At 33.7% G+C, this 62,500-nt stretch overlaps 3 protein-coding genes across 6 annotated transcripts; all 3 read right to left on the minus strand.

Moving 5' to 3' along the window:
* Nucleotides 1–35,496: 35,496 nt before the first annotated feature.
* LOC122629790 (synaptonemal complex protein 1-like) lies at nucleotides 35,497–38,718 on the minus strand. Of its 3 annotated transcripts, XR_006327349.1 has the most exons (6): nucleotides 38,066–38,718; nucleotides 37,518–37,659; nucleotides 37,026–37,429; nucleotides 36,759–36,961; nucleotides 36,311–36,675; nucleotides 35,497–35,678 (listed from the first exon to the last, which is right to left on the minus strand). XR_006327349.1 is itself a non-coding variant. In XM_043813568.1 (5 exons), the coding sequence occupies exons 1-5, from the start codon at nucleotides 38,180–38,182 to the stop codon at nucleotides 36,363–36,365; spliced, it is 1,179 nt and encodes a 392-aa protein (XP_043669503.1). In that variant the 5' UTR covers nucleotides 38,183–38,718; the 3' UTR covers nucleotides 35,702–36,362. The 3 variants fall into 3 exon arrangements, 2 of the variants coding, with proteins under 2 accessions (XP_043669503.1, XP_043669504.1); XM_043813568.1 differs by lacking the exon at nucleotides 35,497–35,678 and having other exon boundaries at nucleotides 35,702–36,675; XM_043813569.1 differs by lacking the exon at nucleotides 35,497–35,678 and having other exon boundaries at nucleotides 35,702–36,675; nucleotides 37,518–37,812; nucleotides 38,066–38,154.
* A 135-nt stretch (nucleotides 38,719–38,853) lies between these two features.
* Nucleotides 38,854–43,879, minus strand: LOC122629792 (nucleoplasmin-like protein). 2 transcript variants are annotated; one of them, XM_043813570.1, is made up of 5 exons: nucleotides 43,703–43,879; nucleotides 43,268–43,386; nucleotides 41,674–41,887; nucleotides 41,329–41,405; nucleotides 38,854–40,338 (listed from the first exon to the last, which is right to left on the minus strand). In XM_043813570.1, exons 1-5 carry the CDS (start codon nucleotides 43,722–43,724, stop codon nucleotides 40,231–40,233), a joined length of 540 nt encoding a protein of 179 aa, XP_043669505.1. In that variant the 5' UTR covers nucleotides 43,725–43,879; the 3' UTR covers nucleotides 38,854–40,230. The 2 variants fall into 2 exon arrangements, with proteins under 2 accessions (XP_043669505.1, XP_043669506.1); XM_043813571.1 differs by lacking the exon at nucleotides 38,854–40,338 and adding an exon at nucleotides 40,674–41,007.
* A 3,443-nt stretch (nucleotides 43,880–47,322) lies between these two features.
* Nucleotides 47,323–56,705, minus strand: LOC122630152 (adenylate cyclase type 10-like). Its single transcript, XM_043814335.1, is given in 30 exon segments — nucleotides 47,323–47,548; nucleotides 47,638–47,806; nucleotides 47,959–48,046; nucleotides 48,107–48,850; nucleotides 48,945–49,083; nucleotides 49,211–49,322; nucleotides 49,438–49,574; nucleotides 49,707–49,905; nucleotides 50,007–50,296; nucleotides 50,391–50,608; nucleotides 50,854–51,180; nucleotides 51,282–51,397; nucleotides 51,535–51,696; nucleotides 51,759–51,979; nucleotides 52,087–52,618; nucleotides 52,678–52,807; nucleotides 52,890–52,968; nucleotides 53,054–53,220; nucleotides 53,273–53,368; nucleotides 53,501–53,923; nucleotides 54,009–54,114; nucleotides 54,198–54,544; nucleotides 54,631–54,934; nucleotides 55,024–55,243; nucleotides 55,335–55,454; nucleotides 55,548–55,711; nucleotides 55,790–55,913; nucleotides 56,011–56,286; nucleotides 56,367–56,531; nucleotides 56,660–56,705. Coding segments are annotated over 27 exon segments (5,358 nt in total). The 3' UTR covers nucleotides 47,323–47,548; nucleotides 47,638–47,806; nucleotides 47,959–48,046; nucleotides 48,107–48,712.
* Between the last annotated feature and the right edge of the window lie 5,795 nt (nucleotides 56,706–62,500).

The following is a 62,500-nucleotide window of genomic DNA, read 5'->3' on the forward strand; positions in this document are numbered from 1 at the left end:
TAACTCGTCCTTTAAGAATCGTAAGTAATTTTGACAATTTCATTGGACCTTATAAAGAGAATGAGAACGGGTGCCCGATGAAACCAGTTTTGCCGAAGAGTATCAAGTTGTATTTCGTCTTTATTATTATTGCCTTATCTTTCTCTCTCTCTCCCTCTTTATCTCTATCTTTCTTTCTCCTTTTCCTCTGTTGCAGTCTCACACTTGGTATGAATGCGACCGACGAAATTATATCCCGCGATTTTACATTATCGTCGATCGCTGTCGATTAATCTTAACCGCTTATTGCTCATTCGTAAGCGCATTTAACGAGTCCGCATCCGAATTACGGTCTGGAGGGTCCTCCGACTGCGAAAATTAAGAACTTATCGTGTAATAGTAGCTACTTTCATATTTTCAACTTGTTTTGGAAAAGTATGTGTTTACTTCATCGATGAAAAAGAAGAACAAAATTCTTCGTCTTTCTCTTCCTCCTCTTCTTCTTTCTTTTTCTTTCTCTCCTTTTCATTTTTTTTCTTTTTTTTTTCTCTATTACGTCCATTCGATCGTACGAAAGAGAAAATTATTTCTGTTTCGATTATAATATATACACGTACGTATATTCGTCGAAATAAAAAATTCCAGGGAAGTACTTACTTTTGTGAAATATTTTTTCTAAGATATCTAAGCAATAATTGTTGTTAATAATACAACGTCTTTGTCTGCGAGGATGATCGTCGAAGCAAAAAAAATAAAGAAATAAGTAAAAGATATAACAATAAGTAATAATAACAATAATTGATATATCGAGAGAAACGAATAATTGTATATTGGAATAGGAAATAATAAAAAAAGTCCAATCACATTTTCGTAGAAATCAAGGAAACGAGAGAGAAGTATTTTGATACGGATTATACGCGATATGGACTATTTGCACTTTCGGTCCAACCCTTGTTAAATTTTTCTTAGAAATTCGCCGCTTTTAAAGAGGAGGAGGGATGAATCGGTAGTAAACTGGCTCGTAATCCCTAAAATTCGTACGATATGACGTATTAAGAGATCCCGATTCTCGATAAAAACGGAAAGGCTGAACACATATCGAATAAGAAAGAAGGAAGGAAAAGAGAAAAAAGAAAAAAACGAACGAACAAAAAAAAAGGAGAAAAATAAGAAGAAGAAAAAATCGAGCTCGAATCGCAAAGCGTTCCCTCCTTCCTCCTTCGTTCGAAATCGAAAATTAAGAACTTTGGGTTAAGAGGCAAATGTGGTACGAGTTTAGCGCCGGCTTTCTGACTTAGCAGTGGCAAAAATTCCAGTCTTATCTCGGCCGATGAAGTCGAAATTAGTAGCCGGCTACCGTACACGTCCCCTGCGAGGTTGGTAATGGTGTCGTGGGTTGTTTGTATATGTGAGTACGCCTATATACACTCTCTCTTTCTCTCTCTTTCTCTCTGTCTCTATCTTTTTTCTTTCTCTCGTCCAAACAACTTTCAGCGAAAAAAAAGACGAAAAAAAAAATTAAAGAATGAGGAAGAAAAAAGAAAGTAAGAAGGAAGCAAGAAAGAAAGAGAAAAAGAAAAAGAAAAAAAAAAAAAGAAACGAAAGAAAAAAACTTCTTATTCCTTCGATTTTCAAGCATCTTAACAAAATGGAGCGCGGTGTGTTCTTTAAAAATGATCTCTTAACGATATATCCGAGAGAGAAGGAAATCGAAAAGTAAAAAAAATTATTATTAAAAGACCTTGCCCAGTTTTATCGTACTTATATTTATAGCTATGACATTTATATGTATGTGTCTATAGGAATTAATGAAATAATTCAATCAATATACACACGCAAACGGAAACAGACAGACATACACAAACAATAACTATATGTGGATCAATATCCTTATTACTAGCCAGTAGAGAAAACTCTTGGTTGTTAGTATCGATATCAGTAGTAGTGGTCCGTAATAAGAGCGTTAATCGTGTTGGACGTAAAACTCACACAAGTAAGTGCCAGTAGTTGTCCCCTAATGGGAGTGTTAATCGTGAGTCCTCGCGAAACTCACAGACAAGCTCGCCTCGAAAGCTCTCTCTCTCTCTCTCTCTTTCTCTCTCTCTCTCTCTCTCTCTTTGTCTTTCTGTCTCTCTCTTTCTTTCTACGTTCTTAGGAGTGAACCAAGCGTACCAAGTGGATGCAGTAAGGATGCTGCTGGACACACACTCGAGGCCGGCGCTGAGCTCGAGTCTCGAACATCCGTAAGTGTTGGATTCTCGGCCGTTGTTAAGTAAATTGGGTCCCAACCGGTTTCTTATTTCGTGGCCACTGTCTTACTCTCCACGACCAGGGTACTCGGGAAGAGCACGCTCCCCGTGTGGGCAAGAACCGCACTCTCTCTCTCTCTCTCTCTTTCTCTCTCTTTCTCTTTCTCTCTCTCTCTCTCTCTCTCTCTCTTTCTTTCTTTCTTTCTTTCACGACTGGTACACTCTACTCTACTCTACTACGTTCGTCCTTTTCGTCGTTCGCTCTCGAAACGATCGTTTCCCTTCGTATAGGGCCTTGGAGCTCTTTCTCTTACCTCAACTTCTTCTCAGGGCCGTACCCGACGACGATCGGATTCATTTCCGACACTAATGATGTCTATTTCGTCTTAGCATAACGAGTACGTACTTAGCTATCTCAACGATGACTCTAATGAATAGTGGGAGGTGGATGGTAGATGGGGGAATGGGAAAAAGTGGAGGGGATGATCGCGTCTTTAACGTTGACTCTTTCTACTTAACGACTAATATAATACTTTCGTAAGGACCAAGATATTTCATCGGGCTTTTAAGTCAGATTTAAGATTAATCTAAATCGATTTGATAAAATCGTTGAAGAGCAAATTGTCAGGAAACTTTTCCTCATACGTTTCCTTTCTTCCTTTTTCGTGCGTCTCTATTTCTTTTTCCTCTTCTTAGCTCGTTTCTTTTTTCCTTCAAAAGAACTGCAACAAGCCTGATCACAATGGCCGAAACCCAGGACGTTTCTTCGATAGGTACTTACTACTTCGTCCGATAGTATCCGAAGAAATTCTTTCTCTCCTTCTTTTTTTTTCCTCTTCCAAGAGATCTTAAAATCATCGAGGTTGTTTACTTGGATAAAGAACTTAACGATCATTCCTTCGTACGAGTCATAGCAACGGAACGAAAAGCATAGTCCCTTTCGGTGAATAATAAACGACTATGCGTTCGAGCGCAGCCATTTCGTTGAATTTTGCGGGTGCACAAGCCCTCTAGGATACGTATGTATGTATGCTTATGTTTCGTGTATGTCGGTATGTACGTATGTATCTGTGTGTATGTGTTTATGTATCGAACACGCTAACGTAGGAACACGTATTTATGTGCGGCCCAGAAGTATGTGCTTGGCGATGAGGGTCGCCTTTTGTTTTAGCATGGCGAAAGGAAGGAAAGGAGGGAGAAATCCTCGAGTGGGCTACCACAAGATCTCGCCAGCTGATATCCCCGCTTTTTTGTCAATTTATAAGGATTTATACCAACGGTCCCAGTGCTGATGCTGTTCCTGGTACTGTTGCTGTTGCTGTTGCTGTTCCTGATGCTGCTGCTGTTGCTGCTGCCGTTGCCGTTGTTGTTGTTGTTGCTGTTGGTCTACTCGTTGCTACTACTCTTCGTTCTCTCGCCCTCTTCCACTTTCTTACACTCCCACCTATCGACCTTCTCTCTCGTCTCAACCACCCAGAAACTCCTCCTCCACAACCCTTGATTCTATTCCGGAGGCTATCGTCGAAGGGTGGTCTTACGTTTCACGAGCTTGAAAACGAAACTAAAGGAAAAAAATAAAGAAAAAAAAAAGAAGATTAATTCTCAGCTTTGTGCAATGCGGTACGATGCGGTGCGGTATGATGTGTGGTTTTACACCACGAATTTCAAGATTATACACAAATCATTTTAAAGTGCCAATGCTATAACCATTTTATTCTTCACACGCGTTTTATCAATTATTAAATAACACCGACGCGCGACGTGTTTACGTCGATGATTACGTGTAAAATCGATGATCAAAGGAACAAAAGTAAACCTATTGAAGAAGAAAATCAAATAAGATATCTTGTCTTCGAGGTGTTAATTACGAAAATCGAACGGGTTTTATCCAGGTCTACGGACCGATCCAATGGTCCGAAAAGCTGCGTGCGCCGTCAGCATATCTGACCAATAGGGGGATGACAATCGAGCAATTATCCTTGCCTTCCACGTCTTTCCCTTTCCTGAGAAAATCCTTCTCTTATCCCTCACCTTATCTCTCTCTCTCTCTCTCTCTCTCTCTCTCTCTCTCTCTCTTTCTCTCTCTAGCTGCCTTTTAGTACGATAAAGAAGAAAGCTCTAAATGGGGGATGAAAGAATGGAAGAAAATGAGAGTCGCGTCCGTGTCCTCCTGAAAAGGAGAAGAGTCGGAGAATGAAGAAACGAGAAGGAAAATAAGAAAGGTTAGAAGGAGAGAAAGAGAGTAGAAGAGGGTCTCGTCTTAATGATATTGTAGTCGGCGAGCCCGCGCGCAAGGCTGCCTCTAATTGCGCCACTGAAGCGGCCATGTTCGCTGCCTGGGGGTGGGAACGAGAAGGAGCGAGTCTCTCAACTGTCTCTCTGTCTTTCTCTCTCTCTCTCTCTCTCTCTCTCTCTCTGTCTCTCTCTCTGTCTGTCCGTCTATCCGTCTATCTCTCTCTTTGGTTCTGCGCGCGCGCGCCGATCTCGCGAGGCACCGTGCGAGCGCATGTCGCATGAATGTGTGTGTAAGCGAGAGTAGCTCGTAGGTTTCGCTGTTAGAAGAGAAGGGAGAAAGAGAGCATGAGCTTGTCTCGAAGCTATATGTGTATACATATGTACGCGTGTGTGTGTTTATGTGTATAATACTACGTGTGTTCTTCGTGTATTTGTATGTATACGTGTCTCTTTGTGTGAGAAAGAGATAGAGAAAAAGAGAAAGAGAAAGAGAGAGAGAGAGAGAGAGAGAGAGATGGGCTTACGTGTCGTGCGACCAACCGGAGAAAGAGAGACAGAGTGGGCGATACCAGTACGGTGGGGAATAACGCTGAGGTAAAAAGCTGGAAATGCAGCATGGCGGTCGGGAGGAATCGGTAGCAATTATTACGAAAGGACGATCGCTCGCGAATACGAATGCGAATACGAATACGAATACAAATACGAATACGAATACGAATACGAACGTCGCCACGCCAATGTGGCGATGGATACGAACGACGATATTCGATTCCATCCACCTCGAGATCAAGATCGAGATCGCGAATTTAAATGCACGGTATTGAACAATTACGATTAGATTGATAATTAATTGATCTAACGATCGATCAGATCGATCAGATTCTTTTTCTTTTCCTTCTGCTTTTTTTTTCTTTTTCTTTTTCTTTTTCTTTGTTCCTTATCTCCTTCTTTTCTTCCATTTGTTTTATTCTTGAAAAGAAATTTCTTGAAAATTAATCAATTCTCTAGTACGTCGTATTAGATGATTATAAATGTGAGTTTTAATTGGCGCTGATTACCATTCCGAACGATCGGAAGTTCGTTTATTGAAGTATTAATTAATTATATAATTAAAAGGTAATGCTCTTCAAATGCATATCGATCGTCTGTGTGTATGTGTGTGTGTGTGTGTATAAATGTGTATAATTAATGCATATATTTCTTTTAATCTACGATTTAACGCAAACAAAAGCTGTATTAGTAAAATCATTAATAACTAGAGATAATAATAAACGTGATTTGATATTAGTCAATCCGTACGTCTTAACGGTATGAACGTGTATGAGTGAGCTCGATTGCACTTCTGACATTTCCGAGCTCGGCATTGGATTTACCAACGACGTCTCCGAGATATAGTCCGTGGATAGAAGTATTGTACAGACAGTAAGTGAATTGTATTTGCTTTGGTTTATCTAACGCACCATTTATCTGCTTGTGATCACGCGACAAAAGACACAGAGGAAAAGAGAAAGAGAGAGAGAGAGACAGAAAGAGAAAGAGAAATAGAATTCCTTCGTTCGTACATATAAATCACTAAAAGTGATTTTTACAAATCTTGCTGTTTACTAATAACCATTGCATTTAAACGCTAATTGCATACTACTACTTTAAGAGCGAATATTTCGTTAAAATGGAAAGTTAAAACGACATTTATTTTTTTGCTTGTTTATAAATAAAAAAATAAATATATTATTAAAATTAGTAAATATGTATATATATATATATATGTAAAATATAATAAAATATAAAAAAAATATAAAATAATTAAAAAATTGAGAATATAATAATAATAATAATATTATTATTACATCATTTGTAATGTATCACAACTGTGTGATGCCTGCTTATATCAAAAACAAAAAAAAAACAAAAAAAAAAAACTAAAATAAATAAAACAAAAATGAAACAAAACTTGTACTAAAATAAAATAAAATAAATAGAAACGATTCTGGTAAGAGGCTGACTGGCGTGAACTTGGTGATAGCGGTATTGGTCGACAAGGTGATCGAGCTTTCACAGAGGGTGAGTTTAAGACGGGAGGGCTTGTTCGGGCAAGCCGCCACTTTGGCGCACGCGTAACCACCGCCAGTCAATATTAGCCGACGAGCGAGCGAGACCATACAGATTTCGATGTCACTCGCACGTACTGTACGTAAGTAGGTACTATATATACGTACATACGTACCTATATACACATACTTACGTACGTAAGTACGTAGGTATGTACATATGTACGAGCACTCCGAGCATAAGAGAGAGATAGATAGATAGAGAGAGAGAGAGAGAGAGAGAGAGAAGGAGAGAGAGAAGGAGAGAATACGTTAGAGAAGCCAATCTCTGAATGCATAACTTTCCACTTCCATAGACGGCATGACTACTTTGAATAATATATAGGTTCATTGTGTGATTCGACCGATACCGATAGTAGAGTGCACTTGGAAAGTTCGGACCGTTCGTAAGATCTACAAAGATATAAGTAGAGTTCCTCAAATTATACGAAGTCACATATCGATACTCCAACAATGTATTCCTATCGCTTGGTGCTATGATATGAATAAAATGAAATGGACATGTACACCTACATACATGTGTGTGTGTGTGTGTGTGTGTGTGTGTGTGTGTGTGTATTAGATTATACATAGATGATACGACGAACAATAGAAAGATCGTTCTTATTTTAATCTAACGACAAAAGAAATTATCGTTGATACGAATTTTTCCAAAATTAATATCAATCGATGTTGGATGAATTTTGATTGAAAAAAAAAAAAAAGAAAGAAAGAAAAAAGATCAAATATACTTATGAAAGTTCGCAAATATTTATCACTCGCAGACTTTATCATTGATATTAAAACAAACGTCCGTGAGAAGGTCTCGATCTTCATAAGTGAGACAAGTGAAATTTTCTTTATATTTGCGACTTGATTGAAATAAAAATTGATTGAAATAAATAAAGAAGAAAAAGATTCCAATTAAAAAAAAATTATAGGAGTTCGTTCGAGAACGGACGAGTCGGTGATTCTTACTCGTAGAATTAGAACCCTGTTGGCTCTGCCAAGCAGCCCGAGACAACTTCTCCATTGTCAGCGATTCAGTCTGACGTCGCGACGACGCGCTCATTGTTTAATTAAACTACGCGCCGTCGGCCGCGGCATTGCCGTATTCACAGAAGTCCGTTTGCGACATACATACATAAATACATATATAGGTGTGTATATATATGCATATCTAGGTATGTAGGTACGTAAACTGACGACGACAGTAACATCGTCGTATGACCGAATAGCGATATAATCGCTGTGTGTGTATATGTCTATATGTGTTTATCTGTTTGTATATGTTTCTGTATATGTATATATGTACGGATGTTTCTATATATATATATATATATAGAACAACCGCACATATATAGATATTTAAGTACGTCATCGTTTTCCACTTTACCTTAATGCTCGCATACAAAAAATTATATGTGTGTGTGTGTAAATTGAACCATACATTGTTCATGTACAATTACATACATAATTTTATATATATATATATATATATGCATATATACATTTAAATAAACTCAATTCACATCGACATGCGCGGGTTCGCGCGCGCACGCGTTTCATCGTGCTGTCGGCAATAACGCGGCAGTTTAATTACCAGCGCGAATTAATGCGGCCCGTGTCTGTCGAAGGGACCGATGATGGAACGAGAAAGAGTGAGAAGAACAGAAAGAAAGAAAGAGAGACAGAAAAAGAAAAGTACGAAAAGGACGATGCTATTTTCTCGACGGTCGAAGATAAGTGAACGACGACGAATGACGGACGACGTCCAGATTACGCTTCTCGATTAATTATCCGTTTGTTCCGTCGTTAGAAACGTCGACTCGATCGAACACCTCCTCCTCCTCCTCCTCATCCTCCTCCACCTTCTTCTCCTTCTTCTTCTCTTCCTCTTCTTCTTTCTTCTTCTCCTTCTTCTCTTTTAGCGGCCACTTTATAAACGACGTCGGAAGATTCTTCAAAATGCCTATGATTTTTCATTCCATTGTTCTACCTTCCTGCAAATTAATTTTTTACTCTGTATATATATATATATATATATATATATATATATATATATTCAGGAATGTTATTGATATATTCGAAACGGTGCTGAACAATATCGAACATTGTCTGTGATAATAATATCATTGATAAAACGAATTAATTAACAAATGTAATAGTGGTTCGATAATACTATAATATATTTCCTCTTTTTCTTCTTCTTTCACTTCTATTTCTGCTTTTATTACTTTTTCTTCTTTCGATAAAATACAGACACCTACGTAGTAATGTAGAATTACTATGGGGATTCTAATTTTCGTGCGATCGAGCGTTAAGCTGATCGTAAAATTCAGGAAATTACTAGGTGGATTTCTCAATCTCTTTTTCTCTCTCTCTCTCTCTCTCTCTCTCTCTCTCTCTCTCTCTTTCTTTCTCTCTTTTTATATTTCTCAGCGACACAAACCTTTGTGTAAGTAACCTTAGGTCGAACGTGATTTTGGTTAAAACGATAAGAACCAACCAACATCACCTCTTTTACTATTACTACTACTACTACTACTACTACTATTATTATTATTATTATTATTATTATTATTATTATTATACGAATAAAAAAGTGAAAGACTATAGACATTAAAATAACATTACTTTTTTCATTTCTTATGAAGTATAATTTCACCTACCCTAAAAGCCATTTATATCTGAATAATAACAGATACATCGCCTACCTTTAAAATATGACACTTTATCCGAATATGCGAATATTAAATCTAAATAATATTTATAAAAATGCATCGAGCGTTAACATTAAAAATTGAAATAGAAAGATGAGAAAAGAACCTAGAGAAAGAGAGAGAGAAAAAAAGAGAAAGAGAGAGAGAGAGAGGAAAAGGAAGTCTCTGTAGTAAGGTATGTACGTGTCGGTTCGTTCGCTCTCTTTTCGAGCTTCCCTTCGAGCAGCTCTTCACCCACACCCAAACTCACACCCTCGTCCTCACCCTCACCTACACCCCCGAAGCCTCGTCAGCGGACGATAGGACGAGTGTAGTAGGTAGGTAGGTAGGTAGGTAGGTAGGTAGGTAGGTGGGTAGGTAGGTAGAATGTGGTGGTACTAGTACTAGTAATAGTAGCAGTAACAGTAGTAGTAGTAGTAGTACCAGAAGCAGTAGTAGTAGTAATAGTAATAGTAGTAGTAGTAGTAGTAGTAGTAGTAGTAGTAGTAGTAGTAGTAGTAGTAGTAGTAGTAGTAGTAGTAGTAGTAGTAATAGTAGTAATAATAGTAGTAGTGTGGCTGCCGCTCTCGAGAGCCCCCGACAATACCCAGGAAATTACATAACTGTTGGAAATATCAACCAATACCAGTGCTCTCTGGCAGCCGCGAGCCGGCGCGCCGTCGGGAGCGCGATGGTGGAGGAGAGACGATGGTGTAGTTGGAGGCGGTAGTTCGGTGCTGCCGCAGGGGTGACGAGAGGGTTGGAGGGTGGAGAGATGGGGGTGCGGCATGAGGGGTGGCAGGGTGGTTCTACCACTTCGCAGGGTTGGTTGCTTGCTGCTTCCAAACCCTCTCTCTCCTCTTCTCTTCTCTTCTCTTCTCTTCTCTCCTCTTCTCTCTTCTCTCTTCTCCCCTCTCCTCCTCTCACCCTTCTCCCCCTCCCTCCGTGCCATTATTATAACTGGGTAGGTGGCGTATTATACGCGACCGTCGAGGGAACTCAGGCGGGCGAACGAGATAGCACCGTGCCTGGAGAATGAAACGAGAAATTGAGTTGTGCTGAAACGGGCTAGAGGGGTTGGGACGCGAATACGACTAACCGAACGATGGTTACGAACTGTATCCTTGCATGAACAATTCTCGCAATAAATCGTAATAAAATTTCTTATTCTACCGATTCTTCTCTTTTATTTAGATATTTTCTTCGTAACCTTTTTGTTTCGTTTCTTTTTCTTTTTTTTTTTTGTTGCTTTTTTTCTTTCCTTCGTTCCTCCCTCCTTCTGCTTTCCCTCGTCTATTTTTGTAACCGAGTAAAAATTCCGGTTCGTTTTTATCGTTGATTTTCTTCCGAGACAATGAGCTGATCTTGCTCGGTCGAATGAGAATCAGTATTTTGAATAAAATCAAATGGGAAAAAAGTAAAAAAGGAAAATAAATTCAATGTATGAATAGCAGGGTATTATTTGATTCATTCAACGATCAATTTCATTCCCTTTCGTTTCGTAACATTGTTGAATTGCACGAACTATGTGATCTTAAAGCCATCGCTAGGAAAAGAGCCGAACAATGAGAACGAGGAAAGATAGTGCTCCAGTTGCACGTATACCGATGGCAGCACGTCGCCAGCCGAGTAATTCGCAAAAATTAATTACAAACTTGTTCCATGGTGAGAAAGGACGTTTCTCACTCTCTCGCTCTTTCTCTCTCTCTCTCTCTCTCTCTCTCTCTCTCTCTCTCTTTCTCTCTCTTTCCTCTCTTTCTCTCTCTCTTTCTCTTCTGGCGACTGTGAAGCGAAGACAAAGGAAAAAGGAGCTGTTCCAGAAATCGTCGCACAATGGAATCAAAACGCGAGAATCCTGTTCGAAGGTACGCCGCGACAAAAGGCTACCGATCCATCCATCTCGGACAATATTGATCTACCATGAACCTTTCGGATTATATATTCTATGTACATTATCGTTGGGTTGCATATTGGTTTCTGAAAAAGTTATTTCTTCGTCTAAGAAATTGAAAAAAGAAAAAGAAAAGAAAATGAATCGCGTATCAATAAAATGTAATTCGTATCATACAATCGTCACGGATTGATGATTGGATGATAGGATGGATAGATCAATGAAAGGTTACGTTTAACAAATCAAGATTATTTTAATATCAATTGTAATACAGAGTTTTTCATATTCGATAGATCAAGAAGATAAATCATCTTGATCGTGAAACAATCTTCTTGAATGATTCCTCGAACGATGCCAATGAAAATTCGTAAGGAAAAAATAAAATGTATTTCGATTCGATTTTGAAAGATTCTAAGAAGGAGGGAGACATAATCAAAGTAGAAAAGCTGCTAAATGATATAAATAAATATAAATATATATATATATATTTATAAATATGTGTTTAATGTTGCGTACAATTAAATTGAATCTCGGACCAGTGAAACGATGATCTACAAACAAGATCCTTTGGGAGACGGGGGAAGGGGATTTAGAATTAACGAGGGAAAGATATAGTCGACTCTAAACGTTCTAACAGCTTCACGGGGATGAAACGATCGAGGACAATATTTTTACCCGTCGATTTATGCACCCTTATGCGTTAGCCATCGAAACTCCAAACGCCCCATACGTATTCTGTTTGATTGTCTATCAGAAAATAGTTTACCGTTTACTCGACCAGAGATAATCCTGACGTGGATTGAATCATCGCTCGTAGACGAAGAAATGAGTAATGTGTTTCGATATGAAATAGAGAGAGAGAGAGAGAGAGAGAGAGAGAGAGAGAGAGAGAAAGAGAGAGAGAGAGAGAGAGAGAGAGAAAGAGAGAGACAAAGATAGAGAGAAGAAGTTAAAGAAAACGAAAAAGAAAAAAAATCGCACCCTATCTTCACCATCTTGTTTTTCCCTCTTGAAGGGTTTCCAAACGATGGGAGTGAGTAGAATGGGGAGAGAGTAAGGAAAGAGATCGTAACGTGAAGATTTCGTGATGTTCAAAGGAAAAAGGACACATCTCGGGGAAATAGAGAAAGAGAAAAACACAGAAAAAGACAGAGAGAGAGAGAGAGAGAGAGAGAGAGAGAGAGAGTAAGAGAGCAGGAGAGTAAGAGAGTAAGAGAGGTACGGTAGTAGTGTGGGAGAACGGTGAAAGGAAAAAGTTTTTAAGCGTTCCGGAAATCGGATTTCGCATCGCAGCATAAAGCGAGGCTGCTTTTATTGGCCTCGAAACGGCGGGAACGAAACGGAGCTCTCGCAGCAAAGGTGGGTGGGTGGTTGTGGGTGTGAGTGTGGGTGTGGGTGCGGGTGGTGCAAGGGGTACGGGAGGTGGAGGTGGGTGCTTCGATGATAAAGTGACCAAAGGAAAAGACGCCGACATAATGTTCCATAGAATCGGAATATTGTGTCGCTCTGCAAAGGGGTAATTCCGTAGTAGGAAGCCTTATTGGAAAAGGGTAGATAAGAGAGAGAGACGAGGGAGAACGAGAGGAGGGTGAACACAAGAGTGAAAGAGTGAAAGAGAGAAAAGGGGAGAGAGAGAGAGAGAGAGAGATGTAGGTAGGTAGGTGTAAGTACGTGTAAGCGAGCTCGCGTGTATCTGCTACCGTTGAGCGGAAATTAAATATGCCTCAGTCGATAAGTCAGAGTACTACCATAGCGGGGCTCCGTATCAACACCGGGAGATGAGCTATTGTGCTATTTTCGAGCGAAATCTCGACGAAGCCGTCTCTCTTTCTCTCTCTCTCTCTCTCTCTCAGCCACCCTCTTTCACCCTTCCTCTCCCTCCTGCCCCTTCCACTATTCCACGCACGAATTCCGTCCGTCGCCTCTCGCGGCAAAACGCTTTTCCTAACGCGTTTGTTGTACGTGTACCTATATATATAGGTACGTAATAGACATAATATATGTATTTACCTATACGTGTGCCAACGTGTACAACGTCATTTTTGCAAAATTTGCAGGAAGCCTTAACGAATTCAATGTCAATTTTTGATTATGAAATAGAACAAAAAATGAACGAATAAATATATTAAGGTTCAGTGTTTATATTTCACTGATTAAGCGTAATAGAGGAAAGAGAGAGAAAAAAAAAAGAAAAAAGAGAGCGAGAATCATTGTATTTAAATGAATGGTAATATCAAAGGAATAACTTGGCTAATGAATTGTTAGTTAACGTATTAATTCTTAAGAATATTTCGAAATAAGCCGACTATAACTACTTTGTTTTAGTATTATATCAATGACACCATTCACCTTTCGAAAAGAAGAATCCGCATTAATTATACAGAGCTAGGTCGTCAACGATGCGAACGAAATAATTACCTATGCCAGATTTATTATCAAAGTCGGTACAACGCCTGGGGCTACCTTAGATAATAGGCTCTTTATGACTCGGCTGCACGAACTACGCGGTTCGAAAGTTACGATCCTGTAAAACCCCCTTTACGAGGCCATTACCAGAGCTCTTACTCATATTTTTTTTTTCTTTTTTTTTTTCTTTTCTTTTTTTTCTTTCGTTCTTTTTTCCTTTCTTTCCTTCAAACCGTTCGAGAGACACTCGGACAATTCAAAAGGCTCCGAATATATGTACGTAAGTAACCAAAGGCCCTTTCCCCTTGAGCTGAGTTAACCTGTGCTCCGATTTAACGCTGATTTAAAGTCTTTCGCGATCGCCTCGAACTCCCTCGAAGTTGGATTTCGAAATACGATATATCTTGGAAAAATACGATATATATCTTGAAAAAATTCGAATTAGATCGCGATTTTCAATAATCTCTACGATCGTCGTTTCGATGATCCCATTCTCGTTTTTTCTTTATAAATTCTAAAGCACACGACAACGACAACGACAACGGTAACAATCGTAACGGGCTTGTTCCCCTTTTATAAATCACACTCGAAATACAGAATCGATCCACTCGATGCAACATAATCGTCGACTTAGAATGACCATTCAACGAACGACTCGAACCAACTCTCAATAGATCCCTTTTCAAATGACAACTCGCGAGATGCCAGCAAGTATTTCCTTGGCACAATGATGCTTTATAGGATAGAAAAGCCTCTTCATTTTACGATGATTTTCAAAATTCATTCTTCACTTCAATGCCATCGAGAGTTCCTTCTTATTCCACGAAGCAAAAGGACACTTTATATTGTGGCGATCGGTAATGAACTCGCGTTCTCAGTGAAGCCGATGACAAATGCGTCCAACTCGAAGAGAAATGACACGGGACTTATCCCATCCCACACCTTCTACCCTTTTCTACCATCCACCAAGGATCAAAAAAAAAAAAGAATGTAATTTCCGTGTTCGTGAATTTCCAAACATCCTCGACCAAAATGGATCTTTCCAAAAAATTTTCACAAGAAAACTCGACGTTGTGCATCGACGATGTTATTCTCCGTTAAGTACCGTCAAAGATATTCTTCAGCAAAAACATTCATTCGTCGTCGCGTCGTAACGTTTTAAACTCGAGTTACAAATCCTTTCCCTCTTGACCCATTCCTTTTAGAGTTTCTTTGAAGAAGAAAAAAGAATAAAAGAATTTACACACTCATCTGTTAAATCTTGAAAAAAATTTTATTACGAAGCAAGATCTTTCTCTCTCTCTCTCTCTCTCTCTCTTTTTCTTGGATGGCTCCCAAAATTGGAAAATATTCGTTTCATCGAATATGGTAGGATCATATAATGTAAACACAAAGTATCCTAGTAGGTCCCCTAAAAAAAGGGACGAACCACGTGCATTGTGTTTCGATTCGTGTGAATACCCACCACCGTGAGATTCCAAATACCCATAAATAATGTGACACGGACGGATCATTTCGCGCGGGCGCACTTATACGATTGTGCGTGCGTGTGTGTGTGTGTGTGTGTATGTATGAATCGATTCTCGGTATTCGATCAAAAGAAAATTCCCTTTGGGATATAGGATCTAGTCTATGTTGGTAAAACGCCACGAAGGGTCAATAACGTTGGATTTTCTCGATGCAATGAATGATTATTAGCCTTTACGATCCGCAACAAAGGGTAAAACCTCTATAAAACGTGATAAGCTATCGGCAGAATATAGAATAATTTTACGATGGCCGCCGTATATAAAACCTCGAGTGGAGTTATATATACTTCGTTTGATCCTTCTGTACTACGATTTTACGTAAAAACAGAGGAAGTTGTTGTAAGTTGTTAATTCGAATAAGTTGAAAACGAAAAAAGAAAAAAAAGAAAATAATAATAATGACGACGATGATGATGATGATGATGATGATAATGATGATGATAAAAGAAGAGAACCGAACGAAAGTTCTCGCGAGAACAACGAATTAAGAAATGGATAATGTAAAAATTGCGGGAGCAAAAAAGAAAGAAAGAAAATGAAATTCATATCTTGCAAATAGAAAGTAGAAGTAAAAGGGTAGGAAGAGAAGAAAAAAGTAAAGTATTGATCGAAGAAATGTGTAGATTAAGATTTTAGACGTAAACGTCTTGATCGGCAAGTAAGATATATTTCATTGACAAAATATCATAGTGACTTAAGATGAAAAAAAAAAGGGACGACGAGCATCGATTTAATAGAAATATATACACCCTTCTCGTTGTAGCGAAGTCTATAAAAAATGAATCCTCACATAACCGAATCGAAGTCGATAGGCCGTTTCTTCGGGGAAAACGCGTATCTTAGAACGTGGAAAAGTGATATATATATATATATATATATATATATATATATATATATATATAACTTACGGGCGACGATCTCGCGTGTGTGCGTATATGTATATAGCAACGAGAAGTCGGGCGAAATAGCCTTAGGGGTCGAACCGTTTGTAAATCTGACATAATGCGCCCATGCCGAGATTATTTCACGATTTATCACCGTGCTCGGCAGCCTTGAATGCGCGTGCTGGTGTGTCTATTAGGAAGAAAGACGAAGAGAGCAAGAGAGAGAGAGAGAGAGAGAGAGAGAGAGAGAGAGAGAAAGAGAAAGAAGTACGAAAGAAGGAAGAAAGAAAGAAAGAAGGAAAGAAAGAAGGAAAGAAAGAAAGAAATACGAAGTTAGAAAAAGAGAAGAGTAGACAAAGATGGTAGAAACGGGGGTGGTAAGATGGCGCGGTCTATGGTGCCGAACAATCGTGGCTCGGACCGATGACAAATGACTTCGAGCTGCCGTCGACGGCCTGACTTACGGCCTTTTCTTTGTGCCGAAGAGACGACGAAGACGACGAAGACGACGAAGACGACGAAGACGATGAAGACGACGAAGATGAGGACGACGAGAACGACCGATATACCTACATATATGTAGGCATATATCCGCGGAAAACACCAGACTCGTGTCGGATGTTTTCTTCCAGAGGGTTGAATTTTTCAACTACGAGAAAAAATAAAAAATAAATAAAAACAAAAAAGAAGAACGGAAGAAAAAAAAACCGACAGGCACGCGAAATCTTAATTTATAGAAAATATTTCGATAATAATTATATTAGACTATAATAGATTGGATTATTATTACTATGTTAATTATTATATAGTAATATTGCGTTAAAAATATAACAATAAAAATATAAAAAGTAATGTAAAAAGATAATGAAAAAGAATTCATTGAGATGTCGATAAGAGTTTTCTCCCCTTCGAAAAAAATAAGAAACGAAGAATGAACAATTTTTTTTTTTCTTTTCTTTTTCTCTTTCTTCCTTTTTTTTGTGTCTTTTTTTTTCTTTCATTTTTCTTCCTTAATTTAACGTCACATAATTAATCGCGGTATTAGTGTAGTCGATCGCGGTCATTGATTTCATTTACGATAAACATTTTCAATGGTGACCTTTGACGAATCGACTCATTAGAATTTCCAATGATTCTTAAATAATACCATGTCTACACCATACAGGAAATTACCAATTCAAGTTTTATGCATAAATCGTTCGATTATAAAATGAGGACAAACGAGTTGGAAGTCCGTCGATGTTCAATACAAAATTCGATCGATCGATCGATCTATCGATCGCACAAAAATATTTCCTCGCTTTCTTCATTTCCTTAAAATATTTTAACGAAATTTCTATAACGTATTCATTCCCATAACATTCACAATACTAAAAAAATTACTTGATAATAATTATCAAATGATTAGTTTTATTAATGAATTAGTGCAAATTGGAAATTTCGATAAATGTTAAATCGCAAATCGATTTATAAATTTATCATTGAAATAATAGTGTTTCCAATGATTCTCGATCGATTAATGAATCGTCTCGATCGTTCTGTATAATTAACGCGATTGAAATAGAAAACGCGGAGGTCTAAGTTCAATGTTACGAACCCAATCGGGGCAAGTATCGATATTTATGCATCAGCTTTCTACACATATACCTACATAACAATCATGAGAAAATGAACAAAGGACGTAGCACATATACTGCACTTGAAACAAAAAAAAAGGTCTGTCGTTATCGACGTGACCGATCGAGACCGATATAGCCGTTTTTGGAAAATCAAAACATCTTCGATTATTTGGTTTTTCTTTTTCTTTTCTTTTCTCTACTTTCCTTTTTATATCTGTCATTCTTATTTATTTATTTATTTATTTATTTATTTATTTATTTATTTATTTTTTCGATTTTTTAATTCTTTTTTCATTCGTTTGCTCTTTCGTTAATTTACCGAGGATTTATTAATAATAACAATAAAGTTAATTAATAACTAGGTAAATATAAAAATAGTCTCACAATGACTAACAAAAGTGATGTTAATTAACAAAGACAAATGCACAAATCCAATGAAATATCAAACTAACTCTTCATAAAGAAAGTCGATTCGCGATTATAATCGGCGAGAATGATGGTAGGTACGAGTAATATATACGCCATTGAAAATAATATATTATTCATATGTGAAAACGATGAAAGGTCGCGCGAAAATGATTCCGTTCTCATAACACAATCATGAATTATAAAAGCTGACATGAGTAATCGATACGAAAAGTCGCATAATCGATGCAATAACTTGCTGACCTGCAACGATTGTGTATTCTATTATGAAAGTATTGTATGCGTGAATCCGTATATGTACGTATGTGTGCGTATGCATGCCCATGTGTTTGTACACACGTGTATTTATATAATAGAATTTTACATTAATATTAATATACAGAATTTCCGGCGGCATTGATAATAGATTGAATTTCAATAACTTCACAAGGTTTTCATTCTAATCGTTTGAACATTCGTTTATAGACGAACTAGTTACATTTCATTCGATGTTTCTTTTACAATGGAAAAATAATAAATAATATCTAATTGAAAATTTAACAATAAACTAATTTTTTCTCTCTTATATCCTCGTTCTAAAAAAAATATATATATATATATATATATATATATATATAAATTATGTACAGCACTAATGAGAGAAACTCTACGACCTGCGGATTGCATAAGGCCCCGCATAACGAAGCATGAACGGTGAATTTCGTCGACTAAAATAAAAATTAAACAATTAAAAAAAAAATTGCACATCGGAATCGAATATATCTAGTATCTAATAATTTCCATATTGAAAAGCTTATTAAAATGAGAAGCGAAGTCAAATATTTTATTGATTAAAAAATAAATGGTTGTTGAATTTGTTTTGATTAAGAAAAAAATTAAGTGCTTATACCCGATCACCTAGCTGCATATTAACGTTAAAGATATCGTTAACGAAAAGTAAATCAAATTAAAAAGAGAAAAAGAATAACAAAAGTAAATCAAATTATCGCTAACTATATCCATTTGCTGATTGGAAATTTCACGGTATATATAATATTAAACTTTTTATTTTACTCCACTACATAAGAAAGATCGTTCATGACTGATCTAAAGGAAGAATAAATAACAAAACTCATAAAACAAATCTATAGTATCTTGATCTATCGAAATAGAATACTATAGTACTTCGCAGGACACTTTCTTCGGTGAAGCGTAACGCTCGCGTGGACTTCATTTTAAACATTTTATATCTATTCTACGAATAGAAAGAGATAGAAAGAGAAATAATCAGTTTCTCAAGAAACTTTCAAGTAGAACGAAGAAGGAGAGGACAGGTGCAAAGTGATTCTCTCGAAACAACGTACGTAAATATTCTTCTTTGAAGACGATGCTTGGTGTTGAAGAAGAGAGAAAAAGAAAAATAGAAGTACAGAGAAAAAGAGACGGAGACACAAAGACAGAGAGAGAAAGAAGAAGAAGAAGAAGAAGAAGAAGAAGAGGCCGAACAGAGTTCTCGCTTGTATGTCGGGTACAAGTTTCTTGGAACACAATCGCATATAATACATATGCAATAGTCGATGGCAGTCGGCCGAGTCCTGGCCGAACGAGAGCGTCCTGGACGCTTGGTATGGACATTGGAGGTGGCCACGTCGGATTGTCCAACATGGCCGCCCCTAGGCGACGCTCGATAATTGAAGGAAGGGCCCTTTCTCTCTGTTTTTCTCCCTCTCACTATTTCTTATTGATTCCATTTGTTTATTCTTTTCTTTTCTATTTCATGGTTGACGTCTTTGATTAGCCGCTTGGATTTTGTAAAAAAAAATACAAGAACAAATTATAGAGAAAACAAAGTGGAAAGGGAGAGAAAGAGAGAAGTGTTTGATTAAGAAAATCAGAGTCTAGGTCTTTCGATTTAACAAACGATGCTTAGTCACCGATCGAATCGCGATAACTTCCGATCTCTTCTCGCGCACGCGGCCTCTAAAGAGAAGAGAGAACGTCGGGGGACATCACGACGACGGCCGACTCTCGGTTATCTCTCGACTTATCGTTGGATATAATAATGGCCCGGGAAAACGTCCCTGGGCACAATAATGGCCTGTTAAAAGAGCCACTTTCTCTCTCTCTCTCTCTCTCTTTCTGTATATATATATTTCTCTTGTACCTACGCGTGAAAGAAGTAGTAAGAGAGAGAGAGAGAGAGGGTGAAGAGCTGCATATCCTGCAGGGGGTTGATTCGTGTTACTCGTGTTTGCCAAAGGGATTTCGGGGTTTTGCCTCCCGTGGCATAGGCTGCAGGAACGGGGAAAATAATTAAAAGCGTTTATCTTGCGTAATCCACGCCGAGGGTGAAGTTGAGAGAGAGGGAGAGAAAGAGAGAGAATGAGACTGAGAGAAAGCGAGAGAGAAAGAGAGAGAGAGAGAGAGAGAGAGATAATACAGCGTTCGCTGTTACGCGTATACCTGTGACGCGTCAATCTCCTGGAAAATGACTCTAATCGCGGCTCCAGGATCTATTATACCTAGTCATCTCGAAAAATTCGCGAAAATTGATCTTCATCGTAATACGATTTGCTTTTTTTGTCTATCGTAGAAAATATCCTTCTCTGTGAGTCATTAATATTGTGATCTTTTCTATCATTAACAAACGAATCTTCAAAACTTTTTTCTCTAATTTGTCGAGAAATTTATAAATAATATTTATAAATAATATTTTTATGTTCAATTATAAGTCACGTTCTCAATTCCAAAAGAGATTGACTAGATTTTGGGAATTTTTGTTCCTTTTTTTAATTTTGTACCTACGAAATCTTTGACATTTTTATATCCAAAAAAAAAAAAAAAAAAAAAAAAAAGAGAGATTTCTTTAACGATTGCTCTTAAGATCACTAAACGACAAGAATTTTTATGATCGTTTAATAACGAAAATAATGTAGAATGTATACGACTTTATCAATTTTCTCTGTACTTTTGTTTCGGCTCATACATTATTTACATATTTTTATATATACTATTATAAATATTTGTTATTTTATATACCATCATACTTATAACATATACTATTATAAATACTATTTATAAATATTATTTATATATCTATTTTACTTCGAAAAGAGAAACTATATACTATTAACAAAAAAAAAAAAAAAATTATAAAGACAAAAATATTTAAATAAGTCCTAATTAAAGATGTTAAAGACATAATGAAATAATTTAAGATCGTGGGAGTAGCATGATTTTATCGAGAAAACCCATCGGTGTATATATATTTATACACACACACGCATATATTCTAGGAAGAATATATAGAAGCGAATAACAGGATCATACTTCGTGATCCGCGTCGCCTTGTAAATTCCTGTCTTTATATTTATTCAAGGCGAGTTCGCGAATGTGAGCTCTGCTCGGCGCCAAGGTATCACGCGAGTTAGGCGAGGAGGATGTTAGAGAATGGTACGGGTCCGGTGTCAAGATGACGTTCGCTACCATTTATATGAATATTCATTAGAAGAGGGGGTAAGGTATATACTTGACAATCGTTAAAGAAGCTCCTGTATTTGAACGAAACTCGTTAGGCCCGTACCGTGTATCAGGATTTATAGCATTAACGTACTAATTCTATTTCTTGTTTCCGGACCAACAAGGACAACCTCTCCGTGTAGAAACATTTTCCTCTATGATACCATTAGAAATATCTGATCTATCTAATCGTTCCTGTTACAACTACGTTCTATTCTCTATTTCTTTTTTTCTTCGTTCTTTAATACCATCTAAATTTTTCTTAATACACGAGATTAAATTAGTAATTTTATTATTGAATTGAATTTATATCTCTATTTAATAATTATAAATACATCGGAAATTTTTTTTCTTTTTCTTTTCGAACCAACGGATCGAGTTAAGATATCGGATCTCCTCGAAAAATACGAAGTAGATGGATATATTCGTAAATATAAGTAAAGAGAGAATTGAAGATTTTCGTTAACTCGGAGGACCAAGTCGAGAAGGAGTGTACTCTCATTCTCTACAAATACAAATTTAACCGGCCGTCTGCTGGATTTTATAGCTCTCTCGCGGAACCGCAAACCACATCTGTTACGTTTAAGTCTCCCTAAGCCATTCTTTCTTAAGTAGTATATTTCTTACATTCTCGTAACAAAAAAAGCGAGACACTTATAGCGTTGAAAAAAATTACATACATATGTATGCATATATATATGTGTGTGTGTGTGTGTATATATTTGCTTAAAGATATCTGTTAGTCAAATTGAAATATAACGAAACGATTTGATTCGTGCTAAATATAAATTCTTCCGTTTTTCTTCTCCCTTGATTTTCCATTTAATAATCGTAAAATTACTCGTTTATAGGTATAATATGTCAGTGATAATCGTTTAGCTAACACCTAAACCTGAAAATGATTTCAACGTTGATATCGAACGTGTTATTCTATGAGAAATAGAAAGAGGGTGCATGTGTGTATCTGTCTGTGCTGCATTTACGTGTGTGTATGTGTTTATGTCTATGAGAGAAAGAGAGAGAGAGAGAGAGAGAGAGAAAGAGGAAATCAGCGTCAACGTAACTGTGAACTAATAACGTAAATACAAGGCGGATATATTCGAGGTAGGTAAGGTAAAGCCGCTTCGGTGTGGCTGGCATAGTTAATGGGACCACCCGTAGTTCTACTCTAATACCGGCACGATTAAACGCAGACAGGATATTAAACTACGCTCTATACAACGTCGGCCATAACATATTTTGACAATGCATCCTACGGACAATAAAGTTAAAATGGAGCCGTTTCGGTGTTACTATCGATCACTAATTTTTTTGTTGTTTCTTTTTTTTTTTCCTTCCCTTTTCCTTCGTCAAAACTAAACTTTCTCATTCTATCGTCAAGTTAAATATTTTCGATCGGAGCATATCTGTTAATACATTAAATCAAAAATTACAATCTATCGAATTAACGAAATTCATAAGTGTTCGATTTACCGAGTTACTTTTCCAAATAAATCGATAGGAAATGGGCACGAAATCTATTTCTTTTTCACACGTGTTTTCTTCGTAAATATACTTATAAATATATGAATAATGATTTAATATATTTTCTATATTAAACTATTCTTCGGTTTTTCTTTTTCTTTGTTTTTTACGAACGAACAAATACAAAAATTGAGACTATTGAATATTTCAAAAGAAACTTGACATTTCTCTTCTTACCATAGAAATATATAAATATACAAATGTAATATATAATAATAATATATATATATATATACACATATATTTTTCTTTTCTTTTTTTTTTTTTTTTCGAAGAAGGAAAAGAGGGACGAATATTCACGGGAAGAACGTCGCGTGCTAGCTCGCGAATGTACAGAACTACTGTGCACCAAAAGGGACGGCCTCGTACACGATAGGAGACAAGCACGAGCTGGATGTCACACAAATATTCCGATGCCGGATAAGAAGTTCTTAGCACGATCCATAAACGACACATCCGGGAGGCGTTACAGTCATCTTGATCTTCAAGTTCCGCGAACGTCACACGCATGACCCTCTCGCTTCGAGAGAACTTACCGATATCGTAAAAGCCATTGTATATTATGTACTACAAAGAAATATTTCGTTGATATCACTAAACGAATACTCCATGAAATTTTCTTTAGATGTAGTATATTAAATTTTTTCGAGAAATTAGAAGTTCGTACCTTTTTTACAAGAAATTCGCTATCTAACTTGCATTATAACTATGAAACACGAAAATGTACTTTTGAAAGATTAACAAAGAAATTTTATTAATACGTATTGTTATTGTTGTTATTATTATTATTATTATTATTATTATTATTATTATTATTATTATTATTATTATTATTATTATTATTCATTAATCTTTAAAATGTACAATCAAATGTTAATTCAATAACTTTCTTGATTATATACTTTTATAGGAAAATATGTAAGAAGATCTGTCTGTTCTATTTTATGATAAAATCATGAATGATATTTTATAATAAAAAATTAAATAAAAATTCTCGATAAAGAATTTGTTTAATAAAGTGATCGATGTAAAATGATTCGTTGACAAATTTTGCCGGTAACATTCTTAAATATTATAGTTAAAGCTACAATTATCTAAATTAATCATTACGTTATTCCAATAAATTTACAAAATAAATAAATAAAAAAGAGTAAATGTTCTATGTAAAATGATTCGTTGGCAAAATCTAGAGACGCTTGACGAGTAGCAAAGGACGTTTCATACGTATAGCCATATTCTCGTTTCGTTCGCAAGCGGCTCAACTGAAATTCGAGACGGCACGTCTAATGGTGCCAGAAGCGAGTCATCACGTACGGCCTCGGCGAAAGGGTGATTTTGTTCGAGATGAAGGAGGAGGAGGAGGGAGAGAGACGAAGAAGACGAAGAAGATGAAGAAGACGAAGAAGAAGAAGAAGAAGAAGTAGTGGTAGTAGTAGTAGTAGAAGAAAGAGGAGAGGGAGAAGTACAGAAAAGATGAGAAGTTGGCGATGGTGGGAGTGGGGGAGGAAGGGAGGTAATACGGGGCGATAAAACGGTGGAACGAAGGCATACGAAAATCACAAGGATCATTTTCGGTATCGTCTTTCCGAATATTAGCTAATGCGCGTGTCATCGTGCCATTTTCTCGCGCCATTGCCGCTAAACGATTCTCGAAATTAATCGATCAAACTAATTGATTATTTCAAGCGAAGAAAAAAAAATATTACAGTAAGCGAGCCATTAACAGGGAAAATCCAATCTAAAATAATAATCGACGATATTAACGTTGGTACGTTGAAAGTAATTGGTATAATTGAAAGAAATAATCGAATAAAAATAGGAATAAAAAAAAAGGAAAAAGAAAGAAAGGAAAACAAGAGGAGAGAAACGAAGTGCAATATATTTTTTTTTTTCTTACCCTTCCAGAAAATGATCGAGGTAAATTCATTCTTTCATACCAAACTCTCGTTATGATCTCGGTAAATGAAAACAAAAAAATATATATATATACACACACACACACACACACACACACACACATAGCTATAACGGTAACGGGAAGAAAGACGGTTTTAAAAGATGGAAACGGAGGGGAAAGTAAGAAGAAAGTTTAACGATCTAACGTCGACGATTTCGGTGGTTCACCGTGGCTCACAATGACAATTATTTACCGTGCTATCTGGCACTCGCAGATTTCTACGGCGAAGCACATTTTTCATTCGCACAATAACGGAAAAGGGTGGAAAGGGTGACGCGGGGCGAAGGGTACGGGAGGTGCGGGGGTGCAGAGGGGGAGGGATCGAGCATAATAACGACGCACGTGATGGCGCGCCTTCGAGTTTACGTTTATACCTTTCCCCCACCATAACCACCACCATCATCCCTTCTCTCTCTCTCTCTCTCTCTCTCTCTCTCTCTCTCTCTCTCTCTCTTTCTCTTTCATTTTTCTCAATTTACATTTTCATTTCTACGGTATAAAAAGCAAGGTACATTATTATTGCTCGAAAAGCGAACGCGTACGGCGCCATTGAAAGAAACATTAAAGGAAAAATCAATTTTATGAATACTTTCAGCGTATTTATAATTTTAATTAATTTTGATCCCCTTTTTCTCTTTTTTCAAACAATTTATAAGATATTTATAAATTCTTCTAAAGTTCCGAGCGAGATCTAAATTATTGGATTGATTAATAAATATGTAAAGTAAATATTTATGAATCAACGGAAACGAGGGATTCTGATTAGAAAAAAACAATCGTATTTAACGCACAAGAAGATGTACAAATTTGTTGTACAGATGAAATAAAAAGAGAAGGACAAGAGAAAAAAAGGAAAAATAAATTCAAAGATCAATCGCAAAAGAGAATGAACGACATTTCAGATAAAACACATGAGAGTATTCGAAAGGAAAGAAACATCGGTTACACGGTCCTTTGAGCGTACAAATCGTCTTGATAAAGCGTCAGAGAAAAAACTAGAGAAAGAGAAAGAGAAGGAGAAAAACAGAGAGAGAGAGAGAGAGAGAGAGAGAGAGACGAGAAGAGAGAGAAAGAGAGAGAATTCGGTAGGCTACAATCGAGGGTGCTTTAACACTACACAAAAGTGCCTTTTAATCTTGTTTCTTCGAGCGTCAGGCATTTTTCTGAGAACGCTTAAGCAGTAGGCAGCCCGTCTATTTTAGCCACGAGACGATGCTAAACGTTAAACGGCGCACGGTGACAGACGCCACGAAAGAGAAAAAGAGAGAGAAAGTGAGAGAAAGAGAAAGAGAAAGAGAAAGAGAGACGCTAAAGATGCTCGCTCGTGCCACAAACTTCAACGGACGGCTTGTACCATTAAACCACAGAGACCGCAGATTGGGATAGATCCGAAGCCTAATGGAGTTGTAAGTTGAAAAGAGAGGAGTATGTAAGCGAGAAGGAAGATAAAATAAAAAAAGAGAAAGAAAGAAAGAAAAAAAGAACAAAAAAAAAAATTAAAAAAGAACACGACATCACGATGTGTATCTTCGTGTCAAACAAATATCCTCGTTTTCACGGACAACTTGACTACTCCGACGTTCGCCACGATCCATCGAACAATAATTCTAGGACAAGTTTGTTATATGTAATCAGAGAAATAAAGGAAGCGTGTAACAAGGATAAGTATATATATATATATATATATATATATATATATATATATATAATGTAGCGTATAAGAAGGTATCTATAATTTGACTACTATTATAAAGCGTATAGTATAGTGCTTATAAATATAATAAGTATAAATATATATTTTTATTGAAAAAGAAAATGGAAGACAGTGTCCGATTATAAAACATTAAATAAAATAATAATTGTAAAACTTTCGAAGATATAATCGGTCGAGTCTTTAAACTGGAATATATCGAAAAAGTAAAATTTTCCGATCGAATAATTTAATTGCGTCGGTCAATCTTACTTCTTTTTATGGACGATAAAAAAGAGAAAAGACGAAACAAAATAAAAAGTAAAAGAGGAAAAAACGTTCGTATTTATGGGCATAGAAAATTAATGAAAATTAATTATCCGTCACAGTTCTTCTAATCGCTCGAGGAGAACAAAAGTGATATTGTCTGAAGATAAAATTCGAGATATCATAAAGTCGTGACTGGCGAAACGATATGGCATCGTGTCTCGACGTTTAAAAGGCAAACTATACAAAGAGAAGTAATATTTTATTTCCTCGAGTAGTTTCGCACGTTAGACACCTAGAACGCGTTTCCGACGACTAAATCGTGACCAAAGCTCTCGCACGTTTCTTTAGCGAGTCGCGACTCGCGCAATTATTCAAATCGCGCGGTTGACTCTCGATATGCATCGAATGCTCGCCTTCGAGAGATCGTTCGATATACACAGATACTTACTTACTTATTTACTTATTTACTTATTTATTTACTTGGTAAATACCTACGGAAAGCATGCCTGGTAGCTATGAGTAACGTCTAACCAAACGTGGACACGATGTCTCACAAAATTTCATTTATTTCACGACGTTTCGATGAACGTTTCATTCATTCGAGATAACACCGCAGTGGAAAATTCAACTTAAACATTTCTTTAGAGTTTATACAATACTTCTCCTTACTTTTTCTCTCCCTTTTTTTATTTGTGTCCTTTTCAATCGTAATTTTTCATACGGTATATACACATGGCGACAATTTTCAAGCTTGTATCAATTTTTATATAAATATATACGTTAATACGTGAAAGAAAATATTTATTAATTTACAACTGATCGAACAACAATTCGTTCTGAATGAAATATAGGTAAATCAATAGGAAAGATTAAAAGTCGGAATTGTAGGATGTTAAAAAAAAAAGAAGAAGACGAGAAAACAACTGATCGCATTCGTTTCTTTTTTTTTTTTTTTTTTTTTTTTTTTATTTGTAATATATTATTAGAACTCACGAACGTACGAATTAAAATTAAAATTAAATATAACGAACGAATTCATGGTGATTAGATCGATACTATTCGTGGAATAACATCTAACCTATCTAATCGAGTTAGAATTTTCCAAAGTATGATAGAAGTAAGAAGACGACGAATAAAAGGTCTGTCTAGTTACGGCCCTGGCGCTCTCTTCTCTTCGGTGTTTTAGCCGATGCGCTGGCTCTTCGTCGGGATATCATCTGGAAGGTGAGACGCACCAGAGAAGCGCACCCGGTACGGTGGACTAATTGGCCGATAAATCAAGCTCCGGCTTACCTTCTCCACCATAGAGAGAGACAGAGAGAGAGAGAGAGAGAGAGTTTGTGAGTCGTTCTCGGTCCTACCGGACCTTCTAGAGACTCTCATAGTTGGGGGCCTCTCCTCTCGTATCTCTAATACGATTTCTTCGAATAAATTCGCGTATCCGAAAATTCTCTCTAACAATATTTTTTATTCTTCTTCCCGTTAAAATAATCATCGTAAAATTCTAACTATCTAATCCGATCCTTCTCCCAACATATCGTAACGTATCGTCGATCTTTCGAGTAATTAGGATCGGTAATATTCACGTTTCTCTCTGTTACGATGTTAAAAGATATATACACAAGTAATACTATTAAATTTGATTAACAATCAACAATGAGATTTAGATCATCAGTTAAATCAACAATCTTCAGAAGAGATACTTATCGATCCTCTTACTTCTTTCAAATATTTTTGTACATATTACTCGGCAATATGTATTTGTAAAATAACATTTTTTTTTTTTTTTTCTTACGATAACTCGTAACTTACAAAAAAGAAATGGTAGGAAATATACATACATATATATCGAATTGAATTCATGAACCAGATGCATAGTAACCGATGATCCCATTTTCAACGATATACCTATCTATTTACCTGTTCAATCCCATCTATATTCCCTCAGGATATATCCGTGCAAATGCGACATTAAATTATTAACGTTAGCACATAATCAAAATATTTCTCTAATCGTATACACGAAACTATTACAGAATAATTAGCGAATAATTCTGACGATTATTCTAATTGTTTCTCTATGAAACATTGCTAACACCAAGTTCCACCAAGTAACTCCTGTCGTTTATCTTACATATATTTGAGTTTCTATGTAAAAAAAACCTCTTTAAATATGTGGTCTGTCAACGTTTTTGTTAGCTTCCTTCCATTTCTCTTTCTCACACACACACACACACACACACACACACACACACACACACACACACACTTACCATCGCTCTTTTCGTCTATCTCTCTTACCTTAGATATAAGTCTAAAAAATGGTGCGAAAGGTAAGTGTATAGAGAAAAGAGAGAGAAAGATTGAGAAACAGAAAAAGACAGGAAAGAGAGAGAGAAAGAGAGAGAGAGAGAGAGAGAGAGAATACGAGAAAACGTTACGGGGCCGTTCTCGCGGCTTGGAGAAACAGGTTCTTCGTTTTCCGGGGGCAGGATCGGCCGTCGGCACACACTCGGTTTGTTACTACATAAACCGTGCGCGCGCTCACCACCACGTCCGTGCACTAATCGCACCGAGCGAACTTGTTGGAATTAATTGGTTCGGCCAATTAACGCGCTCGGCCTGAAACGCGTCGAGGGCAATGGAAGCGCACGATTGGAGAACTCCCTCTCTCCCTCTCTCTCACTCTCTCTCTCTATGTATCTATCTCTCTTTCTCTTTCGCGCGCGCGCGAGCTCACTATATCTCTCTATCATCGTCTACCCTTCTCTTTCTCTCTTCCTCTGTCATCGTATACCTACTCTCTTTCTCTCTCTCTCTCTCTCTCTCTCTCTCTCTCACTCTCTCTCTCTCTCTCTCTTTTACAGAGAACATCCTTCTATCCTGTTTCGCGTAGGAAGATCAGAGCGTGTAGGATGGCAAAAAGAAAAGAAATGAGAAAAGAAAGAAAAAAGTGGGAGAGAGAGAAAGAAAAATCCTAATTAATTTAAATTCGTTAGTTATATCCATAAGGGGAGAAAAAGAGCGAGAATACAAGTAGGGACGGACGATGTTTCATCGTTCCTTCTCTCAGGCTCATATTAAACCATCCCTAAAGTGATTTTATGTTATTAAAAAGATCATCCGGCCGATTTTATCGTTATATCTATCGGAACGTTTAAATATTTCAAAATACAATCGTTGTATCTTTGTCGGTGCAATTAGTTCGATTAATAAGTAAATATATTTATATATATATATATATATATATATATATATATCGTGATTCACGAATCAGGGGAGTAGAAAGAAATTTAGTTTAGTTCAGTTTGCTTTAGTTTAGTTTGTTTTAGTTTAATTTACTTCAGTTTAGTTTAGTTTAGTTTAATTTCGTTTACGAGGTAAGTAGATATATCCATGCAAACGACAAAAACGTCCGCCATTAGGAGGCAAAGTTTTTCGTCGGAGCGCGAAGAATGTCGGGCGTGCGCGATCCTCGCACGCGATGCAAGAAACTCGACGACTTTTATCGTGTTCAAGAGTACACTAACGTGTAGTTAAACTATTCGCGAAATCGCTCTATTCGACGAGTCACGGTAGGCAGGTTAGCGCGTAATCGCATTTTATAAAACAAATTCCACGTCGGAACGGCGTTAGGTTTTTTCAATTACGACGATGACGGAAAATGCATTCGACATTCGCGAATCGACTTTTTATTTATCAGAAAAAGAAATCTTACATATTGTAGAACAGAACTCGTATAATGTCTAACTAACGTAAGTACACACACACACACACACACACACATATATATATATTTACTTTTTGTTATGCCGGTGTAATATTTAAATAGAATACAATTCGTTTTTAACTTCATAAAAAAGTAATTATTTTAGTCCTTCTCATTAATTATTTCATGTACCTACATATTTATCTATATAGACAAGAAACCAAAGGAATTTATAAAAAAAAAAATTTTATATTTATAAAGACAAATACGACATACATAGATAGATATGTTAAATGTGTACATAATATTTTTTAAATTATATTTATTTTATATAGAATATTATAGATATGTCAGATGTATATATCTATAGTATATTTTCCATTTTTACATAGATACGTATATAAATAATTTTTTTTTCTAGATTAAAACGAATCTTTTTATTTACATATTCAAATTAAATTTATATACGATTTAATATACACACACACACACACACACACACATATAGTATCTCCGAAACCGGAGATAAGGAGAAAGGTTCAGAAATGTATGAAGAATATCAAAAAAGAGAAATACACAGATAAACCGACGTCAACGATAAACAACGAAGAACGAACTATCTACGTACATACGTATGTACGTACGTACCTACGTACATATCTACCACTACTATTATATAGAACATTCGTATAAGAGAAAATTTATTTACCGTGGAAGCTCACGATGTATCGACCGTTTCGATCTAAAGCGGCCTCGTCTACTAGAGAGTACTACTACTACTACTACTACTACTACTACTACTACTACTACTATTACTATTACTACTAACACTACTACTACCTCTACTATTACTATTACCACTGGCCGCAGCTATGGCCGAGGTCGAAATAAAGCGTCAGATATTATTCCTTTATGGAAGGGAAACGTTAGCATCTGGCGATAACTCACTGCGGAGAGCAGTACCGGACATATTGATTCATGTACATTCACTGGCTATGCGAGCGAAACGAAAAAGAAAAAGAAAAAGACAAAAAAAAATATTCAAGAGAGAAAAAAAGAAAAGAAAAGAAAAGAAAGAAGAGGTTTCAAGAGAAAATAAAAAAAAAAAAAACAATCAGGAAAAAATCTATGTACGTATGGACGTACGTATGTACGTATGGACGTACGTATGTACGTATGTACGTATGCAGTTTATACGATAAGTCATCGAACACTTACTACTTTTTGTAACTCAAAAATATCTTTCGTTAGATTTTCTTCTTCTTCTTTTTCGTCATTTACTTTAATTATCTATATAAAACGTCACGTAACTTTAAAAATCGCACGCTTATGTACCTATCTGGATAAAATTAATTGCCACTTTATATCCAGCTTTTTTTTTTTATGTATGTTATAATCGGCATAGTATGATCACGATAGTATAGGTAATATTATAATTTTCATGTTATATAATTTTTTTCATAGACTATATTTCTCTCCAGAACAAAAAAAAAATAGCAATGAAAAATTGAATTATGTAGGATTGCATTGAGTAATAATTAATTCCTTCGATCGAATAAGACGGATCGATTTTTGGCAAAATTGAATTACTTATATTCTTCTATTAAACTACTAATTTACTTTATACTTCTTTATTACGATATAATACTTAATGAAAGAAAATTAACGATATAATAAATAATTTAATTAATCGTTAATAACATATACTTTAATAGCTAAAGTATCGAAAAATTGTAAGTATATATCGCTTTATATATATAAAAAAAAAAAAAAAAAGCAGATTAACGATACAAGAAAGATTAATTTAATTAATAATTAATAACAAATATATCAATCCTGTTAAAATATTTTAATATTATTACGAACTTAATAAAAAAAAAAAAAAACCTATAAACGATGCAATAAAGAAATACCTATACCATATCTATAAAAAAAAAAAAGAAAAAAAATGATTCTATAAGAATATCGCATAATAAAATAAATAAATGTATTTAACATTTATTACAGTTACTTCTATGTCCCTAATGACTTACGATTAGTATCTACATTATATATATATATATATACTCAACATATACATGTCTCAACATATATAAAGGTATATATATATATCTATCCACAAGTAGATATTCTTAGCTATATCTACGAAAGGTGAATTCGAGGAGCGAGAGAGCAAAACAATGGAGAGAAATTACGATGTAATCTTCGACAATGGACGACATAAGCGTTTCGATACGCGTTCGGTGTCCACTTGTTAGCACTGAAATCGTACCTACTTACGTACATATCTACTTACATATACGATACACATACATGTATAGATAGACATACAATATAGATTCATATATATACATATAATGCTAAGGTGTGCACGCGGAACGGACGCAAGCTTGTCTCTTTCTTTCTCTTTCTTTCTCTTTCTTTCTTTCTGTCGGACCCATTCGAGTCGAGGAGAACGCTATATTTATGTTGGTTTCACGCTGCGCATGACGTCCGATGGTCGATAACCAATAGGCGCGCTAATACTCAAGGATCCGCTCCGAAAGGCCCATTACGGTTCGGACCCCGATAGCGGTACGATAATATGCCACGTGACGTGCGAACGGACATTAAACGGCCTTAAACGGATGTCAAAGGACAAAAAGAACAAAATCTTATTAAAACAAGAACGACAACGTTATCTTATCGTTAGATTTAAAATAAGGAAATTGTAGTTTTGACCGAAGTTTCTCCTTTCTTATTACTTCTCCATCTTTCTTCCTTCTCGTTTCTTAAATGTCTTCTCGCAAGAAAATATTCGCAATAATTTTTAATAGAAATTTTATTATAGATATCGAAATTAAAGTTTTACGATCCCCTCGAACGTATTTTTTTAGGTATAATAAAAGTCGTTATTAATAAGTACTAATAAATGTAAGTTTTGATTTAATTGCCCAAAAAGTCTAGGAAGATTCTACGTAATGCTAAAAAAAGAAAGAAAAAAATTCTATGATAAAAATGAAAAAGACGAAATTTCTATGATAAAAAACGACAAGTGCGAAAACGAAAAACGAGGAAAGACTCCTTTCTTCTTCCTCTTCTTTCTTCTTTTTTCTAAAATGTCTATCATTGTTCTATTTGAACAAATAAGTTCGCAAATAATTTTTAATATTAATTTCATTATATATATATATATATATATATATATATATATATATCGAAATTAAATTTTTACGATATTTTCGAACATATTCTTTACGTATAACAAAAATTATCATCGACAAGAGCTAATTTTGATTTAATTATCGAGGAAAATTAATTTAAATGCTGAAAAGAAAAAATAAATTATCGTGGAGACTCCTTTCTTATTCCTCTTCCTTCTTCTCTTTTCTAAAATATCTATCATTGTTCCGTTTGAACAAATAAGTTCGTAAAAAATTATCAATACGAGTTTCATTATAGATATCGAAATTAAATTTTTACGATCTCTACGAACGTATTTTTTGAAGTATAATAAAAGTCACCATTGACAAGCGCTAATTTTGATTTTTAATTATCGAGGAGAATTAGATTGAATACTATAAAAAAAAAAAAAAAAAAAAAAATATCGTAGAGACTCCTTTCTTATTCCTCTTCCTTCTTCTATCTTCTCTTATCTAAAATATCTATCTTCTAAAATATTGTTCCGTTTGAACAAACAAGTTTGCAAATAATTTTCAATACAAATTTCGCTATATATATATAAGCATATCGAAATCGAATTTTTACGATCTTCTCATGAAACATATTCTTTACGTATATACAATCGTAAAAAGAAAAGAAATAAAATTATCGTAGCGACGAATGTAGGGGTGGGAGGGAGGTAGGCGGGCGAAGAAAAAAGGAAAAGAAAAACCGAAAAAGAGATGAAAAAAAAAAAAAGAAAAAAAGCTGCAAGTGCGAAGGCGAGAGACGATGAGATCCGTTTAACAAGGTGCTTCTCTCTCTCCTGTCGGATAATACATAAGGGGTATTAAGGCCGCTACTCAATTGGGTATGAGCTCACCGAGAGAGGTGGACGTCTCAATTTTCTTCGCGACTTAATGACCGATCGTTAAAACCCGGCTTCGTCTCGAACCGGCTTGGCACGACGTAAGAATGACAGAGAGAAAGAGAAAGAAAGAGAGAAAGAGAATGAGAGCAAGTCCTCTTCTCTGGGCCTTCCACTCTCTCTCTCTCTCTCTCTCTCTCTCTCTCTCTCTCTCTCTCTCTCTCTCTCTCTCTTTCTCTCTCTTTCTCTTTCTTTCTCAAGCAGAATGTCGTTCTAACGTAATCAAGGTTGTCCCTTGTAATGACGTTTATGAGTTGACGAGGATACAGTGATTCCTTGGTACGGTTCCTTTTGCCTTTTGCGCTGATTCGAATACGAGAGACATTAGAAACTATCATGAAACCACGCGTGAAAAAGTTTCTTTCTGTCCTTTTGTCGTACAAATAAGATCCGTAAATCCCAATAATTTATTAGCTAATCGAGTAATAATAAAGCCTTCGTCTATGAAAGAACCATCGTCCTATCGTTCGTCAAACCAACAATGAAATACGACGAACTCTATTATTCTTCTTTCAGAATCGCACGGAATACGCTTTCGAGTATATACGCCGACTAAATATGTTTTAAATATTCTACTGCGTATTATCTGTACTGCGTTATATCTTAATGAATGAAATGACTTCTTTGTGGAGGTCGTATTTGTAAATATTTGTCGAAAAAATATTGTCGTCGATTTCGTTAATATTAATATCAATTATAATCGATCGAATATTACGAGTATTACGAGATCATAGATCATTTTTATTATATATATATGTATATGGAATTATTTTTGTTAATATTATAGGGATATATATATTATATTATGTATTATCTATATTATTGAAATTTGTTTGAAATATTTACCATTGACTCCCGCTGATCTTTCTTACCGACGTAGCACGATGAACGTTCCAACGACGACTGATTGTAGATAAGTCTCATAGTTGATATTTTCACCAGTCGGTAGGTGACCTGAAACAAATCAAACGTTATTGTTGTTACTCTTTCTCTCTCCTTCTCCTTCTCTGTCGACATTGTACCAAGGTGACATCTAACATCGTATAGAAGCAAAACGACTGACATACTGCGATACAAAATACAAGGTCGATCAAAAGTTTCTAGATAATTTTTAAACAATCAATATTTCTACACTCATTTTTGTTTCCTTTTTCTTTTTTATATAGTAAAATTATAAGCGTAAAAACTTTTGGACTCGTCGTATGGCCTACAAGCATATATAGAAACAAAATAAGAGATTCATACGTTTGGAGCATTTACAGTTTATATTTTATTAAAGTAATAAATTGTAAGGATTTAAAAAGATAATAAAAATAATCGTTTATAAATATATTCTCGTTCGTTTAGATTAAATAAATTATTTCCAACTTTCTTATTTCTTTTCGTTTCTTCCAAGTATCGTTTTAACTAACAAAAAACAAGGATCTCTCTAACGTATATAGCGTATCTATAAACGTACGTTTTTTCATTATTTTCACTGTACGTTTTGTATTTCTTCTTTCTTTTTTTAAACAAATATTTACGTCCAACGGAATGGAAATTTTGTTAATATACGTGTTCCTTTTGAAATAGCGAGCATGACTCACTAAGATATAATCGATTTTAAAATCACGAAACATCTACTTTTCACTTCTCCTGTCACGTGTTCGTACACACGTCACGTACTTCAATATATTTTTGTAAATGTTCCGTTGTACTATCTGTACTGGTCGTAGAAGTGGAATCATTTTGATCGATTGTTTTTTCTTTATTTTCTTCTATACGTTCAATTTTAGATTTGGTCGAGCTTGTTTCTTGAGAGTCTTCTTTTACGGTTACAAACTTATACTTATCCCAAGCTTTAGCTCGAATCTTTGAGCCTAGTTTTCCATTGGTCGTTTTATCAGCTGATCTACTGTTATTTGTACTCGAATTGCTGGTCGATACGGTTACTGGTTGAGTAACGCAAGATCTAAAATATTTATATATTTATCTATATCGATGGACTAAACGATTGAATTAATTTACAAGAAGAATATACAATTTTGTTCTTACGTCACAATACTTTTTCTAATTATTTCCGAATCTTGCCTTCTACGACTTTGAGTAGCAAGTTTCGCTATGATACGTGCATCAACTTTAATCGCTTTAGGCTTCTCCGCGTAGTTCTTCAATTTATTTAAACTTTGCGTGAGATGCTGAATCTGTACTCTCAAAGTCGCATTTTCATAAACCAATCGAGTATTTCTTTGTACGACCTACAAATCATATTCTTTAAATCCTTTAAATTACAAATCTTTTTTATTAACCTAAACGATTTACTTGCAAGAATTTAGCCTTGTTAACTGGCAATGGATCTTGAAACTTCTCCGATACAATCACGTTGAGTTCCTCTCTAGCTTCGTCGAGCTTCTCCATCATTTCTTCCATCACTCTTAAGTGTTCCCGATGCAATTGATCAAACTTTTGTCTAAGCGTGTCCTTTGCATGCTTCATACGTAGAAATTTAATACACAAATTATATGTGATCTCGCTCTTCTCAGCTAATTCCTCGCGCAATTGTTTATTTTCCTCATCCAACGAGTCTCTTATATCCTCCAATTCTTTCCATCGTTGCTCTTGTAACTTCAATCCATTGTTGCTACATTTGTTTTTGTGACGTTGCATCTCTTCGCAAAAGTGATCCTTCTCTCTCTGATAAAAATATCTCTCATCATCCAGCTGTTCTAAAATGAAATTCAATGTTTTTATTTTCAATCCATATCTGTACACAATCGTACGTATTAACTTTATATATGTATATATAATCCTTACGTTTAAGATTTCTATTACATCTCTGTTGCTTCTTCAATTCCGTTGATAATCTTTCTCCGTCCTTACGCATGTTTTCCAATTGAATATCTTTTGTATAAATATTGTTTTGTAGATCGGCGATGGTCTCTGTTAAATTTGCTACCTTTAAATAAAACTTTACGTTTTACTTATCTCCTATCTCGTTTTACACATACATATACATACAAGCTGGTGATTATGAAAATTGTATAATTGTAAATCGTTTGAGCTATTACAGGGCGTTTCGTTGCACGCTATCTTAAAATTGTTTAACTATCTAAAAGAATTAATTTTTAAGAACAAATATACAAATTTGTTTCTGTTCGTCATTCCAGAAAAATAATTTTTAAATGATTTATATACGAGCGTGTTAAAAAATATTTCAAAATGAAAAATATACGACTTGGACACTTTCGTAATCATTGGTTCGATCATGAATACATAAATACGCAACTAAACACTTTGTAAAGACTAAGATTACAATCTATAATTTGTTTAATATTTTTGATTGATGACAAACTGCAACTCACTTGCTTACGAAGTGCCTTTGATTCTTTTTCCGCTGCAATACATTCTGAATTTTCTGAACAAATTCGATTGCCTGTAACGTCAGACCCAGAAGTTCCATTTAATTGAGAACTCTGCATATAATAGCTGTCAATTTAAACAGCAAAACTTTATCAATAATTCCTTCTCAATGTTCACTTTCTCGAAATTTCAAAATGATCTTGAATGTAGATTAATCAAATGATCTAGATTCATTTCACTTCTTACATAAAAAGAGAAGATAAATTGAAACATCTCAAAAAAAAGGTTACAAACTGACATTCTCATCAATATAACAAAAAAATTGACATTCGAGCGAAGCATACGTATTAGATACATATTATACCGATACATATATTATAATTTACGATTATCTAAAAGTGCATGAGAGTAACGAACGTGAAAATTATACTGTGGTGGTAGTTTCTTCATTTATTTTAGAAAAATGTTTATTTCATCTGTAATACACTGATTTTTTTTTACAGAAACTGCTCCTTTCATCAAACACCGCTTTTCGTAATTATATCGCAATTAAAAACACACGTTATCAGGTCAATCACAAATACAAAAAGAAGGCTAATTAACGCGTTTTATATTTTGTTTGATTTCTTTTCTCTTATTTTTTCCTTTTATATATATATATATATATACACATATATATATACACACACGCACAAATAAAAAAATTCGTTAGATAATAAGCTCCCTTATATAAAGTAGCATACACTCTCACTGCTGGGGAGGTATACTCGAATGAATTTTACTCGTGCAATACTGATTAAAAGTTGTGAAATTTTTTATTGTGTATCGTATATGTACAAAATAGGTGTACAGACTACTATCAATCGCATGGGCGTTTCAAACACCCTTCGCATATACTTCTGCATATGATACTGATGTAAGAGCATCACACTGTGTAGTACACCTGTAACTCCCTCTTCTATTATCTTTCATCAAATGGAATGAATATCGAGGTGACGCGTGAATATGCTTTTTCCCTTTTGTAATATTCCGATGTTATTTTTCTTTTCTTTTTTTTTTTTGTTTTTAACAATTATTAATGACACTGTGGTGTAAGGGTTTTTCTTTTTGACTATTACCCTTTTCTCCCCCCCATCTTGTACACACGAAAATAATAAATTACACTGGCTGATAGAGTAACTTTGCAATTTCTTAAAAAGACATACTATTTCTGAATCGTGTTACATGGTTACAATAAGATAGTATATTTTCTTTTGCATCGTTGGAAGTGTATTTATGTGAACACGGTATCAGAGAAGACAGAAAGGAAATACAAGTACGTCTCTTTCACTGCAAGTTCGTCTGTGCTTTCCACAAGTTTAACGAACAACAACTGGGCCAAGAACGACCGCATAATTTTTAATTCACTCTCTCTTTCTTTCTCTCTCTCTCTCTCTCTCTCTCCTTTTTTTTCTTTCTCTCTATGATATCGTACAAAGCTCAGTCATTAAAACCTCCGGATTCAAATAACAATTTTTTTTTAATAGTTTGCATGTATCAAATAAGGAAAGAACATTAAACGCATCTATGTAAGTTCAACGTCGTTAGAAACGAAATGAGTAAAAGGATTGCTTCTAGCCACTTGTCTCTAAAGATCTCCCTTAGCAGTTCAAATTTCATAAAATTTTGTCAAAAAAATAATTTCTGATTAACAATTTTTTTTCTCCATATATCATACATATATAGTTAGTACAATGCAGCATAAGGGATATTTCTTTAAGGCAAGCAGAGAAACTATGTATTTGCTATTGAAGCAAAAAAATGACAGTTAAAAATATATATATATACATATCCATATATATATATATACACACACATATATATATATAAAATCAAAGGAAATTCATTACTTAAATGGTAATACTACACTGCTAAATTAAATCCGTGTATGGCTCATTACAAGTGGACTAGTAAAACGTGATACCATTCTGTGAATACATGATACACTGTTATCTTATTGTACTTTATTGGTCCAGTTGTGTTTTAGAAACGTGGAACGCAACACGTGTCGTCTGATAATCTGATGAAACGATACTAAATTCGCATAAATGCGGATGATAATTGATGGACTTACGCATAATAGCCTAACTTAAGAGTTTTTGTGTTTCCATTATGTTAAGGCTCATGCTTATTTTTTCTTGTTCTTATTAGCCTGATTTTTGTATTTGGCTGCAGTTGTTAATTTGGCATTCTTCTTCTTAGGTTCATCTTCTTCTTCCTCTTCATCATCGGGATCCTGCATTATAAAGAAACAAAAATCTCAGTTCATCTGAATTTTCTATGATCTTAATCGAGGCTTAATCCCAAATTAACTTCGAACATAATGTGTACATTATTTTACCGATAGTTATATACCTTCCAAAGAAATAATTAATAATGAAATAACTCTTTATCTAAAATATCATCTTCAAATATCACCAGTATATACAATATGAGCATTTAGCACTTATTTCATCATTTTTCTCTTTTCAATTGACGAAACAGTTTCCACCTGCAAAAACTTACGTCGAAACTAACCTTACCGAACTAACGATCAGTAAATAAGGATATATGAAGAGTGAATAAAAGCAATTGTTTTAAAATTGGATAGTTTATTATACAAAAAATAAAACAACAGATATATAGGAATGAAAACACAAGCGCAAAAGGTACATCCAGGTTTGTAACTTCGTAAGCAACAACCCTTCTTTCTAAGATTTCATCAAAGAAGTTTTTATACTTTTAAGGTAATACACTTTACAGTTGAAAAATACTTTTAATGGAAGTTCTGTTTATAAGAGACTAAAACACTTTAGTCTTTGAAAATGTTCTTTTTTTTTTACTTGTCTACTGCTTCGTCCACCTTGGCACGTTTGGTGCCATTTTTTCTACCCTCTGCAGAATGTTTTCGTTTCTTTTGTGGTGCCTGAAATTGCATTCCTAATGAATGTATTTATAATATTACAACACATCGCTGTTTTCATTGCTACGTAAAAAAGCAGAACAAATGTACGATTTGGAAGTGAAATAAGTGCATAATGCTCATCACAGATAACATAAACCCATATCTCAGTATGTGCGTTTAATATTTTTAAACAATTTTTGATTTTTCTTTATTGTCTATCCTTTCGTTAATAACTCAAAGATCCTAATTTACATAGATCAATTTTTCTGACAAGTGTTTAATTTCACATGCATCATTAATCTATAAAATTAATATTATGAAAATTAAATTATTTTCTCATACCTTTTCATCGTCATCATCATCAATATTTTCATCTTCTAACTCTTCATCCATATCATCAAATTCTTCCATATGTGTTCCTACAAACAAAATATAATTTCAAATAAAATAAATATATCATTTTATATATATATATACACACATATATATTATATATATTTTATACGATCATAATTTCTTCAAAATGAATTAATTATTCAAACAAAAATTTTTGAAAGAATTACAATGCTATACCAATAAATAATAAATTATATTATAGATGCTTCTAAGGATAGAAGGCGTCTAATCATACATGTCGCACTTCTCAACTTCATACACAAAATAAATATTTTTTCACTTATTTCTTACCAAGAAGATTGTGCCCTACTATGTGAACAGGCCCGCTACCCTTAACCAAGGTAAACGTAACTGGTGGGTCGGGAAAACTAAGATCGAGAATAATTTGCGCTGTCTTTCCCATCTCTAAAAGAGCGATAGGGGTTTTGATAGGTCCTTTAAGTCCCATCGCTTCGACCTGTAGTACATTGAGTTCTCCAGGCTTTGCTTCTGGTCCTAAAAGTGCCTAAAACGTATATAAGCAAATATTGTCATATAATATTTAATAATATACACAACTAATAATTTATCAATAATATAACAATCATCCACATATTTACATTAAAAATTTGCTTAAAATTCTCTTCTGTTTAAAATACGATATACACTAAGAACATCTGCCAAGAACTCATTGTAGTTTCCATTCGGTTTAGACAAATGCATCTTCTACTTAACTTCAACCCTATTTCTACCTGCATACCGAAATTTCCGTTATAATCTCCCTTTCGATACAATAAGATCCTGTTGGAGCGAGGTGGGGGAAGGGCGAAGCCATTGTAAGGAAAAATGGCGCCAAGCATTAAACATTCACGCGATAAAATTCAATATATAAAAAAGTTAACTTTGTGCAAAATAATCATCGAACGAAGAGAAAAAAAAGAAAGAAAGAAAAAAAAACAAATTATTCCATCGTATAACGATAAGAAATTTTATCGAGGTCCATAAAACAAAATAAATTATCAAAGCGCTTTAGTATAGGTTATGAGAACGACGATAGGCACGCATTGCGGTTTTAACCGCGAAAGATAGGGACTTTTCGTAGTCTCTGATCTCTTACGCTTAATATGAAATTCGATCGTGCATAAACGCTCGATGAATCATTATACAGATAGAAATATTCGATCCATCAATACAATGATAAAAATCTCAAGTACGTAAAACCTCTTGAAGCGCATTTATATCGCAAAGGAATCGAATTCGTAAGAGAAAAATTTTCCTTCCGTCCTCTGTATCACCTATGTTTTAATACATCGAAGATTCGCGCGTAAAACGTTGCAGGAGGCGCCTAGCGCGCTCTGGCAAAAAGAGAGAGAAAAAAAAAAGAAAAAAAAATCGGTATAACGAAAGACGCCGAATATATTGGCAACGTTCTTCTCTCGTTCGAGAAACGTGACGACACGCGTAGGAGACAGAAACGTAATTGGCTTGTAAAAAAAAAAAAAAAAAGAAAAAAAATCATACGTAATTGTAGCGATCGAGAAAGAAAACATTTCATGCACGCGATATATAAAATATCCATAAAATACGAAAGAGCTTAAATGCGTCGATTTATAATTAGGATGAATATCACCTTTGAGTTTAGAACAAAGCCAAAAAAAAAAAATATATCGTATAATCGACAAGGACGACGTTTCGGCGTGTGAAAATACGTTGGTACGTGTGTCGTGTACAGTCACGACGCACGAGCGTTACATACACACACAGAGATAAAGAATAGAGAGATAGAGAAAGAGAGAAAGAGAGATGGAGTGTGTGTGTGTGTGTGAGAGAGAGAGAGAGAAAGAGGGGGAGGAAGCGAGAAAGCGTATCGCCTTCTCTTATATCTCCGAAATTCTCAAAGACTTACCATTTTGATGATGAGCTTCTGATCAGCTCCATAACCATGTTGGTTCGTACCATCTGCATCGTCGTTTTTGTGCTCGGGATCCCATACCTCGGTGGAGTTCGCTCCCTCGAGGACGATTCCTAAAGAAACACAAAAAATCACGATAGTACACGATGTTCACGAATTTCGAATGCAATAGATGTCTCGCATAACCTCGCACATCATTCGTAAGATATAGATCAAATAAAATATTCGAGATATATAATAAAGTTTTAACGATAAACGCGCGCTATTCCCTCGTAGTTTTCGCGGACAATAGGGATCCTCGTCACAATGGCCGAAAGGTCTTAGCCGGCGTCTCGATGGAATAACTAATATTTCTCTCGTAAAGTAACCGTGAATGGGTCGAAATAAACGATGAACGATGATCACGTTCCCTCGACTTTCGATATTTACCGTACAGATATTCTTCCGCCATGGCGATCGGTTTGATATTAACGGATTCTCAACTCGACAGGACGTCTATACGGGGCCGCCGACGATGGACGTGTGCGTGTCGAACGAGAGTGGAGCGGAGTAATGCTAGAAGGGGAGGACGCCGCGCGCGCAACGGTCACTGCGCGAAGAATTGTGCTCGCACGTGTTGGGCGAACGCGTAGCAAATGACTTTCGCGTAGTCGACCTTGCGCGCCTAGACCCTGTTCTTTTCTCTGATTGGTCGACGTTCCGCGTCTTAGCGTCTACAGTGTTGCCGGCTCTCATACAAGCTCGACACCGAAGGCATCACGAAAGGTGCCTTTTTCCCCCGCGCTATATCATATATTTTCTCTTTATTATTCGTTTATTACTCTATCGACATTGCTTTTATTATCTTTCTGTCATTGTTGCACGATGATAACACGCAGCTTTAAATATTAAACGTACGTAAGGCAAAAACAAACAGGTTTACGTAACTACGACGTCGAAGCAGTTATTAATTTCGTACATTGTATTTTTCGTAATATTCTGCGATTATATCGAATCTCACGATATCGAGCGATTTTTTTATGCTTTCGAATAATTATATCAATATTCAATAATGCTTTACGTTGATCGATATAAACGGTCGGACACGAATGGGAAACGATTAAGAAATAAATAAAAGATCGTAGTAATGTAAGTGGAATGACTCACTTTCGTTAGAGGTTATAACGATAATAACAAAACGATATTCTTGTCAACGCGTTCTGTATAAAATTAGATCAAATATCGTGCCAAAGAAACCTACTCCTCCATTCAGCATTTTTCGAAATTTTACATATTACTGTACTCTTTGTAAACGTTTTCTATATGATTTGAAGAGACAATTTGGCAATGTCGTAAAACGATTCTATTGGTCGAAAATCGTGTTGCTCGCACGAAAGCGTGGAACTATCGGCTGCACATGGACGTATAAATAGTGCGTACTCTGTTTGTAAAAATTCATTGAAACGTTAAATTATTATATTTTGTCTTGTTTTTGATAAATAAATGAACGTCTTGTAACTGTCAACGTTTTCCAACTGTACGAGAATTTAAGGTAATTCGTTTTATTGAACTTTCGAGAAAAAATTCGAGCGTTTGTCGAAGTGCGGCAACGTACTTCCTCGAAATGTCTGACGATACATACGCGTGTGTATATTTTTTACATACACTTTGTAGCTATTTTTGATAGTGTTAAAAAAAAATACGATCATTTTTATACCATTACAAAAGTTATACATCGCGAGAAAAGGTAAGAATGGGGTAATTCGTAGATGTAGTTCTATGCGATCATGGGACTACTTTTTTCACGTTGTTGTCTCATCGTAACAACCACGTCAGTCAAATTCATCTCGTTCAATATTTTTATTATAACGAAGATATACTTATGTACGTATATATATATATATATATATATATATATATATATATATATATGGTTCTTATATATATATCTTTCGAAATCTGAATTTTTTTTTCGTTCTTTAAAAATGCTTTATTTATAATCTTTTGATTTATGATTCTTTTTAATAGCGTTTAATTTTAAGAAAAAACGATACAGTAACGTATATAGAATTTCGATTGAAGGTGCAAATGTGAAGATGATTGCATTATATTAGATCATTTTAATGATTATATACCTTAAATTTATGTACTGCAATTTTTTTGTAATGTTGCAACAAAATTATTTTTCTTACATGGTAATAATTTTTTATGCTCGTTGTTCTTTGTACTTAATCTGATTTTTTTCAATTCATATTATAATTATGATATATAATTATTTGCTAATTGACAAGATAGATATTATTATTAAGTTCTGTAAGTATGAAATTGTTAAAATTATTAATACGTGTTACTGAAGAGAAGTCGAAGGTTTATAGTTGGTTGATCGGATAAAGATACTAGTTTTAAATATATTAGTGTTTTCATTTCAGTTGCCCCGTGTTGCTTACCACAGCTTCTATAATAATAGCACTATGTTTAAGTAAAATAAATATTAAAAGACTACCGTCAGTATTTAACATGGAAGCACGTTTATTTATTTTGAATATTAAGAATATATCTTTCTTTTACTTTATATTATTTTCATTATAAATGAAACATATTCATCGGTCTTAGCATTTCTTATGTATATTAACAATAATCAGAATATTTCAACTTTTGTAATAAATATATTTCAGGACTATTATTATTGAATCTGTTACGTAATAAAAGTTATTGTTAGAATCTTTCTCCAACTTCTTTCATACGTATATATCAAATTTTCTTTATATATTTATGTAGCTATATATATATATATGAGTGTGTGTGTGTGTGCTAACTTATTTAACTATGACAATGAACTTCACATAAATTTATATGAATATTTCTTTAAACACATAAATGTAACTAATAGAGGGAGCTGATACTTGTGATATTAGTACAATTTTTTTAAAGGTACGTGTTAAAAAATGTATTGCTTGATATCACGTTAAATCAATAGATTGATTCTGTCAAATAAATTTTACTATTGAAATATAAATTTTGAAAATTATCATAAATTAAATACTATTTTACATAATTAAGAATTTATTTCGTCTGAAATAATAAACGAATATTGATATTTCTAAAATTATTATTTAGTATATACAAATTTATTAGAAAATTTCTTCAAAATTACTTGGATATTTGATTTAAAAGATAATAATTTTTAATAATATATTAACTTTCATTTCGAAACGAGTGCTTTGTACTTTACAAATCTCTTAGTTCAAATAATAAACGTCAGATGGCTCTGTTCTTATAAGACAAATATGTCTTCCATTCATTTCAGTTTTATCTACTCGAGTGAACGTACTAGACATCCCTGAACTTATGTAAGTACGATATATGTATATATATATATATATTTAAATTATATATATTTAACAAAAATTAAGTTTTAGAAATTTTTTAACAAAATATATATTTTGAATGTTTATAGTTAAATAATATCAACCAATTATAAAAATTTATTTGTTAGGTTAACTTTATGTTGTATGCTTTTGTATTAGTTTTATGTCACGATTATATTTATGATTATAATCTTAACGTAATTGTTTCTATCATATTAGATTACAAAAACATGAACTCTTTTTCAATACTCAAACTTGGAGTTATACGTCAGACAGTACAGTCCGTTGTGCCAACACTTTCAAATGTAATATCTGGAAGAGATTCGAGAATACTTTTAAGAAGTATACATCATATGTGTGAAAAACAGCATTTAAATTTAATACCACATACATTGGCAAATAATAATAAATCTCTATTTTTGCAACTTGTTTCACCTGTAATTAATTTAGTATCTGGTTTGAAAATAAAAGGACGACTACAGCTTCGTTGTGAACATTGCTATAAAGTTGCAAGAAATGAAAGATGGTATATAATGTGTAAAAAGTCACCAAAACACAAGCAAGTGCAAATAAAAAAGAAAGAATATAAAACTTGGATTTTGACACATGCTACTCAATCACCTAAACGCCCATGGTAATAAAATTATGTTACGCAAAGATGATAATTTATTACAATTAAAGTGTATAATAATCGAATGTATATTCATGTTCTTAAATCTTTATTTCAACAAATAAAATATAAAATAATAAATTTGTATTGTTATTCATTAATATCTATTGTTAATGTTTGTTACAATTGACAATATAGAGTATTTTATTTCTAAATAACTGCTGCATTTTGGAAATCTAAAAAATCATTTATATGAAAGTATGTTTGGCCAAACTTTGTTTTGGATAGAATCGTATTAACATCTGTATACTTTGACTGCTGAAATAAAAAATAAATATAAATTGTAAGTATTTGTGAAATCTTAAAGAAATAATAAGTTTCAATTTAGAAAGATAATAATCAAATACTGCAAGGTGGACAGCTAGGCATGCATATAATTCGTGCCGGTGCACAAGGATAGCATTTTGGTACACAAGGTACACAAGGACCACAAGGACTGCAAGGACCGCAGGAAAAGCTGGGTATCATAGGTGGACAACATGCTACTGGTGCGGGACAAGGTGGAGGTGGACAGACCTGCGTATATATGTGTGAATATTTATTAACTACAAATTTTTAGGAAGAATAATTGATACCAGATCAATTTAGATTTAATATTTATATTACCATGAAATTCGATACAATTAGAATATATGTGGATTATATATGAATATCAAATGGACTCTTACCTTTACTGGACACGTATAGCAGAGTCGTACACAAGGTGTAGGACATACTGGTGCACATGGATAACAGTTTGAAGAGCACGGAAAACACCTAATAATAACAATCGATTTAATTTCGATTTCACAACAAAATATAATATTCTATGCTTACGACATGTTTGTTGATAAGATGTAGGTATCTGGTAGATTAAAATTTTGTATTCGAAAGATATATTTTTGTTTAGATTTAAAATAATTTGTTTCTGGACATGTTGCTGAATTTATTGAAGTTTTCCAAATCAAACAAGTTAGTCTTTTGTTTTTTTAGTTGAATTAGTAACAATATTTTAGAGGAAACACACGTAGAAAATTTGAAGTTACAAGTAAAACGAGAAATACGTACTTATTAAATAATTATATAAAAATAAATGCATTATTATTTCTTTACGATTCAATATAAATACAATTTTGTTTACAACAAAGCTTATATATTTTTATTTAAATTAACTTAAGATGGCGCGCATTGCCATTTTATAAATTAACCAATGATAATCGTTCTCGTAGCGTAATGGTATTATTTCATAAAAACGTTAACATATCAACGGTATTTAATTCGAGTAGACGTGTGTTGTGCATGTATCGAATAGATTTAATTACTTTTTATGTACAGTAGAATATATTATATCATTAAATAATCGTTTCAATGAAACAAAATTAAGATTTAACAAATAAGACAAGATTTAATAGATTTAATAGGTCGTTAATAGCTTTAACAGTTTTATAAATTTAATACTGGCAGTGTATAAAAAGAAACTTTCCTATCGTTAGCATTAATTTCGTCCCAAGCTGAAGGCAAAGTGATCAAAGACTGTTGCCACATTTCTTGTTGTATCGGTGATAGTTTCCCTTCCCAAGCCTAAATACAAAAATTCAGGACGGATTAAAGGTAATTCGTAATTATTTAATTAATTCATTAATTAATTAATTAATAAAAAAGAATTAAAACAAACTTGTTTACAATGCACTGCCCATCCATATATCAGTTTATTATTCATTTTGGAAGATATTTTCTTAGCTTTATGCAAAATCTTTATAGCTATTTTTTTATAACCACGAACCATGAAATAGTAAGCTTTCATTAATATGTACCTGTATAAAATCGAAGACGCACATGTGTGAATATGTTGATTGATTGATTGATTGATTGATTGATTGATTGATTGATTGATTTATTTATTTATTTATTTTTTTAAATTAATTTATAAGAGAATCTTACCTTGGTATTACAATTTTTACCACCTTCAGCAAATTTTTAATATTTTGAAAGGAAACTTCGATTTGCGCCATAATATCTATTGCTTTGATGTCATAATTGTTCATATAATATACTACATAAAGATAAAAACATATTTATATGTTAAACAGAGATAATTTTTTCTTCTTCCCCCTATCTCTCTCTCTCTTAAAAAAAAAAAAAAAAAAAAAAAAAAAATGAGTACAAACCGTAAGAAATAAGCATTCCTTCGAGTTCTTTCAAATCCGTGAGAGTGGCTGCTACTAGATCCTCGTCGCTTCTTTTTTTTCCAACTTTTTTTTCCAACCATACCTTAGATGCTTCCCATTCTTTGTTTCTAATACACCTGAACGAAAAATGAACGAGATATTTTTCTTTTTTTTTTTTTTCCTTCAAAATATTACTATTAATAATAAAGTCAACGAACTCATACACCATCCACACACACACACGCGCGCGCGCGAGATAGTACACGTACCATAGCCACATCGATGTAAAATATCGTCTTTCGGCTTCCGGATCTCGCAAGCTGAAAAGATGTTCACCTTCTTTCAAATAATAACGTTCGCAATGTTCATAAGAAAGGACCGTCAATCCTATATCCAATTGTACATCGACACACGCTGCGTAATACCATGTATAACCGGACTTGTCCATATAATTTTTTGATATAAATTCTGTAGACCAAGAATTATTATAAGTAAAAAGACAAAGACAGAAAAAAAAAAAAGTAGAATTAGATTAGAAATACGTTAACGATGTAAGTGTTAACGATCACCTAAGTCTCGTAATACTGAGACAATTTCGGAATGTCGACAAGAGAGCATCAGAAGATTAACGAGTCTTGGTAAAACGATACATTCGGTACTCGTTAAATTGATTGATTTTGCTAATCTGATAACGATGAAACCAATCTCAATAGCTTTGTCAATTTGTCCTCTTATCCAACGTGAGAAAAAAATACCGGCATAAAGTTCAATTATGATTTTGAGATCTTGATACTCTATCAACCTCATTTCTTCATTACACAAATCGATGCTCTCGTTCTCCAAATACTTAATGATGTTACTAACAAATGATTTTCACTCGTTAAAAAATGATTTCGTTATCGAGACAAAAGTCTCGTTCGATTTTATACTTATACATGTATGTATTTATCTACTTGCTGCAATAAATGTGAGCGGTAGTCAGCATATTGGTGTAACACGTGGCAAGTATCAAGAAATCGTTGTTAGAACGTACTGCGTTCAGTGCCCATATTGCTGCCAATCGAGTCTCTTTTTTCATACCTTTAATCTTAGAAATTACGATCAGATTAAGGTTAATAAAAATTAAAAATAGAAAATATAGGACGGAGCGAAAGTTTTTTAACGGGTCGAAAGTATTATTTTAAAAGCAATTGTAACAATCAATTATTTTTGTTTTTTAATTTTTCTTCTTCCTTTTTTCTTTTTTCTGTCAGATTTTAAAAGCACGAGACTATCTTGTAAAGCTGTAGGCCTAATTAAACTTCTCGAAAATGGATATTTAATTGAATTTTGATATCATCTAGAAACTTTCGATCGATCCTGGTATATGCATAATCGTATTTTTTTCTTTCTCGCAATGATCGTTAGATTTTTTACCTTGAAAACTTCGAACATTTGAGCCAAGCAATACGCCAATTGATTCAAGTAGTTCGTAACATAATCGTCTTCGTTTTTATCATTTTTTCGTTTTCTCCGACAGAAAAATAATAAAAATTTAAGTTTTATCAATTGAAATATAGTTTTTAGATTGATCATTATATTCGTTTGTGGAAATTGGTAGCCTAACGTTTTCATCGCTTTGTCCAAGCTTTTCTCGGCTTCTGAAGTGTACCCAGACTCGAAATAACATTTACCTTGTAAAGTTTGAATCTTAGCGATAAGGTACAGAAATTTAACTGTATCGTTCACGTTTGGATCGAACATCTGACAATGAATAGAGGAAATCACATTTGGCTGCTTTTTTTATTTTTTATTTATTTTTAATATTTCTATGTCAGACCAAATGAGATGGGATGTACATATACCTGTTGAAGTATAGTCTCAGCCTCGTCCAACAATTTTCTTGCTTCAGGAACATTTTGATTTTCAATGCAAATTTCGGCGAATTCTAATATGGCGATTAAAGTCTTATTATTATTACCTAAAAAAAAAAAACAATCGTTGATCAACTGGTTTGAATTTTATGTAATATTTATATAATATCTCATCTCCTATTCTATAATACAATCCAAGTTATTATTCTATAATATTATATATATATTCTTTGCTATAATTTACCAATTTCACGACAATGCTCAACCATTTGTGTGTAAACGGTTAATAATATCAAATTACATTCACAATTAGTGAAATCAATGTTGGAAAAAGTACGTGTTAGTTTTTTCTTTGATCTTTTCAGAATACTTAAATAAGGTGAAATCTTTTCAGTGGTTAATACATCTAAGAACGTATAATCATCAGATATATGTTTATCATCAAATATATTTATTTAATCGTTTTACTTTTTATTTTTGGTACGTTGAATATCTTGCTACTCATTCCATGAAGTTGTGTTATATTCAATGGATATTGTAATGGTAATTTTCCTACTTCATCCAAGAATTTTTCACCTAACAATTTCGAAAAATATCCTTCGCCACATGATATGCAACGTCTTGTATTTCGTACTAAATATTTGAGTGCTTTATTGTGCAACTCGATTTTTTGATTCTCCGTGAGTAATCTTTGATGAAAATTATTTTTTCGATCGTTTAATTACAATTTAAGTTGAATAAAATTTTGTAGATACCAAGTTATTACATATAAAAATTGAGGACGAACGTGATTTACCTATATGTCGTGTCTTGAAATATCGTCGTCTTGAAACGTATGAGACCGCATGATGCATACTTTGGCAAATTTTCCAGTTCCTCTAAATGACAATCGAGTTCAAAGTAAATAAGAAAAAAAGAGAAAAGAATGTTTTTGTTGAGAATAATTAAAAAAGTACTTGGTATCACGATGCCAATACATCTACATCGAATATCGATATTATTGATATGATTACGTATGCTCTTGTAGTATATAATGGGACCAATGTTTTTAGTAAAATCTCCAATTCCGCATTCGAAAATTCGGATTTCGAAAAGTTTACGAATAGCTAATGTCGCCGGGAATTTAAATAAATAAATAAATAAATAAATAAGTAAATGTATATATATGTATATTAGTAATCCGATCTTACTTAGAGCTATGTCTTTCTTTGGTATTTCAACTACACTTTCCAACATTTTTCGATTAATCAATGCGCCAAGTACAGAAGCACATTTAAGTAATAATTGATCGAGGGGCGTTAAGGCATCGAACAATTTTAAAATAAGTACTGAAAAAAAAATGCTAATTATAAATTAGTATTCGTGTATACAATGATAAAAGTTTTACCCTCCATATTTATTTGAATATTTGTGTTTTTGATTAATGACGTCTCTAATATCTTTGCAAAAGCTACGTTTATGAGCTCATGATTCGTATCGATGTCATTCTTTTCATCGATCATTAACATTGTTTCATCCTAAAGATAAATAATAAATAAATTTATGCGATATTTTGTGCATTTATACAAATATTTGGAAAATAATTATAATCGTGCTAACCTTGTAACTTGTCCTATACATTTCCCATCTGTCCTCGCGAGAGAAGTCTTTTTTTAAAATAGTCGTATCAGTAACGAATCTGTTATATATTCGTAATAAAGGGAAATTAATAAATTCAATTATGTTTATTTTTCAATTGTTTTCGATATAATATTTTAACTTACCTTCTTAACATTTTCAATTCGGCTAAAACATATCCCACTGACTCAGCTTCTTTTCTGGTAATAGTTAAAATTTCTATTTTATCACTTTGTACGAGACTCACCAAATAACTTTCGATCCAACCTGGATTTCCCAAACTCTGTTCTTGAATCAATCTAAACAAATAATTCTAATACATATAGAACCTAATACTCCTAAGAATATTGTTAAAAAAAAATAACTTGCTTCTCCAATTCTGAAGATATACCATGTATATTGAGTATTTGACAAACAATACCAATGTGATACCATTTATCGATACCTTCCAGTTCAACGACCTGTTATTTTATAAATAACAAAAAAATAAAAATAAAAAAAAAAGAAAGGAAAAAAGGAATCACATATGTGTATGTTACTGTTAAGTTCTTACTTACAGATTCTAACCAAAATTAATTGATTTTTATAAATTTACATACTCGTGCTTTTTTTAATAATATATTAGCCAGTCTATATTCTGCACCAACTTTTCGACCGACACTAATGATGAATAAAAATATGTCCGTTTGGATAAAAATATCGAAAAAGTTCAAAGACTCTTCGTCGGCGTATTCAATATCGTCAATAATGATGACCCAGAGTTTTTGAAAACATTTTTCTGTTAGATTTATTAAAAGTTGCTCAAGTATTTTAAGCCTTTCTGATTCTATAGAAATTGTGTATTGTCTGGTTATTGGAAAACGAACGTTGAAGACTTCATTCAACACACATAGATATTCAGGATAACGTATGTTGCCTAATAAACGTATCAACGTGTCTTCTCGATCCTTTGAAGATGACGTTAAAGAGAATTTCAAGGGTAAAGAGAATATCAGATGGAATAAGGTGTACGGCTTCTGTTTTGGAAAAGTTTTTTCTTATTTTTTTCCCTTCCTTTTCTCAAAAATTTATTATTAATGCAAAAAAAAATTCATGATTAACCTTCATGTCTGTTGAAACAAGAGAAATGTAATTCGATGGGATACCACTTGGTATGTTTAATGCCATTTCGTCTAATATTCTCGTTTTTCCTATTCTGGGCTCACCTCTGTATCCAAATATTTGTAATTAATTGCAAAATCTTTTTTTTTTTTTTTCTTTTCCCCTATAGAATTATTTCATAACGTATACCTTATTATCAATGTATTGAACTGAGGTTTACTTGCTGTATGACTTTTCGTGATTCTATAGTCGAGCATAGATGCTAATAACTTTCGAAAAATCTTCATTTCTTTTTCTCGACCTAACAAAGGATATTTGTTCCAAATGAATTTCGATGCTTTGTATCTGCAATCGATTATTTGCGAAATTAAATCGAATACTAAGTATTAATGCAATGATTCTTTTTACCTGACTTGTTCCTTGAATTCGTAAATTGGTCCAACGTCGATAATTCCTTTTAAATATTTTGGTTCTTGTAATTTGAAATGGGTGCCTTCTAATTGAGAATGAAGAAAACTATCTCTGTCACATACAACCTGTTCCATGTTTTTTTCGTTGGATAAAAAATAATGAAATTTTATAAAACGAGTAAAGGAACGTTGTATTCTGAGAAATAATTTACCTTGTTTTTGTAAACCATCATAAGTCGAGCAGCTCTGTTGACTGCCATTCCAATAACTGTATACTCTCTTCTTAGTGTATGACCAATAACACCACAATATGTCATCCCCGTTGTAATGCCAACGGTAACGTTAGTAATATTTTGTAACTCTTTCAAAGCAATTCGCAATCTGAAGCCACATTTAAGACCAATTTGTGACTCAAGTTCATGTTTATCTCCTCGCAAACCAAAAACGCAAAGAAACATAAGGTCTTTGTCAAAGAGAGACGTTTTGTTAACACATCCTTGCATCCCATCGACTATCCTTCATCAGATGTGTTATGTTATATTTCATCGATATAGATTTCTTAGATATAATACTTTGAAATAAAGAGCAATCTAAAAAAGAGATACCTGCAAACGATTTTGTACGCTGCGTCGATCAATTTCATCATTTGTCTCTTTCTCTTTTCATTGATGGTTGCGTTGACAAATACAATAACGACTTGTCTCATTTCGTTTAGATATTCCAACGGTTCCTCCATTTCGACCGAACGGATAACCGGCCTTAACATGTAACTTCTCAAACTATCCTTCAAATGTGCTTTCGCTATTTCTATAATTTTTGGTCGTACTAAAAAAGAAAAAAAAAAAGAAGAAAAATCATCTACTGATATTACCAATCTTGTCGTTTGATTTTTTCATAATAATAAAATTTTACTAACAACTATAATCGATCTCTTTCATATGTTTTAAATACATGGAGGTGTCCGACAGATCCATTAATGCCAAAGTATCGTTTTCCGTTGGCATTAGCGATTCATCAATAACATTGTCCCAGTTATCTGCGAATTTGTTAGTTCCAATTTTCTTTTCTATTCTTTTTTCTCTTTCTTCACTTGTCATTGATATACATAAATGCAACGTAAGTGATTAATTTAGTATACCTTTTTCGTTGGGTATGTAAGAGCCTTTCAAAGTATACCACATGGTAGAACAGGTTATAACAAGAATATGTAAGCTATCAGGAAATGTTTCGTAAATGTACTCGGTTGGATTTATCCATTGCCAGGTGCTAAGTGATACCAAAATGTCGCCACCTCTGAACGAATATCAATTTAATCGTTTTTATAATTTCGGGTTAAATAATTTATATGTTAGTTATATACATGCTATATACTTGCAAAGTTTTTCGGCACGTTTAACTTCCCAAACAGGTCTACCGGTTATCATGTAATGCGACATATTCTTTGGATCACCGATAGACGTGAAATATATCTTACCTGAAGCTATGGCTAGTTTTACTGTTAAGATACATTAATATCGTATTGTCAAAATTTAAAACGTAAATCTAACAACGAAATATACTTAGACATAAATAAAATTATAAAATATTTGAACCTCTTAGAGTGATACCAACTTCAGTCTGATAAATGCCAAAATGTTTTTGTATAATGCAAGCAGTTTGAATCGCCGTAGTTGCTAGATCGCGCATATTATTATCGTTTTCAAGCTTCCACATGACGATAAAAGCATCGCCAGAAAATTTTAATACGTCGCCATGTTGCGAAAGTATCTCTTGAACCATAAGACCGATGTAACTGTTCAACGTCTCCGTCAATTTCGATGCTCCACCCTTACCCGTTCTCGTATATTTTTCAACAAAATTGGTAAAACCTATTACGGAAAAGTAAACAATCATTATTGAAACAATAGATCGGAATTGGTTGATTACATTTTTCTTCTTTTTTGTCTACCTGATATATCACCGAGCATTAGCGTTGTTAAATATTTTCTCATTTTATAGTCGTCAAAATGGTCCAGAATTTCATCGGGACACATAGACGCGAAAATTTTCGTATGCTTTTCTAACTTCAAAATGTTATCGTGATTTATGATTTCTCCGGTATGAGTCGAATGATCTATAATTATATATATATATATGTATATATGTATATATATATACACACATATATTTTGTTAATTTAAATTAAATATAATTAACCCCTAATTTATTTAAGAAACAAAATATTTTCTATGATTTATGTACCGATTGAATCTAAATAGGTAACGTCTTCATTCAACTGATTCGCCATTATCCTATATATTATAATTAAATTATATTAATCTTATGATCGCGTATAACTGAGAAAATGACAAAATTATTGTTAAAATATTAATATCAACTAGACAAGCAACGTGATTATCTTCTTACAACTATCTTCATGGATTACTCTTAATATGAATCTTTCGATTGTTTCGTAATACTTAACTACAAAAAAAATGAAAAAAAAAAAAAAAAAAGAACAAGAAAATCACCAGGATAGGAATGATTCAGATATCAATGAGCATAGATCGTTCTCTGATGCATTTCTTTCTTTCTTCTTTTTTTTTGTTTTTATTTCTTTTATTTCAGCATCCGTTTTATCAGAAGGTCGGATAGGATAAACGAGTTTAACGTCAACAATGAATGATACACTCGTCTGACAATAGACAATATGTGTTTATTTAATAGTCTCGCTATATATAGATACTTAATATGACTTGTCACTCTAACAGATCGCTGCCTACAACGTGACGGCCGAATTTTATTGTGCCTGGCCCTACTAGTCCTTATTGTGCTTGAATCTATGACGGGTCGACGTCTTCTCTCTTTGGTTTATACTTAATTTTAATTCTTTTTTTTCCTTTTCTTTCCTTTTCTTTTCTTTTCTTATTCCCTTTTTCTTTTCTTTTTTCCCATATCGTCAGCGCGCTCTCTCTCTCTCTCTCTCTCTCTCTCTCTCTTTCTCTTGTTATCTCTCCTTTTCTTTCATTCTCACTCTCACTCTCTCATTCTCACTCTCTCTCTCTCTCTCTCTCTCTCTCTCTCTCTCTCTCTCTCTCTCTCTCTCTCTCACTCTCTCTCATTTTCAATCTTTCACTCTCTCATTCTTTCTTTTTTTCTTTACTAACAAATTGAATTATATTTCCTAAAGACGTCGCGATATATTTTACGAAAGTCCACGACTCAGAAATTCGTTCCTGCGCATGATCAGAATCTTTTTCTTTCAACAATTTATTCGTACATACATACATACATATATATATGTATATATAAATATATATATATATTTATATATGTATGTATGTATATAGGGTGAAGATGACAACTTCCTGTTTTATTAATTTTCTTTTCTTTTCTTTTCTTTTTGAATGCGCAGGGACGAAAATCTCGCATAATAATTTTCTTCTCTCACACGTCGCGAAGAAATTTGCCCGTTTATTTAATGGTCGATGATCGTTTGAAAAACGTTTATCGGTTATCATAACCGTGCGCTTACGCCCATGCTTATTAACACGTACAATATATTTTTATACATATTTATTATTATTTCTTATATATGTATATACAGTGTGGCTTTTTTCGTGTTCACTGTGATTTACATGATGATTTTGCGCGAGCGAGCGCACGGAATATTATTCGACGGGCGGAAACGAGCGAGCCGAGAATGGAACTTCGGTTTTTTTTTCTTATTTATTTATTTGTTTGTTTATCTGTGTTTAGTTTTTCGTTTATTTAATTATTTCTCTCTCTCTCTCTCTCTCTCTCTCTCTCTCTCCCTCTCTCTCTTATTCCTTCCTATTTCCATTTTATTTCATTAATCATCAAAATTTTCGTAAATTTTTGCAAAATTGTTTTTTCATTTCAAGGTGAACTATAATTCAAAGAAAAATTCGTCGATGAATTTTGACGAAGAAATTATATTATGTTTAAAAAAGTTAAAAATTAAAATTCTTATCAAGAGAAAATCATAATTTGAAAACCGATCGCGTCCATTCGCTCGCTCGCTTTCTCTTCGAGCGAAGACAACAGGATATGTGTGTTTGTGTGTGGGTGTATGTGTGTATGAACGTGTATGCATGTATTTTTGTAGTTCTGTGGTTTATTCTTTTTTATTTTATTTTATTTTAGTTTTTTTTTTTTTACTTATTTATTTGTTTTACTCTTTTGCTTCTTTTCTTTTTCTCTTTCGAGAATATTTATCCGACTTTAAAGCGAGATGTAAATTTTTGGAAAGAACGACATTTTTTTTTTCTTTTTTCTTTTTGTTCGTTTTTTCTTTTTTTGTGTTTTTCTTTTTTCCCTTAATCAGACAGACGAGAACGCGCACAAGTATTATTTCATCATCGTCGTTTTTGACGAATCTTTTCGTGTAATTTTTTTTTTCTTCTTTTCTCTTTTTTATTTTTTTATTTTTTCTTTAATTTTTTGCTTTACGACAAACGTGATTCGTTATATAATGGCACACAGCATGGCAGTTGCAACAATGTACTTACTTCAATGAACTCTTTTTTCGTTTTATTTTATTTTATTTTATTTTTTTTTTTTTTTAAATATCTTTTTTTCCCTTTTAATAGCTTATCCCTTAAGCTTAAACTCGATAAACTTATTTTCTAGTCCCGTCGTTATCCATCCTTTTTACTTTTCGTTATATTTTCCTTTCTTATTTTTTCATTGTTCTTTATTTCTTCACGTATCCTTTAAACATCGATCGTCGTCCTCGAAATTTTCGTTTCGAAACAATCGAATTTTTCTTCCACTTTTTCTTTTAATTGTTTTCTTACGCGAAGATCTTGACGACCGAGTGACACTTTCGATATGATTTTTTTTTTTTTTATTTCTTTTTATCTTTACTTAAATTTTTTGCTCTTTTTTTCTTTATCCTTTCAATAATTCTTTTCTTCTTTCTATCTCTATCTTTCTTTTATTATCGCACAATTTATCCGTCTCCCTCTCTCTCTCTCTCTCTCTCTCTCTCTGTCTCTCATATACACAGACGCAGATACACCATTTAACATTCTTTTATTATGCACACACGAAGGTCACATTATTATCATTTCGTTTAGATATATACACGCGATTGAAAATTGTATTGCGTTTTTCATTTTTTTGTTCTTTTTTTCTTGTTTTTTTTTGTCTTTTTTTTTTTTTAATCTTCATTAATAATAACAATAAATTTTATGCATGTAAGTACGACGAGATTCTTTTTATTTTTCCCTTTCTCTCTCTCTCTCTCTCTCTCTCTCTCTCTCTCTCTCTCTCTCTCTCTTTCTGCTTCTGTCATTTTATTCGCTTTCTTTTTATTGTTTTTCTGTCCTTCTTTCTCCAACACTTTCGTAAACACTTTCGTTCAATGAATTTTCCCTCGTTTGTTTTATTTTGAGTTATACTTAGCGATTAAACACGTAGAAATTGGAGAATAAAAAAAGGCGACGGTCGTGTAGCCACGTCGTTGCGGCATTTTATATTCACGAGAGGATACAGGGCCATATCGTTAATATGTTAAACATTCAATAAGAATCGTAAATATAATTCGGAAAATAATTTTATATCGATCATTTACATACGTATCTGGAATTTTTATTTTTGCCTGTCATCTTTATCACTCCTTTCTTTTTTTCTCATTTTTCTTTTTCCTTCCTTTTTCTCCTTTCTCTCTCTCTTCCTTTTTTTTTTTTTTTTTTCTTAAATTCGTTTTTTGCTTTAACACGGCCGTGGATCCGCAACGTGTTTTCGAGCTGATGCCGGTGCGACATTTTTTTTTCCTTACAATATTCACATAAAAACATTTGTTATTTGTTATTTGTTTTTGTTTATCGTAGATATTAAACAGTCGTGTCGAAAAATAATATCGAGACGGCCTCTCGCACATCATACCTTTCGCTCTATTTCTCTCTTTCTCTCTCTTTCTTTCTTGTCAATCATTCTATTTCTCTCTTTCACATCTTTCATATCTTTCTATCGCTCCTTTCTCTCTCTCTCTCTCTCTCTCTCTCTCTCTCTCTCTCTCTCTCTCTCTCCTACTTTCGTATAAATACTTTTCACTCTCAATCACACCTACATACCATTTTCGTTTCAACTACATATCTATTACACGGCATCTTCCATCAAGGTCGTTCGTGGGAAAGCAGTACCGTGGCTTTCTCTTATACACATTTATATTATATAATTAATTCATCAATTAATCAATTAATTAATAATAATAATAATAAAATTTGATTCGAGATGAAAAACATTTACAACGTTCGATAGGGGACGAGCGTCTTCTTTCTCTCTCTCTCTCTCTTTTTTTCTCTGTCTCCCTCTCCCTCTTTTTCGCTATATCTCTTTTCTAACAGTCTCGATAAAGTTCTGTAAAGTCGATAAAAAGTACATATACGTGAACATCCTACGCGAGGGAAAAAAAGAAAAACTGGCGCGTACGATGAAAATCTCATTAGTACTCGATATTATACCGTTTGCGATTACATATGTATGTAATTGCGATTAAATTCGTGGAATGGAAAAAGCGACAAAATTCGAAATATTACGTATATATGTATCTATTTATATGTATGTCGATATTATCATAAAGAAAGATAGATAGTTAGATAGATAGATACATAGGTAGATAAATAGATAGATACATAGGCAGAGAGAGAGAAAGAGAGAGAGAGAGAGAGAGAAAGAGAGAAGGAGAAAGAGAGAAAGAGTGACTGCTAAAATGATTTAACAATAAGTGATCTAATGAATCTTTTTTATCGTGTCATTGTGATCGTCGTCGGTCTTGATTTGTCGAGGCAAGTTCACCGTACTAATCTGTATGCATGTATGTATTTATGTATATATGTATGTATGCATATATATGTATATATATATATGTATGTACATACGTATGTTTGTCTGTATAATATTTGCAATACTCGGAAGTTGAATTCACGAACGACCGAGAGGAAGACGACCGATCGTATGGCGCGAACGCTGAACAACAATCGATCCTTCTTAACAATTGTGTTACATTATGGTAATAATAATAATAATAATAATAATAATAATAATAATAATAATAATAATAATAATAATATTAATAATAATAATGATAATAATAATAATAATAATAATAATAATAATAACATTAATAATTATAATAATTCATATTGTTCTTTCTTTTTGTTTAGATATATATATATATGTATGTCAAATATATATATATATATATATATATATATATATTAGATATAACACAATGATATACGCTTGATATGACGGTGGCACGCTAATTATAATAATTTTTCTTTTTTCCTTTCTCACTCGCACTCATTCACGCTATATGTCTTTCTTTCTCTCTTTCTCTCTCTCTCTCTCTCTCTCTCTCTCTCTCACGTTCTTGTTGCTCTCATTGGTTTTCAAAGTACACACGAAAACCTATTTCGAAAGTTAACTTGGAGAAAAATCGGGCGCGACTCTTTCGATCTCGATCGAACGATGCGATATACATAATATATTCGTAGAACAATAATATATTATATTTTATATATATATATATATAATGTATGTATGGTATATATTACACCGCTAAACGCGTCGATATATTTCAATCGAATTTAGTCGAAGCTCGTTACGTTTTCTCCGTACGAACGAAGGAGGAAAATCGTGTTCTTTTCTTTTTCGAAATAATCAAATAATATTATATTGTCTCTTCCATATATATGTATATATATATATATATATATATATATATATGTAAGTACATTTCAATTAATATTTATTTATCAACGGCGAGAAGGTCGATGTTTTATCGGAAAGAGACGTCGGTGGATGAGGATGAACGTCTTCGAAGAGAAGGAAAATATAAAAACGACGGGTAGGATCGAGGAGTAGTAAAATGATTAGAAAAAAAAGAGGAAAAAAAGAAGGGGAAAAAAAATAAAACTCGGAAGGAATCGCGAGTAAATATCGGATTTACGAAGAGCTACATGACTTTATATACTTCCCTTGTGTTATAATACCCTTAAATATTTAACGATAATTTAACGATAAAATTTTACACTTTCAACATTATTTCGATTTCTTTTTTTCTCATTTTCT

The sequence above is a fragment of the Vespula pensylvanica genome, chromosome 6, assembly GCF_014466175.1.
Source record: "Vespula pensylvanica isolate Volc-1 chromosome 6, ASM1446617v1, whole genome shotgun sequence".
NCBI classification, from domain to species: domain Eukaryota; kingdom Metazoa; phylum Arthropoda; class Insecta; order Hymenoptera; family Vespidae; genus Vespula; species Vespula pensylvanica.

Coding starts and splice junctions, on each gene's coding strand:
- LOC122629792 (XM_043813570.1), bottom strand. CDS start 43,724: ATGGCGGAAGAATATCTGTACG. Junction 41,406..41,673: donor AGTAGGGCACAATCTTCTTG/GTAAGAAATAAG, acceptor TTTTGTTTGTAG/GAACACATATGGAAGAATTT. Junction 40,339..41,328: donor ATGATGATGACGATGAAAAG/GTATGAGAAAAT, acceptor TTTATAATGCAG/GATCCCGATGATGAAGAGGA.
- LOC122629790 (XM_043813568.1), bottom strand. CDS start 38,182: ATGCAGAGTTCTCAATTAAATGGAACTTCTGGGTCTGACGTTACAGGC. Junction 37,660..38,065: donor CAAAGGCACTTCGTAAGCAA/GTGAGTTGCAGT, acceptor TTTTATTTAAAG/GTAGCAAATTTAACAGAGAC. Junction 37,430..37,517: donor ATGTAATAGAAATCTTAAAC/GTAAGGATTATA, acceptor ATTTCATTTTAG/AACAGCTGGATGATGAGAGA.